General features: G+C 39.3%; 2 protein-coding genes across 13 annotated transcripts; one reads left to right on the top strand and one right to left on the bottom strand.

Moving 5' to 3' along the window:
• The first annotated feature begins 6,835 nt into the window (after nucleotides 1–6,835).
• On the top strand, nucleotides 6,836–18,044 carry LOC106093701 (uncharacterized). 2 transcript variants are annotated; one of them, XM_013260823.2, is made up of 5 exons: nucleotides 6,836–7,174; nucleotides 7,240–7,638; nucleotides 7,698–7,966; nucleotides 17,690–17,811; nucleotides 17,881–18,044. In XM_013260823.2, the coding sequence occupies exons 1-5, from the start codon at nucleotides 6,942–6,944 to the stop codon at nucleotides 17,893–17,895; spliced, it is 1,038 nt and encodes a 345-aa protein (XP_013116277.2). In that variant the 5' UTR covers nucleotides 6,836–6,941; the 3' UTR covers nucleotides 17,896–18,044. The 2 variants fall into 2 exon arrangements, with proteins under 2 accessions (XP_013116277.2, XP_013116276.2); XM_013260822.2 differs by having other exon boundaries at nucleotides 17,690–18,044.
• A 17,621-nt stretch (nucleotides 18,045–35,665) lies between these two features.
• On the bottom strand, nucleotides 35,666–63,421 carry LOC106093700 (hydroxyacylglutathione hydrolase, mitochondrial). 11 transcript variants are annotated; one of them, XM_059360705.1, is made up of 6 exons: nucleotides 63,014–63,384; nucleotides 62,421–62,554; nucleotides 56,490–56,529; nucleotides 54,331–54,406; nucleotides 36,070–36,787; nucleotides 35,666–35,899 (listed from the first exon to the last, which is right to left on the bottom strand). In XM_059360705.1, exons 3-6 carry the CDS (start codon nucleotides 56,495–56,497, stop codon nucleotides 35,889–35,891), a joined length of 813 nt encoding a protein of 270 aa, XP_059216688.1. In that variant the 5' UTR covers nucleotides 56,498–56,529; nucleotides 62,421–62,554; nucleotides 63,014–63,384; the 3' UTR covers nucleotides 35,666–35,888. The 11 variants fall into 11 exon arrangements, with proteins under 11 accessions (XP_059216688.1, XP_059216689.1, XP_059216691.1 ...); XM_059360706.1 differs by having other exon boundaries at nucleotides 63,202–63,384; XM_059360708.1 differs by lacking the exons at nucleotides 62,421–62,554; nucleotides 63,014–63,384 and adding an exon at nucleotides 63,396–63,414.
• Between the last annotated feature and the right edge of the window lie 8,668 nt (nucleotides 63,422–72,089).

Below are 72,089 nucleotides of genomic sequence, written 5' to 3'. Positions count from 1 at the left end.
TCGTATAAAAAATAGGGCTTTTATGGGCTTCGGACCCTTTATTGGGAGATCGGTCTATAGGGCAGCTATATCAAATTATAGGCCGATCTAAACCATATTTGGGTCAAATGTTGGTAGACCTAAACCTACTTACAATTTAAAATTTCTGCAAAATTGATTAACAAATAAAGCTTTTATGGACTTCAGACCCTTTATCTGGAGATCGGTATATATGGCAGCTATATCTAAATAAACGCCCATCTGAACTATATTTGGGTCAGATGTTGGTAGGCCTAAAACTACTCACTGTTTTAAATTTCAGCGAAAAATAAAGCTATTATGGGCTTCAGGCCCTATATCGGCAGATCGGTCTATACGGCAGCTATATCTAAATATATTCCGATCTGAACCATATTTGGGTCAGATTTTGGTAGGCCCAGAACTTCTCACTGTTTCAAATTTCAGCGAAATCGGTTAAAAAATAATGCTTTTATGGGCTTCTGGCCCTTTATCGGTAGATCGGTCAGATATTGGAAGGCCTATAATTACTCACTGTTTCAAATTTCAGCGAAATCGGTTAAAAACAATCCATATTTGGGTCGGATGTGAGCAGGCCTAAAACTACTCACTGTTTAAAATTTCAGCAAAATCGGATTAAAAATTAAGTTTTTATGGGCATTAGACCCTTTATCGGAAAATCGGTCTATATAGCAGCTATATCCAAATATGGTCCGATTTGGCCCGTTCAAGAACTTAACCAGCGTGCATCAAAAAGACGTAACTGTTGCAAATTTTAGCTCAATAGTTTTTTTTTGAAGCCTGTAGAGAGAGTACAACAGACGGACTTACGGACAGATAGACGGACAGACACACGGACATCGTTAAATCGTCTTAGAATTTTACGACGATCCGAAATATACATACTTTGTAGGGTCGGTAATTGATATTTCGATGTGTTGCAAACGGAATAACTAAACCAGTAAGGACAGGCAAAAGTCGGGCGGAGCCGACTGTATAATACCCAACACCACCGAGTGTATATAATACTTTTAATCCATACCACTTATATCCAAATTTAGTCAGACTTCAATTTTGTATACCTATTGAAATATAGAATTGAAATTTCTACGATTTTCTTACGATGGTACGAAAATTGTGACTTTTACAGCCGAAAAGATATATATGGGCGAAATGCCCAAAAGATATATATGGGAGTTTTATCTAAATCTGATTCGATTTTGATGAAATTTTGCATACGTATTGGGAAGTCAATTAACACATCTCATGTCGAAATGATTAAAAGATATATATGTCAACTTTACTAAATCTGGTTCGATTTTGATGACATTTTTTGCATGTATTGCGACATCAAATAAAACATCACCTTCAAAATTTTGTTAGGATGGGACCAAAATTGTGGCTACTACTTTAAAAGGTCATATCGGATGAAAGGTATATATGGGAGCTATATATAAATCTGATCCGATTGTAATGAAATTTTGCACACATACTAGGACGTCAAAAAGCACTTTGTGCCTAATAGGTCAAATCGGATGAAAGATATATATGCAAGCTATATCTAAATTCGAACTGATTTAAATGAAATTTTGCACATGTATTAAGATGTCACACGACATCTCATGCTAAATTTGGTAAAGATCGGACCAAAATTGTGGCTCCTACAGCCTTAAAAGTGCATATCGGATGAAAGATATATATGGGAGCTATATCTAAATCTGAACCGCTTTTATAAAATTTTGAACACATATTGGGACGTCAAAAGAAACCCTTTGTGCCAAATTTTGTAAGGCAGGACCAAAATTGTGGCTTCTACAGCTTTAAAAGCGTAAATCGGATGAAAGATATATATGGGAGCTATATATAAATCTGAAGCGATTTTTTTCAAAATCAATAGCGTTCGTCCTTGGACCAAAAAAGAGACTTAAACAAAATTTTGTGAAAATCGGACAACAAATGCGACCTGTACCTTGATTACAAGAATACATGGACAGACAGACAGACGGACATAGCTAACTCGAATCAGGAAGTGATTCTAAGCCGATCGGTATGCTTATCAATGGGTCTGCCTCGTCTCCTTCTTAGCGTTGCAAACAAATGCACAAATTTATAATACCATGTACCACAGTGGTGGTACAATTTATCGTATCGATATTCTTCTGGTTAAAGGAGTTTCGTTTTCTGATCATTTGCTTATTGCTTATCCCAACGGTAAACCTAACCGGCAGATGGGTGCCGACTTATCGTCCCGATAAATACAGCTGTGTTTTGTTTACCGTTTGCTGCATAATAAAGGGTGATTTTTTTGAGGTTAGGATTTTCATGCATTAGTATTTGACAGATCACGTGGGATTTCAGACATGGTGTCAAAGAGAAAGATGCTCAGTATGCTTTGACATTTCATCATGAATAGACTTACTAACGAGCAACGCTTGCAAATCATTGAATTTTATTACCAAAATCAGTGTTCGGTTCGAAATGTGTTCATTCACCGTAACGTTGCGTCCAACAGCATCTTTGAAAAAATACGGTCCAATGATTCCACCAGCGTACAAACCACACCAAACAGTGCATTTTTCGGGATGCATGGGCAGTTCTTGAACGGCTTCTGGTTGCTCTTCACTCCAAATGCGGCAATTTTGCTTATTTACGTAGCCATTCAACCAGAAATGAGCCTCATCGCTGAACAAAATTTGTCAAAATTTGAACACATTTCGAACCGAACACTGATTTTGGTAATAAAATTCAATGATTTGCAAGCGTTGCTCGTTAGTAAGTCTATTCATGATGAAATGTCAAAGCATATTGAGCATCTTTCTCTTTGACACCATGTCTGAAATCCCACTGATCTGTCAAATACTAATGCATGAAAATCCTAACCTCAAAAAAATCACCCTTTATAACAATGTGTTCGCGTACTTATACACCAACAATTGCAAAAGAGAAAGAAACTTCTGCGGGGCAAAAACAACCAGAAGAAATTTACAACATTTCATTTACAAAACTCTCCGAATTTTTTTCGCTCTCACACTCTCTTTTACTAATAACTGTAAAAGTTTGTGCAAATTTTTTATTACTAATTGCATCGTAATGTTGCCATATATTCTAAATTACCTCAAAAGTATACGAGAAAACCAAATTTGTTTACATAAGGTTTATCCCCACCATAAATAAATGTTCCGTTTAGCTAACACGAACTTAATTTTTTTTACGACAAACCCGCTCTTATGCTAGAATTTTGCAAGTTGTTATCTTCAATCCCTACTCCTAGATTAGTCATACACCATTGGTTCAAATCACCTACTTGATATAATCAGAAAATATTATCAGCCATTCCAAAATAGTAATAGTCTCCAAGTATAAACACATGTATATATTGGGTTGCCCAAAAAGTAATTGCGGATTTTTCATATAGTCGGCGTTGACACATTTTTTCACAGCTTGTGACTCTGTAATTGCATTCTTTCTTCTGTCAGTTATCAGCTGTTACTTTTAGCTTGCTTTAGAAGAAAAGTGAAAAAAAGTTTATTTGATTAAAGTTCATTCTAAGTTTTATTAAAAATGCATTTACTTTCTTTTAAAAAATCCGCAATTACTTTTTGGGCAACCCAATAGTATGTAAATTTGTTGCCCTCATATCAGTGACCTCTACACAGAATGTGCCGAAATCGTTATGCCGATAAGATAAAACCCATGGGAAAGCAGCTGAAAGTGAACATTAAAACTAGCTTATGTACCATCTGTATCCCTCTTACTAAATGGAAATAAAATCAAATCAATGTACATCAAACGTCACAGTTGTCTAACCATGAGCAAAACTAAACAGAAATTAAGAGGCGATAAGAAAATCTATCATTAAGAGGCGATAGGAAAGACTACCAGGTCTTTATAAAATTACCAGTTCTTTATAAGACTATCAGGTCTTTATAAGACCACCAAGTCTTTAAAAGACCACCAGGTCTTTATAAGATCACCAGGTCTTTATAAGACCACCAAGTCTTTATAAGATAACCAGGTAATTGTAAGACCGCCAGGTTCCTATAAGACCACCAGGTTCCTATAAGACCACCAGGTTCTAATAAGACCACCAGGTCTTTATAAGACCACCAGGTCTTTATAAGACCACCAGGTCTTTATAAGACCACCAGGTCTTTATAAGACCACCAGGTCTTTATAAGACCACCAGGTCTTTATAAGACCACCAGGTCTTTATAAGACCACCAGGTCTTTATAAGACCACCAGGTCTTTATAAGACCACCAGGTCTTTATAAGACCACCAGGTCTTTATAAGACCACAAGGTCTTAATAAGAACATTAGGTCTTTATAGGACCACCAGGTCTTTATAAGACCATCAGGTCTTTATAAGACCATAAGGCCTTTATAAGACCACCAGGTCTTTATAAGACCACAAGGTCTTCATAAGAACACTAGGTCTTTATAGGACCACCAGATCTTTATAAGACCATCAGGTCTTTATAAGACCACCAGGCCTTTATAAGATCACCAGGTGTTTATGAGACCGCCAGGTATTTATAAGACCACCAGGTCTTTATAAGACCACCAGGTCTTTATATAGGACTACCACCTCTTTTTAACACCATCAGGTTCTTATAAGACCACCAGGTCTATACAAGACTACCAGGTCGTTATAAGACCACCATTTCTTTTTAAGACCACCAGGTCTTTATACTACCACCATGACATTATAAGCTCACCATGTTATTATAAGACCACCAGGTCTTTATAAGGCCACCAGGTCTTTATAAGACCACCAGGTCTTTATAAGACCACTTGGTTTTTTTAGGACCACCAGGTCTTTATAAGACCGCTAGGTATTTATAAGACCACCAGGTCTTTATAAAGCCACCTGGTCTTTATAGGACCACCACGTCTTAATAAGACCACTAGATCTTTATAAGACCACCAGGTCTTTATAATACCACTAGGTCTTTATAAGACCACTAGGTCTTTATAAGACTACCAGGTCCTTGTAAGACTACTAGGGTCTTATATGACCACCAGATCCTTTTTAAAACCACCAGGTCTTTATAAGTCTACCATGTCTCTATAAAATCACCAGGTCTTTATAAGACCACCAGGTCTTTATAAGATCACCAGGTATTTATAAGACCACCAGGTCTTTATAAAGCCACCTTGTCTTTATAGGACCACCAGGTCTTAATAAGACCACCAGGTCTTTATAAAGCCACCTGGTCTTTATAAGACCACCAGATCTTTATAAGACCACCAGGTCTTTGTAAGACCACCATATCTTTATAAGACCTCCAGGTCTATATACGACCACCAGGTCTTTATAAGACTACCAGGTCCTTGTAAGACTACTAGGGTCTTATATGACCACCAGATCCTTTTTAAAACCACTAGGTATTTATAAGTCTACCAGGTCTCTATAAAATCACCAGGTCCTTGTAAGATCACCAGGGCTTTATAAGACCAATACGTCTTTTTAAGACCACCAGGTCTTTATAATACCACCAGGTCTTCATAAGACCACCAGATCTTTATAAGACCACCGGGTTTTTATAATACCGCCTGATTTTACCACCACCCAAGCGGGTGGTGTTATACCACCCGGCCTTTATAAGACCACTAGGTTTATAAACGAATCTTAGGCGGACCCACAATTTGTCTACATGAAACATTTAGCCTATACACCTGCAAGAGAGCTATTGAGAAAAGATGATGGCTAAAACCACATATCTGCACTGGCTGTTTACTGCAGTTATCAGCCCTATAAGGCCTTATGGTATTGCGGTCTGATCATGGGACCGGATGAGTATTGAACAATAGGTGTTCAATACTCATCCGGATCGAATGCACAGCTAGTTTTTTCATATAGCCGCACTGAGGACGTCATCATCGGTTGCACTGAATTTAACACCTAAGGACATTGTGTAAAGACAAATTACTGCAACCACTGCTGTGAAGCTATAGAAGCTTCCGTTTTGGACATGCATCGGCGACGGAAACTGCGTTTTTCTCATTTTGATAAAGCTGCCCATATAGACCATTCTCCCGACTATGGACTTTAGCCCATAATGGACCCATTTCTTCAAATTTACCGGTCTGCCGGTAATCGTCCATGGCTTTTGAGATACGCTTAACCAGTACATCAATGTCCACTTCCAGTCTATATAACTTCCAGTTCCATATGTGATTGTGTACATAAGCATATTATATGATTCTCTAAACGATATATGCCATATATTGGGTTGCCCAAAAAGTAATTGCGGATTTTTTAAAAGAAAGTAAATGCATTTTTAATAAAACTTAGAATGAACTTTAATCAAATATACTTTTTTTACACTTTTTTTCTAAAGCAAGCTAAAAGTAACAGCTGATAACTGACAGAAGAAAGAATGCAATTACAGAGTCACAAGCTGTGAAAAAATTTGTCAACGCCGACTATATGAAAAATCCGCAATTACTTTTTGGGCAACCCAATAGTTTTATTGTAGGGCCATTATCTTTATCGTATTTTGAACCATTTGGCATATTGCATTTCAAGCATAAGACCCACAAGTAGAATGTGTCAGAATATGTCCTTATTCGCAAAACTTAGTAAAGCCGTACAGCCTGTTTGTCTATCCCGAAGCGAGTTTTTCGCGTCGCGCAAGAGTTTGTTTAAACTCCAATTCGAGCAAAAAGGGAAGAATTTCTATGTATAAACATGAGAGCTAATAACTCATCAAAAATAAATGCGAATAATCGTCCATATAGACGAATATACATCGGAAAAAGAAGCCCAGACGAACGAAAAGCAACCGTTTGACATCGAGAAACAGGCTATTAAAATAGGTTTATTTGACAGTTCCATAAACAAAATCTGTCAAACTCGTACAAATATTATATTTCATTTTTATAGGCATTTTTTTACAAATCTCCAATAACTTGTGAATAATTCAGAAAGACTTCTTGAAAATGCCCCCTAAAAAATCTCGCAAATCTCGACAGAATTCTGTGGCAGATTTAAGTGATGTAAGGATTGAAAAGAAATCCATTGTTCCTAATCCCATTCAAGAATCATCCAAGAAATCTTTGGAAATTGAAGAGAAGTCTCTAGGAGCTAAAAGTAGCAAGCAATGCAATGAAAATGGGAGCGAGAGAGACAAAGAAACTAAGTCTTCCTATAAGATTGTAGAGGTCCTATCACGGTATATAGAAGATCAAGCATAAAATCAATTCTCTATGCTGAGCTTTTAAAATTTTTATCCTTTAGCACTTCCTTGCTTATTTTAGAATACCACCAATACAAAGCCGCTCGCTGCATACAACGTTTTGTGCGTGGCTGGCTGGCCCGTATTTTATACCGACGTAAAAAATGGGCTTCCATCATTATACAAACGGAATGGCGTCGTTTTCATGCCCGCCGTTTATATTATCGCAAATTGGAAGCTGTTTTACAACAACGCTTGGAGGAACATTACTTTAAATCGGCTCAAAAAATACAGGCCATATGGCGAGGTTGGTGGGTTAGGGAACATGTTTACAATCAAAAGCATTTGTTGCGTTTGCAAATCATGGCTGGAGAGGATTTATTGCATTGTGTGGCCTTCAAATTGCATTATTTGCTGAGAACCTACCAAATACCGGGGGTGTTCTCTTTAAGGAATTCAAAGTTGGTAAAAAATTTAGCTAAATAACCCCAATTTTTTATATTTTCTCATTATTTCCTAGAGCCTTGTCCAAAGTCGAAGCTCTTTTAGCCTCAATGAGATTTAAAAAACACAATGATTGTCAGCATGAGACTAATGCTCATGCTGTTCCCCAAACTCAAAAGAATTCTTTACACAGTACACGTTTAAAGTTCCAAAATGACTGTATGGCCAAGTGTCTGTCTTTGTATAGCGAAAAACAAGCTGATCGTAAAATGAATAAAATTTTAAACATGTATCAAGAGGCTAATGGTGCATATTCCGGTCTTAAGATGCAAAAGCCTAGATCAAGTAAGTATTTCGTAAAGTATTAAGGCTTCAAAATGTTCAATAAGCAGATGACATGATTCCAGTAATTTTAAGGAAATCAAGATTTCGATTTTTATGAACTCCGCCATTCCATTTGGAGGACACCACATTTTCAGCGGTGGTTTTCCCCTCCTAATGCTGGCGACATTTGTGTGGTACTATGCCATGTAGAACTTCTCTCCAAAGAGGTGTCGCACTGCGGCACGCCGTTCGGACTCGGCCATAAAAAGGAGGCCCCTTATCATTGAGCTTAAAACTTGAATCGGACTGCACTCATTGATATGTGAGTAGTTTGCCCCTGTTCCTTAGTGGAATGTTCATGGACAAAATTTGCATTTTTTTTTACTTCCTATGAGTTATTTGCCTTTTCGGCACTGACGTATGTATCTACACATCAAAATACTTCCTTTTTTGCTCGAATTGTCGTTTATGCAAACTCTTGAATAAGACGAAAAATTCGTTTTGATATAGACAAACAGGCTTTATCGTACTGTTAAAAGGAGATGTGTGCGATGTTTGCCCCTGCTCGGTTCCTGTGCAATTTCTCACTCAACTCCCAAATGCCTTTGTTTTGCGTCCTATAATACCGTATTGGTAAATATTTCCAGTTTAGGGGGTATGGTCACCCAAACACTTGGCCCTTAAAGTAAACATAAGATTCATGCTCTACTTTCAAATAAATTTCCCGAAAATCAATAAATTTCCACCCCCAAACATCTTTTATATAATTGGGAGGTATTTAGGCTTGATGCGGCTCCCCAAAAACATGGATATCAAATTCGGTTTTATATCTCAAGCTCCTTTTGTTTGACCTCTATATTGTCGTGATTGGTATATATATCCATTTGCCGGTTTTTGAGTGACCCCCGAGGCACCGACCCCAACAATAGAAACCATATCTAATTTTCGGTGATTGTGAGAGTGCAAAAAGAATTCGATAACAAAAATGTTTAAAGCCTATTTATTTGAGTCCCACATTGTTTCGATCGGTCCACTTTTATTTTAGGGCAGTACTTTTTGGGTAAGGAGGAGTGTCCGCCCCCCTTCCGATATCAAAAAATTATATAGCCTATGTTTCCTTCCTGATCAACCTACACAATTTGTGAAAATTTCAAGGTAATCGGTGCAGCCGTTTTTGAGTCTATAGGGATCAAACAACCGACAAACAAATACAAATTGATTTTTATATATAAGACTAGATGAACCGGGCCCGCTCCGCTGCGCCTTCCTTAACTTTATCTTATATGTAAAAATCAATTTGTGTTTGTTTGTTTGTTTGTTAGACAGAGCACGTTGCTGATATATTTTATGGGCTAAGGGTTTAGGGGACCACTTCAATCCCCAAAACATCCCTAATCGGGCATATTTACCGACCATGTCAATGTGGAGCTTAAAGGAAAGGTAATTGGGGGTAGAGCAGGTATTGATACCCACTTTCGGGACCAATTTTCTGGGGGTCAACTCCTTTCCCAAATACATCTCAGACTGCTGTCTTTTACTGACCATCGCAATATGGGGCTTAAATAAAGGTATTTGGGAGTAGAATACAAATTTGATATCCAAAACACCCCCCAAAGGGTAAAAATTTTTCGACCATGATTAGAAAACGAATTTGATAACCTATTTTGGGGCCATGTGTTTGGGGACGCCTCATCGTGTAAACTCCCCTAATCCAATGGCAATGTAGGGTTTAAATAAATGGTATTTGGGAGAAGAGCTCGAAGCTGCTATTTTTTCAGGGCCAAGTGTCTGGGGGACCACCTCACCCCCGAAAATACCCCTAAATCGGATATCATGAGAATATCGGGCTGAAATAAATTATTTTAAGCAAAGAGTACACCTAACATCCAAACATAATTCGCAAACCAATAAAGATCATATGGGATTCAGATAAAGGCACTTATATTGTTCAACTGATAGTCATGCGATATACTATTGGGTTGCCCAAAAAGTAATTGCGGATTTTTTAAAAGAAAGTAAATGCATTTTTAATAAAACTAAGAATGAACTTTAATCAAATTTACTTTTTTTACATTTTTTTTTCTAAAGCAAGCTAAAAGTAACAGCTGTGAACTGACAGAAGAAAGAAAGCAATTACAGAGTCACAAGCTGTGAAAAAATTTGTCAACGCCGACTATATGAAAAATCCGCAATTACTTTTTGGGCAACCTAATATTTCGTAGCATAGTATTTCACTAAAAGCTCTTTAATTGTCGAAAATAGATATTTAAAGGAAAATGTTGCTCCATATAACAAAAAGAAGCGCAGCGGAGCGGGCCCGGGTCAACTAGTACGGAATAAAAATATCGTTTGAATATTTATTTTCGAAAATTAAAAGGGCTTATAGTCAAATGCCATGCTACGAAAATAGTATATGTATATCGCTTGACTAACACTACAACAATATAATTGCCTTTTTCTGAATCCCTTATGATTTTTATTGGTCTCTTAATTCGCTCGGCTGTTGGAGGGTCATCTATGCTTGGATTTTAGATGTACTCCATTCTTAAAAGATTTTACTTGAGCCCGATATTATCATGGGGATTTTGGGAGTGGGAAGGCCCCCAGGGTGGTGGTTGGAGGGATTAGGTGGTGGTCCTGAAAGGGGGTATGAATTTGGTGCTCTACTTTACTCTAATGCCTTTCATTTGAGTCCCATATTGCCATGATCGGTAAATATACGTATGTCCGATTTAGCGATTTTTTCGGAGGTGATGTTGTCCCCCAGACACTTAGCTCTGAAAATATATCAGCAGCATATACCATACCATTTTAAAACCCATATTGCCATTGGTTTAAGGCGAGTTTATGGGATGAGGTTATTATTGGGTTGCCCAAAAAGTAATTGCGGATTTTTCATATAGTCGGCGTTGACAAATTTTTTGTGACTCTGTGATTGCATTCTTTCTTCTGTCAGTTATCAGCTGTTTCTTTTAGCTTGCTTTAGAAAAAATTTAAAAAAAAAGTATATTTGATTAAAGTTCATTCTAAGTTTTATTAAAAATGCATTTACTTTCTTTTAAAAAATCCGCAATTACTTTTTGGGCAACCCAATAAATTCGTTTTCCAATCTCAAATGCCTTTCATTTTAGCCACATATTGCCATGGTCGGTAAATTTGTACTCTTTGTGGGGTGTTTAATATATGGTCTCACATTTGGATAACGTTCGTATTCTACTCCCAAAAACCTTTATATAACCCCCATATTGCGATGGTCAGTAAAAAATTGCTATTTGTTTTAGGGGGAAACCCCCAGAAATTGGTCGCGGAGGTGGGTGTCAATTTCATGCTCTACTCCCTAATAGCTTTCATTTGAGCCCCACACTGACCTGGTCGGTAAATATGTCCGATTTAGGTGCGTTTTGGGGGAGTGGGGTAGTCTCTCAAACACTTAACCCTGAAAATAAATCAGCATTATGCTCTACTCTCAAATATCATTATTTATTTATTGTTATTTATTGTTATTGTTATGGGGGTGGGACGTCTCCTAGGCAGTTGGCCCCGAATGTTGACTTCAGATTCGTTGTCTACTCCCAATTACCTTTCGTTTGAGCCCATATTTCCATAGACGGCAAACATGTGCGATTTGAGGGTGTTCTGGCGGATGGGGTGGCCACTCAGTGACTTGGCTCTGAAAATATCAATCAGATTCGTGTTCTACTCTGAAATACATCTTAATTGAGCCTCATATTGCAATTGTCAGCAAATACGTCCTATTTAGGTGGTGTTATGGGTGTGGGGTGGCCCCATAGACACTTTTCCCGAGTATTGATATCAGATTCGTGCTTTGCTCTCACGAGCCCCATATTGCTATGGTCGTAAATTTGTTCTGTTTAGGGGTGTTTTTGGGAAGTGGCGACTCCCATATTACCATGGTCGGTAAATATGTCCGATTTGGGGGTGTTTTGGGGGCTGGGGTGGTCGCCCACACACTTGGTTCGGCAATGGAATATCAGATACGTTTTCTACTCGCAAATACCTTTCATTTAATTTCCTTATTGTCGTTTTTGGTCCTCTTATATGTTTGGTTGGTTGTGGGGCGTCTCCACTAGGTACCCCATACGAAATTTAGATACCAAATTTGTATACCCACCACCGTAGAATAGCGGTTATATTAATTTAGTCATTCCGTTTGCAACACATCGAAATATCAATTTTCGACCCAAAAAGTATATATATTTTGGATCGTTTTAAAAATTCTAAGACGATTTAACGATGTCCGTGTGTCTGTCCGTCCGTCTGTTGTAATTACTCTACAGCCTTCAAAAATTAATATATTGAGCTAAAATTTGGCACAAGTGCGTTTTTTTGATACATTCTGGTTAAGTTTTAGAACGGACCAAATCGGACCATATTTGGATAAAGCTGCTATATAAACCGATCTGCCGATATAGGGTCTGAAGTCCATTAAAGCTTTGTTTTTTTATACCCTCCACCATAAGATGGGGGGTATACTAATTTGGTCATTCTGTTTGTAACTACTCGAAATATACGTCTGAGACCCCATAAAGTATATATATTCTTGATCGTCGTGAAATTTTATGTCGATCTAGCCATGTCCGTCCGTCTGTCCGTCCGTCTGTCTGTCTATCGAAAGCACGCTTACTTCCAAAGGAGTAAAGCTAGCCGCTTGAAATTTTGCACAAATACTTCTTATTAGTGTAGGTCCGTTGGTATTGTAAATGGGCCATATCGGTTCATGTTTTGATATAGCTGCCATAAAAACCGATCTGGGGTCTTGACTTCTTGAGCCTCTAGAGGGCGCAATTCTTATCCGCTTTGAATGAATTTTGGCACGAAGTATTTTGTTATGATATCCAACAACTGTGCCAAGTATGGTTTAAATCGGTCCATAACCTGATATAGCTGCCATATAAACCGACCTGGGTCTTGACTTCTTGAGCCTCTAGAGTGTGCAATTCTTGTCCGATTGGACTGAATTTTGCACGAAGTGTTTTGTTATAATATCCAACAACTGTGCCAAGTATGGTTTAAATCGGTCCATAACCTGATATAGCTGCCATATAAACCGATCTGGGGTCTTGACTTCTTGAGCCTCTAGAGTGCGCAATTCTTATCCGATTGGAATGAAATTTGGCACGACGTGTTTTCTCATGACATCCAACAACTATACCAAGAATGGTTCAAATCGGTTCATAACCTGATATAGCTGTCATAAAAATCGATATGGGGTCTTGATTTCTTGAGCCTCTAGAGGGCGCAATTCCTATCCGATTTGAATGAATTTTGGCACGACGTGTTTTGTTATGATATCCAACAACTGTGCCAAGTATGGTTCAAATCGGTTCATAACCTGATACAGCTGTCATATAAACCGATCTGGGATCTTGACTTCTTGAGCCTTTAGAGGTCACAATTATTATCCGATTTGCCTGAAATTTTGTACGACGGATCCTCTCATGACCATCAACATACATGTTTATTATGGTCTGAATCGGTCTATAGCCCGATACAGCTCCCATATAAATCGATCTCTTTATTTTACTTCTTGAGCCCCCAAAGGGCGCAATTCTTATTCGAATTGGCTGACATTTTACACAGGTCTCATATCTTGATATCGCTCTAATAGCAGAGCAAATCTTTTCTTATATCCTGTTTTGCCTACGAAGAGTTGCCGGGAAATAAACTCGACAAATGCGATCCATGGTGGAGGGTATATAAGATTCGGCCCGGCCGAACTTAGCGCGCTTTTACTTGTTTTTTATTTGCAATACGCAAGTGATGTCCCGTATCTGAGCAATTCGTTGGGTGTGCCACTCTTTATTATTGTATTGGCTTTACACTCTATGGATTCGAGTAAAAAGCAAGTAAAGCTTATATGGCTAGAGAAAGTCGAAGGTGGCCCAATTTAACGCACCACGTTTCCTCAATACGACGATTTCGATATCTGACAAGGTCAAATACTTAGGTGTGATCTTGGACAGGAAACAGAATTGGAAGTGTCACATTCAGGAGCGTACTGAGAAGGCTCACAGATGTTGTGCACTATGTAGACGGACCGTAGGCTCGAAATGGGGCCTGAATCCGAGGAATTCTTACTTACTCCTCATTAATTTGGAATGCATGAAGTGGTTGTTGTTGTAGCAGTTTATTGTGTTCTATCTTTCGTCTGCTTTTCGTGCTGCCTGCAAGTGTAAGAGCTGTCAAATGTGTCGCCAAGCAGTTTGGGACACTTGATGGTCGGAATAATTTCTCCATCGACCATCACAGTCAGCTCAGTATTCACCTCACGCGTATTTGTAGTGAACAATGTGGCTGAAGATTTGGTGGCGGATATCTTCAGATTTCTTGCAGCGAAATATGAGGCAAGCTCTTTGAGGTAGACGTTCAACCTACCGCAGATGTCATCAATGGGTGGGAGGCCTAATGCCATGATCGTACAATCGTCCGCATATGATACGATCTCTATGCCGTCTGGAGGGGGTGGAATGGAGGATAGGTAGAGGTTAAACAGTGCTAGAGATATTACCACACCTTGGGGAACTCCCTGTTTCACTCTACGGTGTTTCGACTTCTTATCCCTAAATTCCACAAATGACTGGCGACCACACAGAAAATTCGCGACCCATCGTTTCAGGCCTGGCTTGGCGATATCCTCAAAAAATTTGGCATGGCTGACCGTGTCGAATGCCTTCGATAGGTTCAGTGCCACGAGGATCGTCCTATCATATGGCCTGGGCTGATTGAAGCCACGGCAAATGAGTGCGGTGATGTCTTCGAAATCCATGTTGATGCTCGGCGAATGGAAATTCTCCTACGAGGCTTCGGAGGAGTAATGCCTCAAGCGTCTTTTCCACTGGTGAGAGAAGGGATATCGGTCTGTACGACTCCGCCATACGCGGGTCTTTTCCAGGCTTCAGTAGCGGGATCACTCTGCCCTTTTTCCAGACATCGGGAACTATAAGAATGTTCAATGACAGGTTGAGCACAGTGGTAAGATACTCAACTCCAGATGAATCCAGATTCTTCAACATCAATGTAGAGATTGCGTCGGGGCCCAACGCCTTAGATGATTTGGCGCCACGAATGACATTCGTGTTCATCGGCTCGGAGACCACGAATACGGCGAATGGATATCCTCCTTGCCCTGTCTCTCTCAGATGCACAATAAATTGACGGTTGAACAACCTGGCGCATCTCTTCGGATCAGTCACGGTTATCTCGCCAAAAGTGACTGAGGTCCTGTCGTCCCGTCTACCGGGGTTCGAGAGTGACTTAACAGTATACCACAGTTTGCCTACACCGGTGCCTGAGTTGCATAGCTCCAAGTGTTCCAGCCACAAATTCCGCTTATTGACTACACTATTTAATTCTAGATTCAGCTCCCTGATTCTGGGGTTAGCGGGGTCCATAGCACGAATCCTATCACGCTCATCTGCGAATACCACTGCTTGCGCAGGGAAATTGGAACGCACATGAGGTATTCGACCGGCTGGTATAAAGCGAGTGGCTGCTGCGTTAATGATGTCTCGGAATTTCCTCTCAGCCACAAGCATATCAGAGGGTTGTGGCAGTTCACTGAAGCGGCGATTGGTATACTCTCTGAAGCCAGTCCAATCGGCCTTCTTATGATTGATAAACGTCCGGCGCTCAGAGGTTATGAAGTCGGGTGGTCGGTCGATGGTGAGAATTATGGGGAGGTGGTCTGACCCCAAAGATATGACGGCTTGCCAGGATAAGTCACTCAGGAGATCAGGGGATGCAATGGAGATGTCTGGCGAGCTGCTGTACCTCCTCGTAATCCTAGTGGGGGCATCCTCATTCACCGTGCAAAACGTGGAGCTTTCAATCTGCTCTGCCAAAGCTATGCCACGCTGGTCGTTACCTAGTCCACTAGATCCAGACGATTATGGCCAGATAGCAAACCACTTATGTCGGGGTTGTAAACCATTAATCGGGACACAGCTACCAACCGGCGGTATGTACACGTTGTATAGCTCTATCTTGGCAGTAACAGACCTGACTGCTATCCGCATGCATTCCATGTAGGGGTCACTAGCGCCATGGGCAGGCGAGATAGGTCTATATTGCACGGAATGGTGCATTACGAAGGCCAATCCCCCACCTCCATTCCTTGAGCGATCCATACGTAGCACATTGTAACCGTGACAACTGTGCAAGCTGCAGGTGTTGGTCAGCTTTGTCTCCTGGATCGTAAAGTCCACAAGCTCATCGATCTTGACACGAAGTCCGTTGCAGTTTAACTGCAAGAACGATGCACTTCCCGGCACTGGCCTAGCAATATTTTGGCTGGTATGCTGCCGTACGGGAGAGGTCGGTGGGGTCACATAGTCCGACGACGAGGACGCAGAAGGCGACGACGACGACGACGCTTGTGACCCACTGCTGGTCCGAGTTAAGGGAGAGGGCGACGAATGCGCATGCAACATTGAGGAACCGCGAAACGGTCGGTAGGACGGCGAAAATCCTATGGGGGAATCGGTGCGGCAAGTGATAGCATGTGTAGGGCATGCGGGGAAGATTTCGACGTTGGAGCATTTCCTTTGCCAGGCTTTCGCCAGATACCTGTACTTAGGTGGAGACACAATATCAGACATAAACCAATTTAGGGGAGTGGTATTGAAAACAATTAAGGCATTTATAAGTAGCACGGAATTCCTTAGTAAAAATTTTCTTTGTAGAGGTTACTTTATAGTTTTTAGAGCGCACAACAAGCCGATTTCTGGCTTAGGTGTATGTCCATGGTGGCATGGGGCGGATTAATTTCTGCACCCCCTTTTCAACCTAACCTAACTTAACCTAGGCCCACAAAATCCACATTTATTATCCGACTTTGCTGATATTTGAGACAGTGAATTGAGTTAGGCCAGTCAACATCCTTCTTGAATTTGGCTCAGATCGGTCAAGATTTGGATATAGCTGCCATATAGACCAATCTCTCGATTTAAGGTCTTGCGCCCATAAAAGACGCATTTATTGTCCGATTTCGCCGAAATTTGGGACAGTGAGTTGCGTTAGACCCTTCGACATCCTTCTTCAAATTGTCCCAGATCGGTCCAGATTAGGATATAGATAAGGTCTTGGGCCCATAAAAGGCGCATTTATTGTGCGATCTTGCCGAAATTTGGGACAGTGAGTTGTGTTAGGACCTTCGACATCCTTCTTCAATGTGGCCCAGATCGGCCCAAATTTGAATATAGCCACCATATAGACCCATCTCTCGATTTAAGGTTTTGGGCCCTTAAAAGGCGCATTTACTGTCCGATGTCGCCGAAATTTGGGACAGTGAGTTATATATAAAGCCCCTCGACATATTTCTGCAATTTGGCCTAGATCGATCTAGAATTGCAAAAAGCTGCCATATAGACCGATCTCACGATTTAAGGTTTTGGGGCCAATAAATGCGCCTTTATTTATTGTCCGATTTCACCGAAATTTGGGACATTGAGTTGTGTTAGACTTTTCGACATCCATGTTGTTTTAAGGTTCAGATCGTTAAAAGACCAATATTTTATTATGCACAATTGAACTATCACTTGTACTCATTAGTATTTGGTCCCAATCGGGGCATGAGGTATGAATTTTTCACCGGATTTTGGCGGTGGTGGTTTACATGTATACCCAAGGTTGTGGGTATCCTAAATTCGGCCTGGCCGAACTTAACACCTTTTTACTTGTTTCTTTTTATTTCCTTTTACATTTTTTCGTTTCACACTCTTTCAGAATGTACTCTGCAAAAATCGGAAAATTTTAAATCTCCCTCCACCACATTTTGCGGTGAAATTGTGAGCAGCATGAAAAAATGGAAAGTCATGGATGAAAATAAACTTCAACTGGATCCCAAAGTATTTCAACAACCAGAAATATTAGAAAATTTTCTTAAAGAAATTGAATCATGGTGGAATCGTTTACAGGATAATTATCAATGAGCTCAGAACTTTGAAGGAAGACGAATCGGAACAAACAAATCTGCAAGGTACATAGAGAACAAAGAGAATTTGTAAATTTATTACAATTGTTTGTGACATTTCCATATATATTTTGTTGAAATAAACTATGTTTGTACATGATCATACAAGTTGTATTCATTTTTTTCTTAACCATGTGGAAAATCCTTCAAACCCTCAGCGTTGACTGACACTGCGGTTGATTCCTCTACATTTCCTTGGGTCTGTTATTTATATGCATTTCATTACCTAGAATGTTATGCCAAGCGCAAATAACACACTTTACCCTTCCTTCAACTGAGTTCCTATTTCGTTTTGGCAACAAGAGTACTTTCACTTATGACACTTGCTTACATCGTCTGAAAGCTACTTTGTGGTGAAACGAAGCGCGAGTGGTATGATAAGTTAACAAGTAAAAGCGTGCTAAGTTCGGCCGGGCCGAATCTTATATACCCTCCACCATGGATCGCATTTGTCGAGTTGTTTTCCCGGCATCTCTTCTTAGGCTAAAAAGGATATAAGAAAAGAGTTGCTCTGCTATTAAAACGATAACAAGATATGGTCCGGTTCGGACCACAATTAAATTATATGTTGGAGACCTGTGTAAAATTTCAGCCAATTCGTATATGAATTGGGGCTTACGAAGTAAAATAGAGAGAACGATTTATATGGGATCTGTATCGGGCTATAGACCGATTCAGAACATAATAAACACGTTTGTTGATGGTCATGAGAGGATCCGTCGCACAAAATTTCAGGCATATCGGATAATAATTGCGACCTCTAGGGGTCAAGAAGTCAAGATCCTAGATCGGTTTATATGGCAGCTATATCAGGTTATGAACCGATTTGAACCTTATTTGACACAGTTGTTGAAAGTAAAAATAAAATACGTTATGCAAAATTTCAGCCAAATCGGATAGGAATTGCGGCCTCTAGAGGCTCAAGAAGACAAGACCCAACATCGGTTTATATGGCAGCTATATCAGGTTACGAACCGATTTAAACCATACTTGGCACAGTTGTTGGGTATCATAACAAAACACGTCGTGCGAAATTCCATTCGAATCGGATAAGAATTGCGCCCTCTAGAGGCTTAAGAAGTCAAGACCCAAGATCGGTTTATGTGACAGCTATATCAGGTTATGAACCGATTTGAACCATACTTGGCACAGTTGTTGGATATCATAACAACACACGTCGTGCAAAGTTTCATTCTGATCGGATAAGAATTGCGCACTCTAGAGGCTCAAGAAGTCAAGACCCAAGATCGGTTTATATGGCAGCTATATCAGGTTATGGACCGATTTCAACCATACTTGGCACAGTTGTTGGATATCATAACAAAACACGTCGTGCAAAATTTCATTCCAATCGGATAAGAATTGCGCACTCTAGAGGCTCAAGAAGTCAAGACCCAAGATCGGTTTATATGGCAGCTATATCAAAACATGGACCGATATGGCCCATTTACAATACCAACCGACCTACACTAATAAGAAGTATTTGTGCAAAATTTCAAGCGGCTAGCTTTACTCCTTCGGAAGTTAGCGTACTTTCGACAGACAGACGGACGGACATGGCTAGATCGACATAAAATGTCGCGACGATCAAGAATATATATACTTTATGGGGTCTCAGACGAATATTTCGAGTAGTTACAAACATAATGACGAAATTAGTATACCCTTATGGTGGAGGGTATAAAAAGGGAAGAAAAACACTAGGGGACTGTTTTTCTACGAAATGTTTATCAATTTGCCTGAAAATCTGATAATCCGACTTCGCTTCCAACTCAGCTTTCAAGACGCTTCACCCGTTCAGCCATATGTAATTAAAATTTCTATGTTTGTGACTTAGCAAACCCGATTTTTTTTTTCTTTTTTTACGGTTTTCTTCACATTTTTCCCGAAATCCCGTTCTGATGGGCTAAATGTAAATCAAAAGCATTAAAGTGCCAAAGAATTCAATCCAGGGTCGGGCACGAATTTTAATGAATTGGGCATCAATCGGAAGATATTTTTCCAGAGAAGCGACGAATATATCGAAAATTGATTTTGCTTAAAGAAAAACCATGAAACTGAGGAATTAATGTCCATAAACACAGCAATTGTTGTTGTTTCTATACCCACCACCATAGGATAGGGGTATATGCATTTAGTCATACCGTTTGCAGCACACCGAAATATAAATTTTCAACGATAAGAAGTATATATATTTCGGATCGTCATAAAATTCTTAGACGTCCGTCCGTCTGTTGCAATCATTCTACAGCCTTCAAAAATTGAGATATTGAGCTAAAATTTGGCACATGTGGATCTTTTTGATGCACGCTTGTTAAGTTCTTAAACGGGCCAAATCGGACCATATTCGGATATAGCTGCTAAATACACCGATCTGCCGGTAAAGGGTCTAATGCCCATAAATGCTTTATTATACCCTCCACCATAGGATGGGGGTATACTAATTTCGTCATTCTGTTTGTAACACCTCGCAATATGCATGACATTCTAAGTCGATCTAGCCATGTCCGTCCGTCCGTTTGTCTGTTGAAATCACTCTAACTTTCGAAAAAGTAAAGCTAGGCGTTTGAAATTTTGCACAAATACTTGCTATTAGTGTAGGTCGGTTTGATTGTAAATGTGCCAAATCGGTCCACGTTTTGATATAGCTGCCATATAAACCGATCTTAGGTCTTGACTTCATGAGCCTCTAGAGGGCGCAATTCTCGTCCGATTTAACTGAAATTTTGCACACGTTGTTTTGGTATCACCTCCAATAACTGTGCCAAATGTGGTTCAAATCGATTCATAACCTGATATGGCTGTCATATAAACCGATCTGGGGTCTTGAATTCTTCAGCTTTTGAAAGGCGGAATTCTTATCCATTTGGTTATAATTTTGCATACGGTGTTTTTTCATGACTTCCAACAACAGTGCTTAGTATGGCGCAAATTTCTACATAACCTGGTATAGCTGCCATATAAACCGATCTTGGGTCTTAACTTCTAGAACTTCTAGAGGGCGCAATTCTCGTCCGTTGACCGAAATTTTGCACGCTGTATTTTGGTATTACTTCCAACAACTGTGCTAAGCATGGTCTAGATCGGTTCATAACCTGAAATAGCTATCATATAAACCGATCTTGACTCATGATTTCTGGAGCCGCTGGAGGGCGCTATTCTCATCCGATTTGGCTGAAATGTTATGATTTCAAACAACTGTGCTCAGTATGGTACAAATCGGTAAATAACCAGGTGTAGCTGCCATATAAACCGATAAGTTATAATACCCTGTACCACAGTAGTGGTGTAGGGTATAAATATGGCCCTTATCACATAATGTAAACAAACAAATACTGCAAGCTCTTTCATTTACTTATTTTAATTCTCCGCCAAATACTTTATTCATTAAGTGCATAGTGTGGCCACACAATTAGTTACTTTGTGTTCTCCACTCAAAGAAATTTGTGAGTAAAAACAGAAAAAATGTTTGCCGCAACAGCATAAAGTCTCCTAAAATTTAGATAGCAGTAATTTTTTTGCTGAAACAGCAAACATTTTCTGCTGTTTGCAAATAGCAAACAGTTCAAAAATAGTTCAAACAAGTAAAAAGGCGTTAAGTTCGGCCGGGCCGAACTTTGGATACCCACCACCTCGGGTATATATGTAAACCACCTTTCATCAAAATTCGGTGAAAATTTCATACCTTATACTCATATACCTCATACCGATCTGAACTATATACGACACGGATGTCGAAAAGCCGAACATAAGTCACTGTGTCAAATTTCAGTGAAATCGGATTATAAATGCGCCTTTTATGGGGCCAAGACTTGAAATCGAGATATCGGTCTACATGGCAGCTATATCCAAATCTGGACCAATTTGGGCCAAGTTGCATAAACATGTCGAAGAGCCTAACACTAAGCACTGTCCCAAGTTTCGGCGAAATCGGACAATAAATGCCTCTTTTATGGGCCCTAAACCTTAAATCCAGAGATCGGTCTATATGGCAGCTATATGCATATCTGGACCGATCTGGGCAAAATTGAAGAAGGACGTCGAAGAGCCTAACCAAACTCACTGTCTCAAATTTCAGCGACATCGAACAATAAATGCGTCTTTTATGGCCCCAAAACCTAAAACCTAGATATCGGTCTATATGGCAGCTATATCCAAATCTGGACCGATATGTGCGATATTGCAGAAGTATGTCAAGGGGCTTAACTTAACTCACTGTTCCAAATTTCGGGGACATCAGGCAATAAATGAGCATTTTATGGGCCCAAAACCTTAAATCAAGAAATCGGTCTATATGGCAGCTATATCCATATTTGAACCGATCTGGACCAAAGTGAAGAAATATGTCAAAGGGCCTAACACATCTCACTGTCCCAAATTTCAGCAAAATCGGATAATGAATGTGGCTATTATGGGCCTTACACCATAAATCGGAGGATCGATCTATATGGCAGCTATATCCAAATCTGGACCGATCTGAGCCAAATTAACGAAGGATGTCGATGGGCCTTACACAATTCACTCCCCCGAATTTCATCAAAATCGGATAATAAATGAGGCTTTTGTGGGCCTTAGACCCTAAACCGGAGGATCGGTCTATATGGCAGCTATATCCAAATCTGAACCGATCTGAACCAAATTAAAGAAACATGTCAAAGGGCCTAAGACAACTCACTGTCCCAAATTTCAGCGAAAGCGGACCATAAATGTGGCTTTTATGGGCCTTAGACCCTAAATCGGAGGATCTGTATATATGGCAGCTATATCCAAATCTGGACCGATCTGAGCCAAATTGACAAAGGATGTCGAAGGGCCTAACACAACTCACTATCCCAAATTTCAACAAAATCGGATAATAAATGTGGCTTTTATGGGCCTAAGACCCTAAATCGTCGGATCGGTCTATATGGGGGCTATATCAAGATATAGTCCGATATAGCCCATCTTCGAACTTAACCTGTTTATGGACAAAAAAAAGAATCTGTGCAAAATTTCAGCTCAATATCTCTATTTTTAAAGACTGTAGCGTGATTTCAACAGACAGACGGACGGACATGGCTAGATCGTCTTCGATTTTTACGCCAATCAAGAATATATATACTTTATAGGGTCGGAAATGGATATTTCGATGTGTTGCAAACGGAATGACAAAATGAATTTTTATATTTTTATACCCACCCCATCCTTCGGTGGTGGGTATAAAAATGTCATAAATGTTCCAAAAAATTTTCTAATCCATCTTATCCTTCAATTTTACAGGCATATAACGTAATTTTTTTTCCAATTTTCTACAATATACTAATTTTTGATCGAATTTATATAACAGCAAAATATTTACTCCTAAAATTGCCAATTTTTATACCCACCACCAAAGGATGGAGATATAAAGGGTGATTTTTTTGAGGTTAGGATTTTCATGCATTAGTATTTGACAGATCACGTGGGATTTCAGACATGGTGTCAAAGAGAAAGATGCTCAGTATGCTTTGACATTTCATCATGAATAGACTTACTAACGAGCAACGCTTGCAAATCATTGAATTTTATTACCAAAATCAGTGTTCGGTTCGAAATGTGTTCATTCACCGTAACGTTGCGTCCAACAGCATCTTTGAAAAAATACGGTCCAATGATTCCACCAGCGTACAAACCACACCAAACAGTGCATTTTTCGGGATGCATGGGCAGTTCTTGAACGGCTTCTGGTTGCTCTTCACTCCAAATGCGGCAATTTTGCTTATTTACGTAGCCATTCAACCAGAAATGAGCCTCATCGCTGAACGGTGAATGAACACATTTCGAACCGAACACTGATTTTGGTAATAAAATTCAATGATTTGCAAGCGTAGCTCGTTAGTAAGTCTATACATGATGAAATGTCAAAGCATACTGAGCATCTTTCTCTTTGACACCATGTCTGAAATCCCACGTGATCTGTCAAATACTAATGCATGAAAATCCTAACCTCAAAAAAATCACCCTTTACTAATCTAGTCATTCCGTTTCTAACATCTCGAAATATTCGTCTAAGACCCCATAAAGTACATATTGTACAATATATTGTTGATCGTATCGACATTCTGCGTCGATCTAGCCATGTCCCTCTGTCGAAATCACGATAACGGTCGAACGCGTAAAACTAGCCGCTTGAAAATTTTCACAGATACTTTATATTGAAATTGGTCATTGGGGATTGCAAATGGGCCATATTGGTTCAGATTTGGGTATAGCTCCCATATATACCGATCTCCCGATTTGACTTCTTGAGCCCCTTGAACCAGCTATGGTTGAAATTTTGTACATAGTGTTCGGTTATGACTTCAAAACAAATGTGCCAAATACGGTCCAAATTAGTCAAGAATCTGATATAGCTCCCATATAAACCGATCTCCCGATTTGACTTCTTGAGTCCCTTGAACCCGCTATTTTCATAAGATATGGTTGAAATTTTGCACATAGTGTTCTATTATGGCTTCCAACAAATGTGCCAAGTGCGGTCCAAATCGGTATATAACCAGATATAGTTACTATATTTAGCTGAATGTATGTATTACGTATCGTCGTAAAATTCTCAGACGATTCAACGATGTCCGTGTTGTCTGTCTGTCCGCTTGTCTGTTGTAATCACTCTACAACCTTCAAAAATTGACATATTGAGCTGAAATTTGGCATAAATGCGACTTTTTGCTGTGTGCAGGTTAAGTTTTTGAAGAGGTCAAATCGAAACATATTTTGATATAGTTACTATATAGACCGATCGGCAGATAAAGGGTGTAAATCCCATAAATGCTAAAATTTTAATCCGATTTCACTGAAATTTTAAACAATGAGTTGTGTTGAGCCTTCCGATACCTGACCTTAAGATGGTACAGATCGGACTATATTTAGATATATTGTAGCTGCCATATAGACCGATCTCCCGATAAAGGGTCTGAAGCCCATAAAAGCTTTATTTTTCGCTGAAATTTTAAACAGTAAGATATTTGAAGCCAATATTTGGATATAGCTGCCATATACACCGATCTGCAGATAAAGGGTCTGAAGCCCATAAAAGCTGCATTTATTACCCGATTTCGCTGGAATTGGACACAGTGACTTGTATTTAGCCTGCCGTCATCCAACCAGCATATGCTCCAGATCAGATTATATTTAGATACAGCTTTCATATAAACCGATCTTCCAATTGAGGATCTTTATCCCATAGAAAGCTGATTTGTTGCCCGACTTCGCTAAAACTATGACTAGAATAAGAGTTCTCGGAACCTGAATGAAATATGATCCAGATCAGCCCCCATTTTCATGTTATTATGGATATGGAAGTGGGGTTGTTATAAAAGAGGATAGTTAATTTATCCATTTTTACTTGTTTTTTTATTGCCACATTGTTTTGGAATGCTCATAGCCTCTTTGTGACCATCTATCATTCGTTGTCCTTCGGGCCTGGTCCTGAAAACTTAGCTTCCATGTCGCTAGAGACATACCCACAGATTCCAGTATCCCTGGAATGTGTAGGATAGTTTCTAGTCTCGCAAGCTAGTCCTCTTTACAATCCTGGGATATCTCTGTGGCCCGGCACCCAGAACATTTTCACCGGCTTTTGATGAAAGATGGTTTACATATATACCCGAGGTGGCGTGTATCCAAAGTTCGGCGCGCCGAACTTAAAGCCTCTTTACTTGTTTTATAATCAATTTTCTCGAAATTTTGCAGGAAGGATTTTCTAATGACTCTAGATATTACTGATGAATTTCATAGAAATCGGCCCAGATTTCGATATAGCTGTCATATATGTATATCGCTAGATTTTCACCCCAAGAACCACTGCAAGCGCATTGTTTGACCAATCTTGCCAAAATTTTGCACAACGCTTTCCTCGACAACTACCACAATATTTTTAAAGTTTGGCCGAAATCGGTACAGATTTAAATATAGCTCCCACATATATGATCGTCTGATTTTGAGAAATATTGCAATAAAGTGCTCATTTGTTAACTGATTCTCATGGAATTTAGCAGAAAGGATTTTCTTATGACTCTTCACATTACTGGTGCATTTCATAGAAATCGATCCAGATTTAGATATAGCTGCCATATATGTATATCGCCCGATTTTCAGTCCTAGAGCAACTGCAAGCCCATTTATTGACAAAATTGTGCACAATTCTTTCCTCGATGCCAAAAATATTTTACACCTCTTGCATCAAAAATGGATTTTCGATCGATTTTAGTTAAATTCGGAGGAGAAATTAGTGGCTTCATATAAGTAGAACGTATTGGGTTGCCCAAAAAGTAATTGCGGATTTTAAAAAAAAAGTAAATGCATTTTTAATAAAACTTAGAATAAACTTTAATCAAATATACTTTTTTTACACTTTTTTTCTAAAGCAAGCTAAAAGTAACAGCTGATAACTGACAGAAGAAAGAATGCAATTACAGAGACACAAGCTGTGAAAAAATTTGTCATCGCCGACTATATGAAAAATCTGCAATTACTTTTTGGGCAACCCAATAGATGGCTCCTCGTAAAAATTGGGCAACATTCATTTTTTTTTTTTTTTTTTGAAACCAATTGACCGACAAAACAATAAAACTAGTTTGAGAGCAAGTTAAAATGAGCGCTAAGGAAAAATTTTTATCAAAATACTGAAGCTGATTCTCCAAAACTATCACTATAAAACTAAGATATTCGCAAAGACAACGACATTTAGTTGGCTTTGCAAAATAATGATCGCTCTGGCTTTAAACATCAGCTCTGGCTTTAAACAAATGTCGCCGAAGGGCCAGTTCCTGCATCCCGTAGCTACCACAATTTTCAATAAAAGTTTGAGGTATCTGAATGAAATTGAACCGCGGCTGGTCAGGCTGCTGATCCCAGCAATTTTGCCTTATCTCACTTTTGTCTACAATACAGTCCTCACAAAGTCAATATTTCCTGATTGTTGGAAAACGCAAAAATTTTACCACTTCCTACATCCAATAATGGCCGATAGACAAGAAAGATAAAATGCCGATAGCATTTTATCTTTCTTGTCGAAAATATTAGAGACGCTGATATATTATCAAATCAACGAACTCATACACACAAACGATATGAATTCGGATACAGGAAAAATAGAAGTTGCATTTCGGCTTTAATAGATGTGATTGAGGATCTTAGGTTGAATGGAGATAGCAAGATGGAATCATTACTAGTATAACTTGACCATAGCAAGGCTTTTGTTACTGTGGATCACTCAATTTTATTTACGAAATTAGAAAAAATTTTCAACTTCTGGACGTTTGTGTGTTCTGTTGCATAATAAACTATCCAAAGCACTGTCAATTAGTAGAGGAGTTCCTCAAGGTTCAATACTGGGACCTTTGTTGTTTTGTTTGTACATCAACGATTTGCCTGATTGCTTACATCATTGTACTGTTCAGATGTTAGCAGATGAAGTACAATTATATCTGGGCTCTAGGCCCGCTAATATTCAACAATGCATCGACAACATAAATAAAGATTTCGAACTTAACACGCTTTTACTTGCTATTTCTAACCCGCATAACTTTTGGTTGAATTATCGGACATGCTAATGTGGTACATTAAAATAATTGTAAATTAAAGAAGCAGTCTAAATCTGTTAAATAATTTTGAAATCATCTCTTCGCCTGTTCCTGTCTGTTATTTATAATCTTTTTATACCCTCCACCATAAGATGGGGGGTATACTAATTTCGTCATTCTGTTTGTAACTACTCGAAATATTCGTCTGAGACCCCATAAAGTATATATATTCTTGATCGTCGCGACATTTTATGTCGATCTAGCCATGTCCGTCCGTCTGTCCGTCCGTCCGTCCGTCCGTCCGTCCGTCCGTCCGTCCGTCCGTCCGTCCGTCCGTCCGTCCGTCCGTCCGTCTGTCTGTCGAAAGCACGCTAACTTCCGAAGGAGTAAAGCTAGCCGCTTGAAATTTTGCACAAATACTTCTTATTAGTGTAGGTCGGTTGGTATTGTAAATGGGCCATATCGGTCCATGTTTTGATATAGCTGCCATATAAACCGATCTTGGGTCTTGACTTCTTGAGCCTCTAGAGTGCGCAATTCTTATCCGATTGGAATGAAATTTTGCACGACGTGTTTTGCTATGATGTCCAACAACTGTGCCAAGTATAGTTCAAATCGGTCCATAACCTGATGTAGCTGCCATATAAACCGATCTTGGGTCTTGACTTCTTGAGCCTCTAGAGGGCACAATTCTTATCCGATTTGAATGATTTTTTGCACGATGTATTTCGTTATGATATCCAACAACTGTGCCAAATATGGTTGAAATCGGTCCATAACCTGATATAGCTGTCATATAAACAGATCTGGGGATTTGACTTCTTGAGCTTCTAGAGGGCGCAATTCCTATCCGATTTGGCTGAAATTTTGCATGACGTATTTTATTTTTACTTTCAACAACTGTCAAATAAGGTTCACATCGGTCCATGTTTTGATATAGCTGCCATATAAACCGATCTGGGATGTTGACTTCTTGACCCCTAGAGGTCGCAATTATTATCCGATATGCCTGAAATTTTGTACGATGGATCCTCTCATGACCATCAACAAACGTGTTTATTATGGTCTGAATCGGTCTATAGCCCGATACAGATCCCATATAAATCGTTCTCTCTATTTTACTTCGTGAGCCCCAATGGGCGCAATTTTATACGAATTGGCTGAAATTTTACACAGGTGTCCAACATATTATTTAATTGTGGTCCGAACCGGACCATATCTTGATATCGTTTTAATAGCAGAGCAACTCTTTTCTTATATCCTTTTTTGCCTAAGAAGAGATGTCGGGAAACGAACTGGACAAATGCGATCCATGGTGGAGGGTATATAAGATTCGGCCCGGCCGAACTTAGCACGCTTTTACTTGTTTTTCCCTATAACCTGACCTTTCCATACCGCCCTCTTGCAAAATGTAACATGATATGCTGAACAAGAACTCTACAAGTACTTCACATTCATTTCGGTTTTGATGTTCCCGAGTACAGTTTATTTATGGAACTTTGCAACAAGCTTATCATTTCAGCATTCATTCTCTATGATGTATTGCTATCACTTTGTATAGAAATAACTTGGGAGGTTACTACTTTGTGGTTGCACACATTTAAGTTGGACACATTTTTCGTTCAAGTCTTTCCTTTGCAGCTATCTTTAGTTGGATGATGTTGCCACTGTAGATTGCTATAGAAACAAAAAGATGAATGGTGGCAAAGGAAAAGGAAACAGCGAGAGAAAAGTTAAAACTTCCATCTGTCAAGAAGTTAAAGCATAACAATTGTCATACATATCTAAAGCTTGCTCTTCCGAAACGACAATAAGAGCATGAAGAAAAAGGCATTAGGGAAACAGAAACAAGTTTTCAAACGCTCTGATTTATAACAACATAATGGAATCTTAGTCTATGATTAATAATTTCTATTTGGTGATAGTCACCATCCACCACCAGTCATGTAATTCTGAGTTACATATATCAACAAATAAGTCTTAACTTTATTGTTGATTTGAATTCTCAGCTACCAACATTTTTATTGTCTTAAATTTCATTTAAAATTATGATGGATAAATATCATCTCTTACTTACTACACATATATTTGACTATTCTCGCACAACCAGATAGATAATGAAACAATAATTTTATCTAATACAGCCTTAACCTTCATATAAAAATAAATTCAGTGTGTATATAAAGAACAAGCACCAAAGGGAGTAATTTCTCAGGGTGTGGTTAAACAATATGGTATTCCGAAGTCTCTCACTTTATAGCACCTGGGCTTTTATCTCAAAAGGGATTCCATTTCCTAGCGCCGGTAGCTATGGTGGACTATGGTGGAAATCTTCATACTTATCGTTATGATAATGTATACAGAAAACTGAAGCTGAAAATCTGTATGTTAGTAAGGAAGAATAAACGAAGTTAATGGCTAGAATACTTAGAGCAGTTCAAATTAAGTCCCAGTATTAGTAAATTGGGGTGCAACTGTCAAATTACTGGAATCCTGGTAGAAGGAATGTAAAGACATGCTCTTTGGCAAGACCATATCTCCTGGGTTATACTAAATATACTGAACTAAAGTTAAGTTCATAACCTTAATTTGTCTATGATACTACTTTTGTACTGCTGCGCCCGATTATGCTATGTTGGAGAGGAGTAGTCTTAATTTGAAAATTTCTCCGTAATTGTAGTTGAAAATGTATTCCAATTTTCTTATGGATTTTTCTACACTCCAGTACCTCTAATTTAAACCCCACTGGTCAGTAAAAGTCCTTCTTGGGGTGTGGTGGATCCCCAGACTCTTGGTCCCAAAAGTGAAAGTCAATTTCGTGCTCTATTCCCAAAGACCATTCATTTAAGCTCCACATTGGCATGGTTCGATTTACCACGAAACAGTTAGTTCCGCATTTGGATATCAGATTCGTTTTCAACTCGCACCTTTCTACTCTACCTTTAATTTGAGTCCCATATTGTAGTGATTGGTCTATAAATCCGTTTGCCGGGTTTTGGGTCGCTGTAAGTGCATAAACAAAATTTCGTTTCAATCGCCCTACCCATCTCCGGGATTAGTAATTTTTGAAAATTAGGGCAAAGGGAAGGGTCAAGAAAATCGGTTCAACCGTTTTTGACCCTATATGGAACACGCAAACAAAGAAATCGACAAACAAACAAAAATTCATTTTTATACCCTCCACCATAGGATAAGGGTTATACTAATTTCGTCATCGTCATTTCGTCATTATAACTACTCGAAATATTCCTCTGAGACCCCATAAAGTATATATATTCTTAACATTTTATGTCGATCTAGCCATGCCCGTCCGTCTGTCTGTCTGTCGAAAGCACGCTAACTTTCGAAGGAGTAAAACTAGCCGTTTGAAATTTTGCATAAATACTTCTTATTAGTGTAGGTCGGTTGAGATTGCAAATGGGCCATATCGGTTCATGTTTTTATATAGCTGTCATATAAACCGATCTTGAGTCTTGACTTCTTGAGCCTCTAGAGTGTGCAATTCGTATCCGATTTCAATGAAATTTTGCACGATGTGTTTTGTTTTGATATCCAACAACTGTGCCAAGTACGGTGCAAATCAGCCCATAACCTGATATAGCTGTCATATGAACCGATCTTGGGTCTTGACTTCTTGAGCCTCTAGAGGACGCAATTCTTATCCGATTTAAATGAATTTTTGCACAAAGTATTCTGTTATGATATCCAACAACCGTGCCAAGTATGGTTCAAATCGGTTTATAACCTTTGTACATACATCGAAAATAGATTGTGGTGCTGGATGCGGAACTTCAGATAGACGTCTCTTATCGCATCGGGGATGATTGCCGTATCTTCCAGCCGGAGGTCTTTGCGATTGCCACGGCTGCAGAGTTAGTGCCGTCAAGAAGTATTGACCGGTCAGATGTCCGCATATTAGTGATAGTCAGGCGACGCTTACAGTGCTTATGAGTGCGACCAAACGCTGCATCTTTGTCGGGACTCTCTGGAGGGACGGCACAGACAACACAAAGTGACCCTATGTTGGTTGCCTGGTCAAGGAGAGGGCGCAAATCTTACTACGGTTTCGATAACGAAAATTCACCTTCCTCTATCACATGTCTACTACGAGCTTCGATTGCGTGATTAGGAAGCGTGGGTTAAAGATGGAACTCAACAGCAGGATGTTAGCATGCGAAATAACTATGGGACGAACGTTGAAATCGTATCATAGATGCTCTAAGATTGTTGGAGAGGATTCATTTTATTGGATTTATAGCAGGACATAATATGCTAAGTTCACTAAGTAGGACTCGCATTGGCATTAGAAATGACCACATCTGCCGCTGGTGTCAGAGAACTGACTCCGCGGAGGATAGTTATCCATTCCTTTGCCAATATCCGGTATTAAGTCGTAGAAACAATAAGATACTGGAATCTTTATACTCTACACCACTACTGTAGTACAGGGTATTATAACTCAGTGAATTTGCAGAAGGAAGCGAGTTAGGCCCATTGATAAGTACAACGATCGACTCAGAATCATTTTCTGATTCAATTTGGCTATGTCCGTCTGTCCATGTTAAGTTGTGTCAAAGTAGAGTTCGCAATTTCCATCCGATCGTCTTCAAATTTGGAACGGGCATCTATTTTCGCACTAGAGACAATGCCAAAATCTTTGGCGATGTTCGTAAAACTACTTAGATTCTAGAGAGAACGAACCACAATGGATGCCAGCGGATGTCTGGACGTCTATCTCTGGCATCATCCTCATCCAAACTAACCTAACCTAACCCAACCTAACCATATCTTAAGAAACCCGTCCTAACTTTCTTATCTCCCATTTTTAGCTAGTTGACAAATTTAAAAACTATTTATAACATTATTATATCTGTAAAAGTGGCTCATTGTTTTTTTTTTAGATAATATTAATGAGCCTTTGTTTCCACTTCATAGGCAGACTGACTGACTAAATGGCTGCCTGGTTGGCTGGAGAACAGAGATAATCTTTGTGGTTTTCATTATTACACTAATATTTTTATACCCACCACCATAGTCATTCCGTTTGCAACACATAGAAATATAAATTTCCAACCCTACATAAGATATATATTTCAGATCGTCGTAAAATTCTAAGACGATTCAACGATGTCCGTGTGTCTGTCCGCCTGTCTGTTTTAATCGCTCTACAGCCTTCAAAAAGCTATTGAGCTGAAATTTAGCACAAATACGTCTTTTTGCTGCACGCAGGTTGAGTTCTTGAACGGTCAAATCGGACCATATTTGAATATAGCTGCTATATAGCGACCGATCTGCCGATAAAGGGTCTAAAGCCCATAAATGCTTTTTTTCCAATTTCATTGAAATTTGAAACAGTAAGTTAATTGAAGCCTACCGACATCCGACCAAAATATGGTTTAGGTCGCACTATATTTATATAGAGCTGCCATATAAACCGATCTCCCGATATGGGATCTGAAGCCCATAACAGCTTTATTTTTTATGAGTAGTTTTATGCCTCCCAACATTCGACCCAAATATGGTTAACATCAGACTATATTTAGATATAGCTGCCATATAGACCGATCTGCCGATAAAGGGTCTAAAGCCCCTAAAAGCTTTATTTTTTACCCGATTTCGCTGATATTTGAAATGGTGTGTTGTTTTAGGCCTCCCAACATCCGACCCAAAGATGTTTCAAAACGTACTATATTTGGATATAGCTGCCATATAGACCGATGTGCTGATAAAGGGTCTGTTGCCCATAAAAGCTGTATTGGACACAGTGACTTGTATTGGGTTGCCCAAAAAGTAATTGCGGATTTTTTAAAAGAAAGTAAATGCATTTTTAATAAAACTTAGAATGAACTTTAATCAAATATACTTTTTTCACACTTTTTTTCTAAAGCAAACTAAAAGTAACAGCTGATAACTGACAGAAGAAAGAATGCAATTGCAGAGTCACAAGCTGTGAAAAAATTTGTCAACGCCGACTATATGAAAAATCCGCAATTACTTTTTGGGCAAGCCAATATTAAGCCTCCCGTCATCCAACCAGCATTTGCTCCAGATCAAATTATATTTAGATATAGCTTTCATAAAAACTGATCTACCAATTGAGGGTCTTAATTTCATAAGAAGCAGATTTGTTGCCCGACTTCGCTGAAACTATGACTTGTATAAGAGTTCTCGGAACCTGAATGAAACATGATACATACAAGCCCCCATTTTCATGTTATTATGGATATGGAAGTGGAGTTCTTATAAAAGAGGATGGTTAATTTATCCATGGTGGTGGGTATCCAAAGTTCGGCACGGCCAAACTTAATACAGTTTTACTTTTTTTTTCATTTTTCATTGTTACCAATTGTGGGACTGTGAGCACTTTGCATTCCAATGTCATGAAGTGTGTGCAAAGATTAAAATTATTACCGAGGTTAAACAATTTATTAAAGGTTTCACTAGACACTATGTAGAACAATGGATAACAGAAAATTATTCAAATAATAGTAATAAATTCTAGATAAATGTGTGAATCTACAAATAGTTGTAGTAGTAGTATAAAATGAGCTAATTATCATGATTAATTAGATGATTACACAAATGTTATCAGATGAATAGTCTGACTTCAACGAGAAAATTTATTAACATTCCATTGTTTTGCAGGCTAAAGTATTCCTATTGCTTTGTTTATTATTGCTTTAAAACCGATCTAGCCATGTCCGTCCGTCTGTCGGAAAATACGTTAACTTTCGAAGGAGTTAAATTAGCCGCTTAAAGTTGGGCACAAATACTTCTTATGAATCAGTCATCTTATGTCAGTTGGGATTGTAAATGGGCCAAATCGGTTCATGTTTGGATATACATAGCTCGCATATAAACCGATGTCCCGAATATACTCCTGGAGCGTTTCTATTGTAGAAAACACAATTTTTATCCTTTTTGGTGGTAATTGTGAACTATGACTTTTTCTATGACATTCAACATATTTACCAACGAAGGTTTGAATCAGTTCAAACCCGATCTTTCGATTATAATTCTTGAGCCTCTAGAGGATTTTCTTTTTCTTCTTTGATTTGGTTAAATTGTTCACAATGACTTCTCCTATAACCTCCATAGTATGTGCCAAGTATGGCCTGAATCGGTCTAAAACCTGATAAAGCTCCTATATAAACCGATCTCCCAACTGCACTGATTGAGCCCCTAGAGATCGGAGTTCTCGTCTGATTTGACTTCTCCTGCTAAGTATGATCTGCTTCCTGCCAGACTTTCGGAGTATATGCAAGTTCCAGGCACGCTGTGAAAATATTGGCTAGGTGGGGCGCCAGACAGTCTGTCTCCTTTTGTAGTAACGCCGGAAATATTCCATCAGGTCCGGATGGATTAAATGGTTTGAAGCTCCTCAAGGATCCCATCACCATAAATTCTATAAAATGAGTGTGAAAAATGGGATTTCATCAAAAGACTCAAAGACCCCACTAGGGCAGTCGTAATCCGTTCGACATTTTCGTCAATTTCTTTTATGCTTGGACAATCTAAATAATCTTGCCCAAGTCTTCTTCTGAGTAGTCTTCCGAATTTTGTCCAGTGGGTTTTTTTTTCAGGAAGCTTGTCGGATTCGTTATTGATCGTTAGTATAGATGAGCGTTGCTTTTGTGGGATTTGTTTGCAGAGTTGCATTTTTAATTCCGACTCATTAACTACAATTTAATCTATCTTGTCATGTAGACTATTACAATTAAATTGAGCAATGGCAATATTGGGAAAAGGTGCAGCTGCCTTACTTAAAATGTAGTCCCCTTAGTATGGATCACCAATCTTAGTTGATAATTGAACGCTACTTTGTTTTCTTCGCTGCTTAAGTATTGGGTTGCCCAAAAAAGTAATTGCGGATTTTTCATGTAGTCGGCGTTGACAAATTTTTTCACTGCTTGTGACTCTGTAATTGGATTCTTTCTTCTGTCAGTTATCAGCTGTTACTTTTAGCTTGCTTTAGAAAAAAAGTGTAAAAAAAGTATATTTGATTAAAGTTCATTCTAAGTTTTATTAAAAATGCATTTACTTTCTTTTAAAAAATCCGCAATTACTTTTTGGGCAACGCAATATAATATGATGTCATTTTTATTTGCTTGCTCTGATGATGAGTTTATTGAGAACAAAAATTGATTTTTTGTTTTTGTAGTTTGTGGTGTTTTTGCTCCTCATGTATACCATTACCAAATAAAACATTTTTATTTCTTTGCTGAATAATCCCAGGCAAAATTTGCCAAATATATAAGAATTTTATCATAATTTTAAGTTAATTCATTTCATCACTTCTAAACAGACATAGTCAGCAAAATTTCAAAAGAAAAATAATCCAAATGTGCGTCTACATTTAATTTCAATTTAAGACTTAAGGCTTAGGCGTTTGCTTTCAAAGCAATAACAATTATAAATGAGCTGAAATTAAAAATGTTGTTTAATAAAACATCAAAAGCCAATTGTAAATTTGAAAAAGAAAACGAGATAGCAACAAAATAACTTCTCTTCAGACAAACAAAAACAAAACTTGTAACTAATCCGAAAAACAACATATACCCAAATCGGATAAGAATTTGTTTGTGACTAACCCTTAAAATTATCCTTCTCTTTGCGCAAACTAGCCATGGTAGGTATGGGCTCCGATTGTTGAGCATGTTTTTGTACACTGGCCTCATGCACACGCATAAAGGGATTCCAAGATTTCTCATCGGCAATGGTTGAGGGCACTGTGGCCGATTTTGTGGCACGACGCAATTTGGCCCACTCAATTCTCTTCAATATATCACCGTTGTTAGGCTCAACATGACGGGCGTAGGACATATTCTGCAGAGTATATTCATGGCCGCAAAAAACTTTGGTATCATCAGGCAAAGCAGATAACTTCTCTATGAGTGCGGTATACATTTGCTCAGCGGTACCCTCAAAGAAGCGGCCACAACCACCCTGAAACAGAGTATCACCGGTAAACACGCATCTCTCGCCATTCGGAGCCTCAACATAATAGCAAATATGGCCCGTTGTGTGACAGGGAGTAAAAAGGCAGGTTACTTTTAGATCACCAATTTTCAGGGTATCATCTTGTTTGACTTTGCAATTTAGGCCACCAATACGATCATCACCGCCATAGACTTGTAGAGATTTTTGACACATCTTCAAAAGTTTCTCATTGCCTCCAGCATGATCCCAATGATGATGCGTGGTTAGAATTTTAGTTAAATTGACATTTTCCTGACTCACAGCGGCAAGAACACACTCAGGATCAACGGGATCCACAATGGCAGCTTCTTTGGTGACATCACAAACAATCTGGAAGAAATGGGGAGATAAAATGTCCGATACATTAGGGAAAATATTTTATTTTAGATGATTTAAAAAAAAAACATTTAAAATTCAGATTATTTCATGCAAATGTTGACCGTGACTGCGCCTCGAATGGTCCATCCCATCCAATTTGGCATTCTCTTTCCAACATTTCGGCCGGTATCTCATGAATAAATGCTTCAATGTTTCTTCCAATGCGTCAATTGAAGCGGGGCTTGTCTGTATAGACATGAGCTTCAACGTAGCCCCACACAAAATAGTCTAAAGGCGTTAAATCGCACGATCTAGGTGGCCTATTGACCCGTCCCGAACGTGAAATAAAATGTTCACCGAACTCGCCTCTCAATAAGTCCATTGTTTCGTGTGCTGTGTGGCATGTGGCATGTGGCACCGTCTGTTCAAATCACAAGACATGCACTTGCAAGCTCTTGCATTTTGGGCACAACAAAATTGGATATCATCTCACGGTAGCGCTCACCATTCACAGTAACGTAACGCATTCGCATCATTTTTGAAGAAAAAGTACGGTCCAATGATGCCACCAGCCCATAAACCGCAGCAAACTGTGGACTTTTCTGGATGCATTGGTAGCTCTTGCAATGCTTCTGGCTGATATTCACCCCAAAATCGACAATTATGCTTATTTACGTACCCATTGAGCCAAAAAGTGAGCTTCGTCGCTAAAGAAGAAGAAGCGTGCGATGAACTTTCTTAACAGAGCACGCATTTTGATAATAAAATTTGTAAGACGATTCATGGTTAAATTATAGACCAAACTGAAGATGTTTGACAGTGAAACACACGAAACGTGCGTGAACTGTTCAAACCAGTGTTGCTAAAAAGATAATAGCTTAAAAATCACCCTTTAAAGCATGGTTACAATTGGCTTTTACGAGGGTTGCCTTTTATATTTCGGGATTAGAGAACACAAAAACAAGTAAAAGCGTGCTAAGTTCGTCCGGGCCGAATCTTTTATACCCTCCATCATGGATCGCATTTGTCAAATTCTTTAAATGACTTTTTCGAATAGAAAAACACCAGTCATAGAAAAACACCACCTCCAAAATTTCAGGCAAATCGAGTAATAATTGCCCCCTCCAGAGGCTCAAAAAGTCAAACTTGGAGATCGGTTTATATGGCAGCTATATCAGGTTATATACCGATTTAGACCATACTTAGAACAGTTGTTGGAAGTCATACCAAAACGACATATGTAAATTTTCACCCATATTGGATAAGAATTTCGCCCTGTAGAAGCCTAAGAAGTCTATTCGGGAGATCGGTTTATATGGCGGCTATTATCAGGATATAGATTGATTTTGATTTTTCGGAAGCCGAAATAAGATACATCATGCCAAATTTCGGCCAAATCGTATAAGAATTGTGCTCTCTAGAGGCTCAAGAAGTCTATTCAGGAGATCGGTTTATATGGCGGCTATATCAGGTTATGAAATGATATAAACTATATTTGGCACAAATGTTGAAGGTCATACCAGAACACTTCGTGCTAAATTTCAGACAAATCGGATAAGAATTGCGCCCTCTAGAAGCTCTAGAAGTTAAGACCCAAGGTCGGTTTATTTGGCAGCTATGTCAGGTTATGAACCGATTTAGACCGTACCTGGCACAGTTGTCGGATGTGATACCGAAACACCACGTGAAAATTTTCAGCCAAATCGGATAGAATTGCGCCCTATAGAAGCTTAAGAAGTGAAGACCCAAGATCGGTTTATATGGCAGCTATATCAAAATATGGACCGATTTCGCCCATTTACAATCCCAACCGACCTTCACTAATAAGAAGTATTAGTGCAAAATTTCAGGCGCCTAGCTTCACTCCTTCGAAAGTTAGCGTGCTTTCGACAGACGGACGGACATGGCTAGATCGACTTAAAATTTTATGACGATCAAGAATATATATACTTCATGGGGTCTCGTAACAACACCTTTGAAAGAATCGAAAGAGAGACAGTTAAAATGGGTCTGGCAGTAAAATAAGACGAAATGGATGGTATCAACTCCCAAAAAGCCTTGCACAACCGAGCAGATAAAGAAAATGGAGAAAGTTGGGAACCACAACTTTGAGACAGTTATTAATTTTATCTACCTCGGCACCGCCTTAACCGAAACGAATGATACCAGTTTTGAGATTAAGCGAAGAATAATACTGGCAAACAGATGCTACTTTGGACTAAGTAAGCAGTTTAGAAACAAGGCCACCTCTCGACAGACGAAGATTACACTATACAAGACAATGATACTACCCGTGCTGTTATATGGTTCTGAAGCATGGGACTTGTGAAAGCAGATGAGACAGTGCTTGGAGTATTTGAGAAAAGGTTCTTCGTAAAATATATATGGACCAGTGCTGTTATATGGTTCTGAAGCATGGGACTTGTGAAAGAAGATGAGGCAGTGCTTGGAGTATTTGAGAGAAAGATTCTTCGTTAAATATATATGGACCAGTTTGCGTTAATGGAGAATATAGGCGACATATGAACCACGAGCTGTATGACGACGATAGCATAGTTACACACATCAAAATACAACGGCTGCGATGGCTAGGTCATGTGGTCAGGATGGATGAAGAAGCTCCAGCAAAGAAGTCTTTTGAAGGCAAACACGGTGATACACTCAAACTGGGAAGACCAAAAGCCCGATGGAAAGATCAAGGGGTGGGAGACACCTCGAAACTTGGTGTCAGAGATTTTAGAATGAGCGCAGAAGATCGAGGCGCTTGGAACGCTATTCTACGTTCGGCTAGTGGAACAAATATTCTGTCATAGCCAATTAAAGTAAATAAGTACATACGGAATGACGAAATTAGTATACCCCCATCCTATGGTGAAGGGTATAACAAATATTAATCATCGAAAATCGCTTTATTGTTCTTCAAAACATTCCCCATTAAAATTTATACACTTTTGCATGCGTTTGAACCAATTTTCGGAGCAGATTTCTCCAAAACGTGCATTCTGAACGCATCAACCGCCTCTGTAGGTGTCGAAAAACGTTGACCTCTCATTTTATTATAGCCACCACCGAAGGATGGGGGTATATTCATTTTGTCATTCCATTTGCAACACATCGAAATATCCATTTCCGACCCTATAAAGTATATATATTCTTGATCAGCGTAAAAATCTAAGACGATCTAGGCATGTCCGTCCGGCTGTCCGTCTGTCTGTTGAAATCACGCTACAGCCTTTTAAAATTGAGATATTAAGCTGAAACTTTGCACAGATTCTTTTTTTGTCCATAAGCAGGTTAAGTTCGAAGATGGGCTATATCGGACTATACAAGATATATATAGCCCCCATATAGACCGATCGGCCGATTTAGGGTCTTAGGCCCATAAAAGCCACATTTATTATCCGATTTTGCTGAAATTTGGGACAGTGAGTTGTGTTAGGCCCTTCGATGTCCTCCGTCAATTTGGCTCAGATCGGTCTAGATTTGGATATAGCTGCCATATAGACCGATTCTCCGATTTAGGGTCTTAGGCCCATAAAAGCCACATTTATTATCCGATTTTGCTGAAATTTGGGACAGTGAGTTGTGTTGGGCCCTTTGATATCCTCCGTCAATTTGGCTCAGATCGGTCTAGATTTGGATATAGCTGCCATATAGACCGATCCTCCGATTTGGGGTCTTAGGCCCATAAAAGCCACATTTATTTTCCGATTTTGCTGAAATTTGGGACAGGGAGTTGTGTTAGGCCACTCGACATCCTCCGTCAATATGGCTCAGATCGGTTCAGATTTGGATATAGCTGCCATATAGACCGATCCTCAAATTTAGGGTCTTAGGCCTATAAAAGCCACATTTATTAGCCGATTTTCCTATGATTTGAGACAGTGAGTTGTGTTAGGCCACTCGATATCCTCCGTCAATTTGGCTCAGATCGGTCTAGATTTGGATATAGCTGCCATATAGACCGATCCTCCGATTTAGGGTTATATGCCCATAAAAGCTACATATATTATCCGATTTTGCTGAAATTTGGGACAGTGCGTTGTCATAGGCCCTCCGACGTCCTCTGTGAATTTGGCTCAGATCGGTTCAGATTTAGATATAGCTGCCATATAGACCGATCCTCCGATTTGGGGTCTTAGGCCCATAAAACACGCATTTATTGTCCGATGTCGCCGAAATTTGGGACAGTGAGTTAAGTTAAGCCCCTTGACATACTTCTGCATTATCGCACTGATCGGTCCAGATTTGGATATAGCTGCCATATAGACCGATCTCTCGGTTTTAAGTTTTGGGCCCATAAAAAGCGCATTTATTGTCCGATGTGTCCGAAATTTGGGACAAAGAGTTAAGTTAAGCCCCTCCACATATTTCTGCTATGGGACATAAGTTTTGAGTTTTGCACCGGATTTTGACGAAAGGTGGTTTACATATATAGCCGAGGTGGTGGGTATCCAAAGTTCGGCCCGGCCGAACTTAACGCCTTTTTACTTGTTTTTTACGTACGATAATAAAAAGAAATCTTTCGGTGCCAAGTCAGGACTATACGGCGAATGACTCATCAAATCGATGTTTTAAGTGCTCCAAAATGCAGTTGTTTCGTATTTTTGGAGCATTTCTTTCGACACGAGCCTTTTTTAAGCGATTGACAAATTGTGTGGGATCCAACGCTAACAAAATTTGTTGACGGTCAAATGTTCATGCAATATTGAATGTATGCTGGTCCCACTAATGCCTAAGGTTGTCTCAATCTCACGATAGGTCACATGACGATTTAACAATATCAGTTGGCGCACAGCATCAATGGCTTTTGGAACAACAACTGATTTTGGACCACCCTCACGAAATTCGTCTTGTGTGAACTACGAACTCGGATGAATTCACCATACCATCGATAAACACTGATCTTTGATGGAGCTTCATCGCCAAAAACTGAATTAAGTTTACCGAGACACTGTTGTTGAGTTAATCCACGTCGTAAGGATTAACCATGGATAGCATTTGTCGAGTTTTTTGCGCGGCATCTCTTTTTAGGCTAACAAAAAATAATGAATAAGAACTGTTAGGCTATTGGAGCTATATCAAGTTATAGTCCGTTTCGGACCATAAATGAATTGAATGCTAAACATTGTAGAAGTCATTGTGTAATATTTCTGTCTATTTGGATAATAATTGCGCCTTGTAGGGGCTTAAGAAGCAAAATCGGAAGATCGGTTTATATGGGAGCTGTATCAAGCTATAGATCGATTCAGACCACATTTTACATGTACAGGGTGGCTGATGAAAGCCGCTACCAAAAAAAAATGTAATAACTTTTTTTCTATTTAATAATAATAATTTAATAATTAATTTAATTAATTAATTAATTAATTTAATTAATAATAATTTAATAATTAATTTAATAATTTAATTTAACATGAATAAAAGAAAAATGTATTCCATACACCGAAAAAAAAATGTAGCAATATTCATCATTGTAGCAATATTCATCAGCCACCCTGTATGTTGAAGGTCATGAGAAAAGCCGTTGTAAAAAATTTCAGCCTGCGCCCTCTAAAGGCTGAAGAAGTAAATATCCCAGATCGGTTTATAAGACAGCTATATTAGGTTATACACCCATTTGCGCCATACTCTGCACAGTTGTTGGAAGAAATACCAAAACACCCCATGCAAAATTTCAGCCAAATCGGATGAGAATTGCGCCCTCTAGCGGCTCAAGAAGTCAAGATCCAAGATCGGTTTATGTGACAGCTATACCAGGTTATTAACCGATTCAAACCATAAATAGCACAGTGGTTAGAAGTGACACCAAAACACCACGTGCAAAATTACAGCCAAATCGGATAAGAATTGCGCCCTGTAAAAGCTGAAGAAGTCAAGACCCAAGATCGGTTTAAATGGCGGCTATATCAGGCTATGTATCGATTTGAACCATACTTAGCACAGTTGTTGGAAGTAATACCAAAACACCACGTGCAAAATTTCAGTTAAATCGGACTAGAATTGCGCCGCCTGGAGGCTCACGAAGACGTATGGTGGAGGGTATACAAATAATCGCACGAAAAGGTTCACGATGTAATTAAATTTTTTGGGCGAGATGAATCTTTAAAGTGACTGTAAACAACACAAATAGCGCCCGTATGTCAAAACGTTCTGAGCACGTATAACCTCAAATATGTCAAGCTTTACGATAGCGCTGCCAGTAGGCAAATTGGAACACAAGGGTTGTCCAATCCCGAAATTTTGTTTAATTTCCATTATTTAAAATTGTAACGAGTTTACGTCATCACACATTGTTTCTAGGGTTCTTTGTTGTCATTCTTTTATTCATAATTATTTCTGTTTTGTTTAACCCCACCCCATGCAACGAACGAAGCAACACGAAGTTGTTTACACTGTATGTGTGCACAAAACCATTCATGGGTGACTGTTTTTACTGAGCTCGTGAACACTGAACCCACATGATGTTGTATTTCAAGACTAGTGAAGAGCGAGACGAGACACCGAAGATGGAGTAAAACGAACAAGTAGCTGTTGAGTAGATAATCTTGAAAAACAACCACCATTCAGCGCTTGGGAGTATTTTAATCTCGAATACATCGGCTGTCATTTTCAAAATATAAACGGATCACACAAATCGTTTGCAAACTGTTTGTTTTCTCATATAAAACAAGTAAAAAGGCGTTTGGATACCCACCACCTCGGGTAGGGTACATATGTAAACCACCTTTCATCAAAATTCGGTGAAAATTTCATACCTTATACTCATATACCTCATACCGATCTGAACTATATACGACACGGATGTCGAAAAGCCCAACATAAGTCACTGTGGCAAATTTCAGTGAAATCGGATTATAAATGCGCCTTTTATGGGGCCAAGACTTTAAATGAAGATATCGGTCTACATGGCAGCTATATCCAAATCTGGACCGATTTGGGCCAAGTTGCATAAACATGTCGAAGAGCCGAACACTAAGCACTGTCCCAAATTTCGGCGAAATCGGACAATAAATGCCTCTTTTATGGGCCCTAAACCTTAAATCCAGAGATCGGTCTATATGGCAGCTATATTCAAATCTGGACCGATCTGGGCAAACTTGAAGAAGGACGTCGAAGAGCCTAACCAAACTCACTGTCTCAAATTTCAGCGACATCGGACAATAAATGCGTCTTTTATGGCCTCAAAACTTAAAACCTAGATATCGGTCTATATGGCAGCTATATCCAAATCTGGACCGATCTGTGCGATATTGCAGAAGTATGTCAAGGGGCTTAACTTAACTCACTGTTCCAAATGTCGGCAACATCGGGCAATAAATGAGCATTTTATGGGCCCAAAACCATAAATCAAGAAATCGGTATATATGGCAGCTATATCCAAATTTGAACCGATCTGGACCAAATTGAAGAAATATGTCAGAGGGCCTAACACAACTCACTGTCCTAAATTTCAGCAAAATCGGATAATGAATGTGGCTATTATGAGCCTTACACCATAAATCGGAGGATCGATATATATGGCAGCTATATCCAAATCTGGACTGATCTGAGCCAAATTAACGAAGGTTGTCGATGGGCCTTACACAATTCACTGTCCCAAATTTCATCAAAATCGGATAATAAATGTGGCTTTTGTGGGCCTAAGACCCTAAACCGGAGGATCGGTCTATATGGCAGCTATATCCAAATCTGAACCGATCTGGGCCAATTTAGCGAAGGATGTCGATGGGCCTTACCCAATTCACTGTCCTGAATTTCATCAAAATCGGATAATAAATGTGGCTTTGTGGGCCTAAGACCCTAAACCGGAGGATCGGTCTATAGGGCAGCTATATCCAAATCTGAACCGATCTGGACCAAATTAAAGAAACATGTCAAAGGGCCTAAGACAACTCACTGTCCCAAATTTCAGTGAAATCGGATAATAAATGTGGCTTTTATGGGCCTTAGACCCTAAATCGGAGAATCGGTCTATATGGCAGCTATATCCAAATCTGAACCGATCTGGACCAAATTAAAGAAACATGTCAAAGGGCCTAAGACAACTCACTATCCAAAATTTCAGTGAAATCGGATAATAAATGTGGCTTTTATGGGCCTTAGACCCTAAATCGGAGGACGGTCTATATGGCAGCTATATCCAAATCTGGACCGATCTGAGCCAAATTGACAAAGGATGTCGAAGGGCCTAACACGACTCACTGTCCCAAATTTCAACAAAATCGGATAATAAATGTGGCTTTTATGGGCCTAGGACCCTAAATCGGCAGATCGGTCTATATGGGGGCTATATCAAGATATAGTCCGATATAGCCCATCTTCGAACTTAACCTTCTTATGAACAAAAAAAGAATCTGTGCAAAATTTCAGCTCAATATCTCTATTTTTAAAGACTGTAGCGTGATTTCAACAGACAGACGGACGGACATGGCTAGATGGTCTTAGATTTTTACGCTGATCAAGAATATATATTCTTTATAGGGTCGGAAATGGATATTTCGATGTGTTGCAAACGGAATGACAAAATGAATGTACCCCCATCCTTCGGTGGTGGGTATAAAAACTAGGCGTGTGAGTGTGTGTGTTTGCCTATTCTTTTGTCTACTACGAAAGCACACAACAAGTAAAAGCGTGCTAAGTTCGGCCGGGCCGAATCTTATATACCCTCCACCATGGATCGCATTTGTCGAGTTCTTTTCCCGGCATCTCTTCTTAGGCAAAAAAAGGATAAAAGAAGAGATTTGCTCTGCTATTAGAGCGATATCAAGATATGGTCCGGTTCGGACCACAATTAAATTACATGTTGGAGGCCTGTGTAAAATGTCAGCCCATTCGGATAAGAATTGCGCTCTTTAGGCGCTCAAAAAGTAAAATAGAGAGATTGATTTATATGGGAGCTGTATCAGGCAATAGACCGATTCAGACCATAATAAACACGTATGTTGATGGTCATGAGAGGATCCATCGTACAAAATTTCAGGCATATCGGATAATAATTGCGACCTCTAGGGGTCAAGAAGTCAAGATCCCAGATCGGTTTATATGGCAGTTATATCAGGTTATGAACCGATTTGAACCCTATTTGACACAGTTGTTGAAAGTAAAAATAAAATACGTCATGCAAAATTTCAGCCAAATCGGATAGGAATTGCGCCCTCTAGAAGCTCAAGAAATCAAATCCCCAGATCTGTTTATATGACAGCTATATCAGGTTATGAACCGATTTGAACCATACTTTGCACAGTTGTTGGATATCATAACGAAATACTTCGTGCAAAAATTCATTCAAATCGGATAAGAATTGTGCCCTCTAGAGGCTCAAGAAGTCAAGACCCAAGATCGGTTTATATGGTAGCTATATCAGGTTATGGACCGATTTGAACCATACTGAGCACTGTTGTTGGATATATTAAGAAAACGCGTCGTGCAAAATTTCATTTCAATCGGATAAGAATTGCGCACTCTAGAGGCTCAAGAAGTCAAGACCCCAGATCGGTTAATATGGCAGCTATATCAGGTTATGGACCGATTTGAACCATACTTGGCACAGTTGTTGGATATCATAGCAAAACACGTCATGCGAAATTTCATTCCAATCGGATAAGAATTGCGCACTCTACAGGCTCAAGAAGTCAAGACCCAAGATCGGTTTATATGGCAGCTATATTAAAACATGGACCGATATGGCCCATTTACAATACCAACCGACCTACACTAATAAGAAGTATTTGTGCAAAATTTCAAGCGGCTAGCTTTACTCCTTCGGAAGTTAGCGTGCTTTCGACAGACAGACGGACGGACGGACGGACGGACGGACGGACGGACGGACGGACGGACGGACGGACGGACGGACGGACGGACGGACAGACGGACGGACATGGCTAGATCGACATAAAATGTCGCGACGATCAAGAATATATATACTTTATGGGGTCTCAGACGAATATTTCGAGTAGTTACAAACAGAATGACGAAATTAGTATACCCCCCATCTTATGGTGGAGGGTATAAAAAGAAAAGTAATACTCTATCTGTAGCAAAATGTACCTGAATACATGCATTATACAACGTGCACTCTCTGAAATCCGAATCAATCTTTTTATTTGCTGAAGGGCTCATTTTATGCATTCTCTTGTTATCTGTTTTACTCAGTTCTCAATTGTCTCATACAATGCTGTATTTTTAAACGAAGAATTGAGTTCTTCAAATACTCTATGATCGTTAGTGTGTCTGAAAGCAGAAATGCGCATGCCTTATCGCGAAGATACCAGATTGGATATTCTCTTAACATCGATGTGGCCGACAAGAGGTACATAAGGCAATGGCACGACGCAACACGAGTCAGTCTTATCTGAGAACGCTGATACGTTTACGCGTCTTGTAAACGTATCAGCAAACAGCAGTCAGCGAATTGTAAACCAAATAAGTAGATCCATAAATGTGAAGAATCGGTGTGCCGATTCAATCCTTAGACCAGTACCAGGTGGACCCGTTCCTTAGAGACTGGATAAAGCATGTGCTAAGGAACAGGTGGATAAATTGTGTGTCCCATGACATAAATATAAGGGAGAAAGTGGCTCAATGCACGCCACAGGGGGGCAATTTATCGCCATTCCTATGGGTGACCACCATAAATGACCTATTACGGATGCTGACTGAGGAGGGACTTCAACACGTCTGCTACGCAGACGATGTTTTAATACTTTTCCGGGGTAAGGATCCGAACCAGCTATGCAGAAGGACCGAAATGTTCTTGCATATGGCATATGACTTGGCTAGACCTAGAGGTCTCAATGTTAACCCAGAGAAGACTGAAATATGCCTGTTCACAAGGAAGACGAAGGTGGGCCAATTTAACGCACCACGTTTCCTTAATAAGACGAGTTCAATATCTGACGAGGTCAAATACTTCGGTGCGATCTTGGTCAGGAAACTGAATTGGATGTGTCATATTGAGGAACGTAGTGAACGGGACGGCTCACAGATGTTGGGCACTATGTAGAAGGGCCGTAGGCTTGAAATGGGGCCTGAATCCGAGGATAGTCCACAGGCTCTACAGGAACGTGATTAGGCCAATACTTACTAACGCCTCAGTAGTTTGGTGGACAGCGATGGAGAAGAGTAACATAAGAACCATACAACAGGTTCAGAGAACATTTAACGCAGATGTACAGTCTTGGACTGACGGACCCCTAGTATTGCCACCTAGAAGATCATGTTGCACGGATGGATCAAAGCTAGAGGACACAGTGGGCTTGGGGGTCTACATTGAGAACCCAGGGACTGAGATATATTTTAGACTGCCTGACCATAGTACGGTCCTGCAGGTGGAGATTCGGGCGATCACGGAATGCGTGAGTTGGTGTGATGCTAACGCGAGGACGTCGAGTGTGAACATCTATACGGACAGTAAAATTTCCATATGCGCATTAACCTGGACGGTGAGATAACGAACAGTCTTGGAATGTAAGAAGGAGATTAACGCCTTCTCTGAGGATGGCAAAATCTGCATCGTTTGGGTGCCATGTTATAACGGAGTAAGGGGGAATGAAAGGGCAGACGATTTGGCGGTGAAGGCCAGAGAACTGCCGTCAGTAAACTTGGTTAACCCTAAGCCTTTCGGATCGACGCAGTCCGAGTTGAGGGAGTGTGGACAAGCGAAAAGGATGGCGAAAATCCTATGGGGAGACCCAGATCGTGAGAAGACGAGGCTATTACTGAAAGGAAGTAAGAAGGAGGTCAGTATAGCTCTCGGTATCATAACGGTACACATAGGACTACGAGCTCACTTATGTAAAATCTGTGCGACAAGTGATAGCATGTTTAGGGCTTGCGGGGAAGTTGATGAGACGTTGGAGAATTTTCTTTGGCTCTGCCCGGTTTTCGCGACTAACCGATACCAGCACTTAGGTAGGAACACAATACCAGGCATGAACCAACTAAGGGGCGTGGCATGGATTTTTTTTTTTTTTTTTTGTAAGTAGCACGGAATTCCTAACTTGGAATTTCTTTTTCGAGGTTACTTTTTTTAAAATTTAGAGCGCACAACAAGCCGATTACTGGCTTAGGTGTATGCCCATAGTGGCATGGTGATGGATTAATAACTGCACCCTCCTTTCAGCCTAACTTAATATCAAGAATACACACTCGGAAAATTTAGTCTGCTGATATTTAATTAAAAATAATAATTAAAAAATTTCAACTTTTGAAAGACTAACGAGCAACGCTTGCAAATCATTGAATTTTATTACCAAAATCAGTGTTCGGTTCGAAATGTGTTCAAATTTTGAGAAATTTTGTTCAGCGATGAGGCTCATTTCTGGTTGAATGGCTACGTAAATAAGCAAAATTGCCGCATTTGGAGTGAAGAGCAACCAGAAGCCGTTCAAGAACTGCCCATGCATCCCGAAAAATGCACTGTTTGGTGTGGTCTGTACGCTGGTGGAATCATTGGACCTTATTGTTTCAAAGATGCTGTTGGACGCAACGTTACGGTGAATGAACACATTTCGAACCGAACACTGATTTTGGTAATAAAATTCAATGATTTGCAAGCGTTGCTCGTTAGTAAGTCTATTCATGATGAAATGTCAAAGCATACTGAGCATCTTTCTCTTTGACACCATGTCTGAAATCCCACGTGATCTGTCAAATACTAATGCATGAAAATCCTAACCTCAAAAAAATCACCCTTTATATATATTCTTGATCAGCGTAAAAATCTAAGACGATCTAGACATGTCCGTCCGTCTGTCTGTCTGTTTGTTGAAATCACGCTACAGTCTTTAAAAATAGAGATATTGAGCTGAAACTTTGCACAGATTCTTTTTTTGTCCATAAGCAGGTTAAGTTCGAAGATGGGCTATATCGGACTATATCTTGATATAGCCCCCATATAGACCGATCCGCCGATTTAGGGTCCTAGGCCCATAAAAGCCACATTTATTATCCGATTTTGTTTAAATTTTCGACAGTGAGTTGTGTTAGGCCCTTCGACATCCTTCGTCAATTTGGCTCAGATCGGTCTAGATTTGGATATAGCTGCCACAAAGACCGATCCTCCGATTTAGGGTCTAAGGCCCATAAAAGCCACATTTATTATTCGATTTTGCTGAAATCTGGGACAGTGAATTGTCTTAGGCCTTTCGACTTCCTTCGTTAAATTCGCCCAGATCGGTTCAGATTTGGATATAGCTGCCATATAGACCGATCCTCCGGTTTAGGGTCTTAGGCCCACAAAAGCCACATTTATTATCCGATTTTGATGAAATTCGGGACAGTGAGTTGTGTTAGGCCCTTTGACATATTTCTGCAATTTGGCCCAGATCGGTTCAGATTTGGATATAGCTGCCATATAGACCGATCTCACGATTTAAGGTTTAGGGCCCATAAAACAGGCATTTATTGTCCAATTTCGCCGAAATTTGGGACAGTGCTTAGTGTTAGGCATTCGACATGTTTATGCAACTTGGCCCAAATCGGTCCAGATTTGGATATAGCTGCCATGTAGACCGATATCTCGATTTAATGTCTTGGCCCCATAAAAGGCGCATTTATAATCCGATTTCACTGAAATTTGACACAGTGACTTATGTTCGGCTTTTCGACATCCGTGTCGTATATAGTTCAGATCGGTATGAGGTACATGAGTATAAGGTATGAAATTTTCACCGAATTTTGATGAAAGGTGGTTTACATATATACCCGAGGTGGTGGGTATCCAAAGTTCGGCCCGGTCGAACTTAACGCCTATTTACTTGTTTTTATCTGATCAATTGTACAAGGCGTTTTGGGCGTTGTTACCATCCATTTCGTTTTATCTTCATCTACTGACCCTGACATCACTGACTCTCTTTCGATTCTTTCAAAGGCTGCAGTTACTACTTCCAGTGACCTCGATGACGTCGGCATAGGTGAGTAGCATGTGTTGTCTTGTGAGTAGTGAGCCATGTCTATACACATTTGCATCTCGTATAATCTACTCCAGCAGGATATGAAAGAGATCACACGATAAGCCGTCTTCTTGCCTGAAAACTCGTTTGGTATTGAATGGTTGGGAGAGATTCTTCCTATTCTTACTGAGGAACGTGTATCAGCAGATGTCGTCCTGCAGTCTTATTAATTTTGCATTTCAGACATGCTTGAAATGCCTTCGAAAAAATAGGGCTATCAAAAGCGGCTTCGTAGTCAACAAAGAGATGGTAGGTGTGGTTTTGTCCTTCTCGGATCTTTTTCAGGGTGTGGCGCAGTGTGAATATCTGATCTATGGTGCATTTAACAGGTTTAAAATCTCATTGGTAGGGCCCAAATATCTCATTGATATTAGGTTTTAATCTTTCACATTGTACGTTCGAGAGTATCTTGTATGCGATGGAGAGGGGAGTTATTCCTTTGTCGTTGGCTCATTTCGTTTTCACTCCTTTCTTATGTGTGGGACATCGTACAATCATCGGGTATGCGTTCTTCTTGCCAGATCGCGCAGACAAGCTGATACGCATATCAGCTTGTCGCCACAGGTCTTAAATAGTTCAACGGGCAACCCGTCGGCTCCTGTTGCGATGTTGTTCTTCGGTCGGGTCACAGCTACTTGGACCTCATTTTCTATCATTAGGGATTAGTTCTGCGTCGCCAATGTTCTTCCCATATCCTCAGCACACTATCTGTATCAGTTACCAGATTTCCAAAGCCATCGGTTTGATGTTTGATTCTTTGGTAGAATTTCCGCATTTTATTCTTACTCCTGTATATCTCAATTCGCTCACACTCACGTCTTTCCATGTCCTTTTTCCTTCTATGGAATGGACGTTTTTCTTCTCCCGATACCTATGCTTTATCTGGAGCATTGCTACTGATTGCAGGGTTGCTCCGTATTGCGCATTTTTGGCTTCAGTAGCACTTCGACGCTCTAGGTCGCACCATGAGTTTCTTGAGGGAGGCTTGCAGTACCCAAATACGGATTTCGCGGTTTTTTCCATAGGTGCGCAAATCGTGCTCCTTTTTTGCGTTTGCGTGGGTCGTCGACGTTAGGGTGGTCCGTTTTTACTATTCCGTTGTTTCTCATAGTGATTCCAAAAATTTTTCGGGGGCGAGTTATTGGCCCAGCGCCGCAACCGCATGGCTTTTGTGGGATCGCACATGTACCCCTCGTTGTCGCGAGTCACTTGCTCCAAGATCCGACGCTCGCCTCCAGCCTCCCCTAACCATGGAATAGACGCTGATGTTGGCCTTTGATTATTTGAAGGTGCCAATAACTCGCATTGTGATCTTGAGTATCATTTGCACTCTGTATTTAATTAATAGCCCGTGCCACCTGACCCCTCGTAGAGACTTTCCTTTCGAAATCGCTGGCTGCCGCATTTGCAGCTGCTCCGCATAAAAACGAAGCTTTCCACTATTCGCAAACTGTGGTCACGCCTGGAAGCTTTAAGCGCCCGGTAGCTTTAAGCGCCCGGTAGCTTTCAGCTAACCGTATTAACGATGGATACCACACAAATCGGAGCTCAATGTTACAGCCTGTGTGGAGCTCATAGTTATTAATTTATGTATCAATATTGCAACGGAATGCATTTTCATGATATGGTATATGCAAATGAAAAGCAAAACACGATTTTTATATAGTAATTTAATTGTGAGGTACCATGCCATGTAAAAACTTTTCTCCAAGGAGGTGTCGCACAACGGAACGCCTTTCGGACTTCACTATAAAAAGGAGGCCCCTTATCATGGAGCTAAAACTTGAATCGGACAGCACTCATTGACATGTGAAAAGATTGCCCCTTTTCCTCAATGGATTGTTAATAGAAATATTTGCATTTTGCAATCACCTGCACAGTTAAGAAATATCTGTGCAAAGTTCCCAAGAGATACGCATCTTCATTCGATTAAACTCTATTGTGATTTCGACATGAAAAAAAACAAGTAAAAAGGCGTTAAGTTCGGCCGGGCCGAACTTTGGATACCCACCACCTCGGGTATATATGAAAACCACCTTTCATCAAAATTTGGTGCAAATTTCATACCTTATACTCATATACCTCATACCGATCTGAACTATATACGACACGGATTTCGAAAAGCCGAACATAAGTCACTGTGTCAAATTTCAGTGAAATCGGATTATAAATGCGCCTTTTATGGGGCCAAGACTTTAAATCGAGATATCGGCTTACATGGCAGCTATATCCAAATCTGGACCGATTTGGGCCAAGTTGCATAAACATGTCGAAGAGCCGAACACTAAGCACTGTCCCAAATTTCGGCGAAATCGGACAATAAATGCCTCTTTTATGGGCCCTAAACCTTAAATCCAGAGATCGGTCTATATGGCAGCTATATTCAAATCTGGACCGATCTGGGCAAACTTGAAGAAGGACGTCGAAGAGCCTAACCAAACTCACTGTCTCAAATTTCAGCGACATCGGACAATAAATGCGTCTTTTATGGCCCCAAAACCTAAGACCTAGATATCGGTCTATATGGCAGCTATATCCAAATCTGGACCGATCTGTGCGATATTGCAGAAGTATGTCAAGAGGCTTAACTTAACTCACTAATCCAAACATCGGGCAATAAATGAGCATTTTATGGGCCCAAAACCATAAATCAAGAAATCGGTCTATATGGCAGCTATATCCAAATTTGAACCAATCTGGACCAAATTGAAGAAATATGTCAAAGGGCCTAACACATCTCACTGTCCCAAATTTCAGCAAAATCGGATAATGAATGTGGCCATTATGGGCCTTACACCATAAATCGGAGGATCGATCTATATGGCAGCTATATCCAAATCTGGACCGATCTGAGCCAAATTAACGAAGGATGTCGATGGGCCTTACTCAATTCACTGCCCCGAATTTCATCAAAATCGGATAATAAATGTGGCTTTTGTGGGCCTAAGACCCTAAACCGGAGGATCGGTCTATGTGGCAGCTATAACCAAATCTGAACCGATCTGGACCAAATTAAAGAAACATGTCAAAGGGCCTAAGACAACTCACTGTCCCAAATTTCAGTGAAATCGGATAATAAATGTGGCTTTTATGGGCCTTAGACCCTAAATCGGAGGATCGGTCTATATGGCAGCTATATCCAAATCTGAACCGATCTGGGCCAAATTGACAAAGGATGTCGAAGGGCCTAACACAACTCACTGTCCTAAATTTCAACAAAAACGGATAATAAATGTGGCTTTTATGGGCCTAAGACCCTAAATCGGCGGATCGGTCTATATGGGGGCTATATCAAGATATAGTCCGATATAGCCCATCTTCGAACTTAACCTGCTTATGGACAAAAAAAAGAATCTGTGCAAAATTTCAGCTCAATATCTCTATTTTTAAAGACTGTAGCGTGATTTCAACAGACAGACGGACGGACATGTCTAGATCGTCTTAGATTTTTACGCTGATCAAGAATATATATACTTTATAGGGTCGGAAATGGATATTTCGATGTGTTGCAAACGGAATGACAAAATGAATATACCCCCATCCTTCGGTGGTGGGTATAATAACATCCAATAGTGTAAATAATTTCAAACATCTACTTACCAAATACATGTAATTATCCTGTAATGCAGGCAATATTTTGACCTTCATATTGGTCATTTTTAAATCTTCCACAGATCTGAAATTAAACAAGTAAATGCGAGGTAAGTTCGACCGGGCCGAATCTTGGGAACCCACCACCATGGATTCTGCTAAAAATTTATACAAAATAAATTTTGTTTAAGGGCACAATTGTATTCTATTGGTTTGCCCAAAAAGTAATTGCGGATTTTTTAAAAGAAAGTAAATGCATTTTTAATAAAACTTAGAATGAACTTTAATCATATATACTTTTTTTACACTTTTTTTCTAAAGCAAGCTAAAAGTAACAGCTGATGACTGACAGAAGAAAGAATGCAATTACAGAGTCACAAGCTGTGAAAAAAATTGTCAACGCCGACTATATGAAAAAACCGCAATTACTTTTTGGGCAACCCATAAAATACAATATATATATTCTTCTGACGAAATTTTCTTTGGAAATAAATTTAAGAAAAAAATTGCTAATATACTCCATAAAAAATGACAAATATATGTCTATACAAATAAAATGGTGATATTTTTTTTTTTAACAAAAAAGATTTTAACAACATTTTTTAGATAGGAAAAAGTTTTTTCGAGCATATTCCAGCTCATGGTCATTTAAATTCAAGGCTTTCTATTTAAAGAATAGCATAGAAAAGACAAGAGTTTGCTGTTGTCAAAAACACTTTGACTGGCATGGTGGATCGCGATTTCTGATACGCCGTGTATATATCTTCGTCAACACCTTTGTCAAATTGATTAGGATTGTGTACATACCCTCCGACTATTGAGTGCGGTGTAGAGCATGCTTTTGTTCTGAAACAGGTCTCAATAAATCCTCTAGCCCTCCCAGGCGTAGTAGGAGAGCAAAAAGACTTATTTTCCATAAAAAAAAACCAAAAGTCGGCCGTTGCCGACTGTATAATACCCTACACCTAGCCTATAAATATAATGTGGGAGCTATACTTTTGATGGACCTCGGCGGATTTTTTTTTTGAGATGGGTTATTAAACAATCCATATCAAATTTGGAGCAAGTATGTTCAATTTGTAACAACTATAGTTGACAAATGACAACATTATTGCAAATTACTCAAAATCTGACGAACATATATATGGGAGCTAAATCTTAATCTAAACCGTTTTCGAGCAAACTCAGATATTGTGGTAGTCGTCGGGGAAAGCGTTGTGCAAAATTTTGGCAAGATTGGTCTATAAATGTGCTCGCAGTTGTCCATGAAGTGAAAATCGGGCGATATATATATATGGCAGCTATATCTAAATCTGGGCCGATTTCTACGAAATTCACCAGTAATGTCGAGAATCAAGAGAAAATCCTTCCTACCAAGTTTCGGTTAATAATTGACCATTTTGTTACATTATTACTGCAAATCGGACGAACATGGATGGGAGCTATATTCAAAGCTGAAGCGATTTCCCATTTCAATAGGCTTCGTCTCTAGGCCGAAAAACAAGCTTGTACTAAATTTGAAGACGATCGGATGAAAATTGTGACCTGTAGTTTGTACACAAATTAACATGGACAGACAGACAGACGGACATAGCTAAATCGAATCAGAAAGTGATTCTGAGTCGATCGGTATACTTATCAATGGGTTGTGTAGGGTATAATAAGAGTTTGCCAATGTTGCTGTGTTTTGTTGTTCTAAGCATTGATAATTAGTTTGTGTCGGTATAGTGGAAAATAAGTCTTTGTGCTCTCTTACCGCGCTTGGGAGGACTAGGGGTCTTATTTCTGTACAAAAGCATACTCGACACCGTACTCATTTATTGAATTTAAATGATTTTGAGGTGAAATATGCTCCGAAGATCACGAAAGATCAAACTAAAAGAGCGCAAACAGTCAGAAATAAGGTTTGCAAAAATGTTTCCATAGAAATCAAGTTTGAACAAAATTTTCTACAGGAAATAAAACATCTTTTATAAATTTTCAATACAAATAAAATAAATATAAATTTTCAATACAAATAAATTGCTTTCAAGAAATTAAACGGTTAAAATTTTGGCTTATAACTTGTTGACATAAAATATTTTTATTTCTATAATTTGCTGTCAAAATTTTCTATAAAATCAAAAAAAAATATAGAAATTTTGTCATAAAAATCATAATCGACTTACGTATGCATTCCGTTGAAACCGACTTTACGTAGTTTTTGAGCTGAAATACAGTTATAAAAATATATATATCAAATATAATTTAATATCTAAATTTTAGTATGACATCATTAACTGGATAATATAGTGAACTAGACAATTTACATGCGATACTGCCACAAGATCTAACATGAATATATTTTCTAACCAAGGAAGATTTATAAGTTTTTATACCCTGCACCACTACTGTGGTACAGGTTTGTAACACCCAGGAGGAAGAGAAATAAACCCATTGATAAGTATATCGATCGACTCATAATCACTTTCGATTTAGCTAATTGCTAAATCGAAAGTGCCCATTTGTTATGTGGATTCTCTCGAAATTTGGCAGAAAGAATTTTCTTATGACTCTCGACATTACTAGTGAATTTCTTAGAAATCGGACCAGATTTAGATATAGCTGTCATATATGCATATCGCCCGATTGTCACTCCAAGAGCCACTGCAAGCGCATCAAGTGACCAATCTTGCCAACATTTTGCACAACGCTTTCCTGGACAACTACCACAATATCTGAGAAGTTTGCTCGAATTCGGTTCAGAATTAGATATAGCTCCCATATATATATGTTCGTCAAATTTTGGGTAATTTGCAATAATGTTGTCATTTGTCAACCGTAGTTATTACAGTTTGAACATATTTGCTCGAAGTTTAATAATAACCCATCTGAAAACATCCGCCGAGGTCCATCAAAATTGGTTCAGAATTGGATATAGCTCCCACATTGTATTTATAGGGTAGGTGTAGGGTATTATACAGTCGGCACCGCCCGACTTTTCCCCTTCCTTACTAGTTTCCACTTGGTAAACTTAATAGCAATAATTTCCGATTTTTATAATAGTCCCTGCTAATGCACAATTCAAAAATTGAGCGCCATCTGTACGACAACTGGATATTTTAATACAATCCAATAGTGGTTAGCACAGACTCAACCCCTCTACAAAATGGTCACTATGGTACCACCACTGCCGTAATCAATGTCTGGCAACACTATGCTTCCATTCCACTGCTCTCTTCATTTGCCAATGTTGGAAAATATCAGCACAGTGAACTTAAAAAATAAATTCCATAAAAACAAAACAAACAGTGGTGCACAAATTTTTAAAAATATAGTTGCTCGCGTGAAATACTTTCCATAATTTTCTATAATACTTTATTTGAATGAAAATTCGTTTATCCGAAAAATGATTCATATTTAAAAAAAAAAAAAAAAACATAATTGTGTCGTTTTATTTACCAGTCTAGCAGATTGACTAGCTTATGGATAAATAAAACACTCTTCCCTCTAAATGCTTTGTATTTTAAACGATGGAAGTACTGGCACACATCCAAAATAATCAAATATCAACAAAGCAAACAAGAAGTCATTTTAATTTTAAATACACGTTTCACGGAGTTCATATATGTATGTGATTTTATTTTTATACCCTTCACCATAAGATGGGGTGTATACTAATTTCGTCATTCTAATTGTAACTACTCGAAATATTCGTCTGAGACCCTATAAAGTATATATATTCTTGATCGTCGTGAAATTTTATGTCGATCTAGCCATGTCCGTCCGTCTGTCCGTCTGTCCGTCCGTCCGTCTGTCTGTCGAAAGCAAGCTTACTTCCGAAGGAGTAAAGCTGGCCGCTTGAAATTTTGCACAAATACTTCTTATTAGTGTAGGTCGGTTGGTATTGTAAATGGGCCATATCGGTCCATGTTTTGACATAGCTGCCATATAAACCGATCTTGGGTCTTGACTTCTGGAGCCTCTAGAGTGCGCAATTCTTATCCGATTGGGATGAAATTTTGCACGACGGGTTTTTGCTATGATATCCAACAAGTGTGCCAATTATGGTTCAAATCGGTCCATAACCTGATATAGCTGCCATATAAACCGATCTTGGGTCTTGACTTCTTGAGCCTCTAGAGTGCGCAATTCTTATCCGATTGCAATGAAATTTTGCACGACGTGTTTCGTTATTATATCGAACAATTGTGCAAAGTATGGTTCAAATCGGTTCATAACCTGATATAGCTGCCATATAAACCGATCTTGGGTCTTGACTTCTGGAGCCTCTAGAGTGCGCAATTCTTATCCGATTGCAATGAAATTTTGCACGACGTGTTTCGTTATTATATCGAACAATTGTGCAAAGTATGGTTCAAATCGGTTCATAACCTGATATAGCTGCCATATAAACCGATCTTGGGTCTTGACTTCTTGAGCCTCTAGAGTGCGCAATTCTTATCCGATTGCAATGAAATTTTGCACGACGTGTTTCGTTATTATATCGAACAATTGTGCAAAGTATGGTTCAAATCGGTTCATAACCTGATATAGCTGCCATATAAACCGATCTTGGGTCTTGACTTCTTGAGCCTCTAGAGTGCGCAATTCTTATCCGATTGCAATGAAATTTTGCACGACGTGTTTCGTTATTATATCGAACAATTGTGCCAATTATGGTTCAAATCGGTTCATAACCTGATATAGCTGCCATATAAACCGATCTTGGGTCTTGACTTCTTGAGCCTCTAGAGTGCGCAATTCTTATCCGACTGCAATGAAATTTTGCACGACGTGTTTCGTTATTATATCGAACAATTGTGCAAAGTATGGTTCAAATCGGTTCATAACCTGATATAGCTGCCATATAAACCGATCTGGGGTCTTGACTTCTTGAGCCTCTAGAGTGCGCAATTCTTATCCGATTGCAATGAAATTTTGCACGACGTGTTTTGCTATGATATCCAACAAGTGTGCCAAGTATGGTTCAAATCGGTTCGTAATCTGGTATAGCTGCCATATAAACCGATCTGGGGTCTTGACTTCTTGAGCCTCTAGAGTGCGCAATTCTTATCCGATTGGAATGAAATTTTGCACGACGTGTTTCGTTATTATATCGAACAATTGTGCAAAGTATGGTTCAAATCGGTTCATAACCTGATATAGCTGCCATATAAACCGATCTGGGGTCTTGACTTCTTGAGCCTCTAGAGTGAGCAATTCTTATCCGATTGGGATGAAATTTTGCACGACGTATTTTGTTATGATATCCAAAAACTTTGCTAAGTATGGTTCAAATCGGTCCATAACCTTATATAGCCGTCATGTAAACCGATCTTGGGTCTTGACTTCTTGAGCCTCTAGAGGGCGCAATTCCTATCCAATTTGAATGAATTTTGGCACGTAGTATTTTGTTATGATATCCAACAACTGTGCCAAATATGGTTCAAATCGGATCATAACCTGATATAGCTGTCATATAAACAGATCTGGGGACTTGACTTCTTGGGCTTCTAAAGGGCGCAATTCTTATCCGATTTGGCTGAAATTTCGCAAGACGTTTTTTATTGTTACTTTCAACAACTATGTCAAATAAAGTACAAGTCGGTTCATAACCTGATTTAGCTGCCATATAAACCGATCTGGGATCTTGACTTCTTGAGCCTCTAGTTTTTGCCTAAGAAGAGATGCCGGGAAAAGAACTCGACAAATGCGATCCATGGTGGAGGGTATATAAGATTCGGCCCGGCCGAACTTAGCACGCTTTCACTTGTTTATTTTTAGACGGATTTGGACCGAATTTGGCAAAGTAGTTGGAAGTCATAACAAAACACTTTCTGCAAATTTTTTATCCATACAAACTAAGCGAGAAAATCCGCTCAAAGGGTAAACACGATGTGCAAGCTAAATTCGACAAAAAATGCGGCTTCCAGGAGCTAAATATGTCAAATTGGGAGATCGGTTTATATGGGAGCTATATAAGGTTTTAGACCGATTTAAACCGAATTTGGCAAAGTAGTTGTAGGTCATAACAGAACACTTTCTCCAAAATTTCACCCAAATCGGAGAAAATTTGCGGTTTGTAAGAGCTCAAGAAGTCAATTTGGGAGATCGGTTCATATGGGAGCTATATCAGGTTATTTACCGATTTAGACCGTACTACACACAGTTGTTGAAAGTCTCGCCAGAACACCACATGCAACGTTTCAGCCAAATCGGAAAAAAATTGTGGCTTGTAACAGATCAAGAAGACAAATCGGGAGATCAGTTTATATGGGAGATATACCAGGTTATAGACCGATTTGGACCGTAGGCGGCACAGATGTTGAAAGTCATAACAGAACACAATGTACAAATCGGGAAAAAATTGCGGCTTCCAGGTGCTCAAGAAGTCAAATCAGGAGATCGGTTTATATGGGAGCAACATCTAAATCTGAACCGATATGGCCCATTTGCAATCCCCAGCGACCTACTTCAATACCAAGTACATGTGCAAAATTTCAAGCGGCTAGCTTTACGTGTTCGACCACTTCGTGATTTCGATAGACCGGCGGACGGAAGGACAATGCTTGATCGACTCAGAACGTCGATACAATCAAGAATATGTACCTTATGGGGGCTAAGATGAAAACTTCGAGGTGTTACAAACGGAATGACTAGATATACCCCCATCCTATGGTGATGGGTACAAAAAACGTGCTGTTTAGGGCGCACCATCGATTTCGATGCAACATATGTAAAACTTCTGGAACTCGAATTTAAGGATTATGTTTGGTTCGTGATCACTTCTTAGAATTTTACAAGAAAGAGAGGAGAAGCAGAAACTTTATGAAGTACATGGGAATGGGTACATTTGGGAAGTATGACCCATTAGAAAAACAGTAATCGAGAATATTTTATAATTAGTTCGACGATAAAGAAGCCGTTGTTATTAATATGCATATTCGATAATTAATAAGATTGAGACTTTTTCAAAAACGGACAAACATAACAGTGCTGTTGGGTCTAAAAAAGTTTCTGATTCCATTAAAAAATGCTTGAAAGGACCAACTGCCTAGACCACAAATATTGTTTATCTTTTTGTCACTCGATTCGTTTGCCAATTCAGTGAAAACAGCTGTTTTCCTCTATAAAATCAGCTGTTTTCAATGAATTGGCGAACGAATCGAGTGTCAAAAAGAAAAAAGTTAATGGTCTAGGCCGTCATTGTTTAATTGAAAAAGATAAAATTTTCAATAACATTTTACACATAAATTTCGTGACACTTTTTTTGTGTACCTATTCGTAGTCTTTATCTCAAAAAAACACTAAGCCCAAATTTGCACTCTTGATATCGGAGAACTTTTCCCTGTTCTTCAGTGGATTGTTCATGGAAATTTAGTTAGTGCACTGAAAAAATATTTGACTTTAAAGTTTTTTCCTTGTTTGCACGATTTTAGCAATGAAACGAGCCAAAGAATCAAAATTGTAAAATAAAGATGTTATCTCTAAATTTAATTTCCTATGTACTAGGGAACATGACCATCCGTTTCAAATTTCGAACGCTGATTGTTTTTTATTTTACTTCATAGATGACTGTCCAATTATTAATTTTTGAAAAATTCTTTTCTTACACTTAGCACTTAAACCTAAAAAAAAACATTTAAATACGCTATTATTTCTGAGACTATTTTGCATCTTTAACTACGGTTCACTGTTATCTTGTCCAGACTTTCAACGATATTTTGATCTTCATTTTAGATTTTTGTCAATATTTAAAAGACGCAAAGTTAAGGATTTAAAATAAAAATCCTTAATAAAAAGGAAATATTTTTCACAAAAGGAAATGTTCTCTTATAAAGTTTGAAAACTGATTCTTAAATTAAGTTTGCTAATCTTTGGATCGAATCTTTAAAATTGGGACAAAATTTTTTGCAGTGTAGCATTTGATAAAAGTTGGTACTATGTTTACTTATCGTAGCAATTATAAGCTAATTATTATTGCAACGGTTCTTGCTTAAAGATGTAATTGAAAATAATGTTAGAAAAAACTAAAATTTAAAAAACAAAAACAGCCATTTTCATTAAAGATTTTTATTTTTTGAAAATAAGAAAAGCGAACATAGTACCATACCAACCTTTAATCTACAAATTGTTTCCCATCACTGAAGGTATCATTTTCTTGTCGCTCACATATGCATATCTTTTTGCTCATCTCTATTGCTGACAAAGAGAGAGAGAGAGAACACAATACTAGCCTCTTCTGTGGAATCTAAATAAAAAGGTTGCCATATCGTTTATATCTTATGATTTAATAAACAAACAACCAAACATATTGTCAATAACATATAAAATGTATAGTTAAACAATTAAAAGATAGCCTTCCAAAAGTTCTTGTTTATGTTTTTGACAAAAATGTGAATATTTACAAATTTTTGGCTGCTTGAAACACTATTACTGCACATCACGAGGAGACAAACAAATTCCAGCACCAAACACATACTCACACACACACTTATGTATTCATATACCGGCCCCCGAAAAACCCCACCAAACCAACACCACCTGTTTAATACCGTTATTGTTGTTTTTATTTATTTTGCTGGACCAGTTAGATAGATAGGAAGGCAGACGGTATTTAAACAAACACAAAAACAACAACAATAAACGGTTGTGAAACAGCACTGCGGGTGGTGGTAATGGTGGGGGATTATGGCATTTCAACACAAACCTCGAAAATAAGTTGCAGTTAAATTTTGCAAAACTGAATTTTGTATTTTTTGCCACACCGTATACATTGTAAACTAATTTATTTAAGGCGGCAATATTTCTCAATTGATTTTTTAATGTTGCTTATCGTTTTGCTTTCTTTTATTAAACCTTGACCCGAGAACCACTGCAGTTTTTTGACACACATACACACTTATTCGCTTTTGATGGCTTTCAGTTTTATTTACAACGTTTTTAAATGATTTTCCGGTTTGTGTATAAGTTTTTATAAAATTATTGTGTATATTACATGCAAACTATGACAAACTATTTAACAAAATTATTGTGCGTTCACTAGAAAACTGATTAAATTGATTCTAAACACAAGCACTAACTCTACTTACGTCAAAATAAAAATAAATGTGATAAAGAAAACAAAGTCGTTGCCGGTTCGCCGTGACGGCGTTATGAGCTTTTTTGGTTGGGGCGGCGATTGACTTAGGCACAAAGCGAATTTACAAAAAATGGAAATGAATGAATTCTGGTCAGCTTTCGGAATAGTTAGTAAAATAGGAATAGAAGTAAAACTTAAAAAAAATTATTTAAGTATAGTTACATTAATTTTTTTACCAGCTCAAACTTACGTTCATATTACACGAAGATCAATTATTTTTAAGTGGTCCTATTAAGCCATTAGCGTAAAAAATGTATACCCTCCACCCAAGGCGGATTTAGAAAGGTGATCTCACGGTAACAGCTGTTAACAGGCGGCCAGGGGCCGAATTACCGCATACGTGAACGAGTGAAATTGTTCGAAAACTTTTGTTTTGGTATTACCGCATTCGTTATCGACTAAGTACTATCGAAATTCGAGATTATGGCATTAGTTAACGAGTGCGTAATTGAGTGTCAGCTGTTCGAAATCCAATCGTGAACTCAGGAGCAATCCAATTGAATTGTAACTTGATATTAATAGTTAAAACAAAAGTTAAAAGTAAGTACTTTAGTGTATTATAATACGAAAAAGGCAAATAGACACTTTTTTCGTGTTTAGGTCCAATTTACACAGAATAAATGGGCGACAAAAGGATGAAATGGCTCAATTCATGACTATCCGAAATTGGCATATGTTGCCAAATTTTAGCCAAGAGAAGACAGCATGACATAATTACCAGGTAGTATACCTGTTATGACTTCCAACAACTGTGCCAAGTACGGTCCACATCGGTCTATAACCTGATACAGCTCCCATATAACCGATCTCCCGATTTGACTTCTTGAGCCCTTACAAACACCAATTTTTGTCCGATTTAGCAGCAATTTTCCACGTAGTGTTCTGTTTTGAATTCCAACAACTGTGTCAAAAACGGTCCCCATTGGTCCATAACCTAATATAGCTCCCATATAAACCGATCACCCTGGAAGCAGAAATTGTGTCCGATTTGGCTGTAATTTTGCATGTAATGTTCTGTTATGACTTCCAACAACGGTCTAAATCGGTCTATAGCTTTGCATAGCTCCCATATAAACCTGTCATTCGATTAGCCTTGCTCGGTTCGTAGAGGCTTTAATTGTTGCTAGTTTGACAGAAGTTTGGAATGTTGAATAAAAATGAGCGCTTCAACTAATTTTTTTTTTTTGTATAAATTTTTAGCAGATTCGGCCCGGCCGAACTTAGCACACTTTTACTTGTTATTTTTCTTGTCAGTCGTACAAATCTTTCTTCTTCAATAAGAACCATTTCTGGGTTACCCTTAAGACTTTAATTTGTTGAAAGTTTTCTGGTTATGGGTCCAGATATGGCGGGCAGCAAGATATATGTACTTACACTTAGAAGCAGTTGCCCAACAACAAAATATTGAGCGCACTATCTCTCAAAATCTGTGATTAGTGTAACTCTGATTTTGTGTTTATTATTAGTTCGCGCCATTTTTCGCTGTTTGTGTGTGTTATAGTTTTTAACTATAATGCACACATACACAGCCAAAACTCATTCACAGATAGCCCTGTAAACATTTTTAATCGTGCGGGTCACTAAATCTGCACTCAAGGAAGTTGAAAACAATAGCTGTGTTTGGGAACTCAAAAATTTGTGAAAATTTGCACAAATTTTTACTGAAAGTCATCCGTGTATTTTATTTGCCAGCAGAAGAGAGTGAGAGAGAGAGAGCAAATTTTGACAGTTAGAAAATAGAGAACATGCAAATTTCTACTGGGACTTTTTTGCCAACAGAAATTTGCAACTTTGAACAGATGTGTTGTAAAGGACAGCTGTTTTATGAAAAGCAGCCGTTACATGAAAATACAAAAGCTAGCGCCAAAATGGATCCAAAATGCAGAGGTAAGTAAAAAATATACAATAAGTATTGTTTATTGGTAATTATTAAATTTGTTTCATTTTTATTTACTTTTAATGAAGATTCATGGCAGCAGCTAGTGTTCAGGTACAGAAAACTCGACAAATTGATTTGTAATTTTTTACATCAGAAGGTAAGTGCAAAATTTGCGGAATTATTTGGAAAATCTTGAGAAATTAAAACGTTGTGTCCTTTCAGACACCAACAAAAGAGCAATTATCGATTTCTTAAGTGTTTTGATGGAATCATTCTCATCGGAGAGCTACGATGAAATCAACACCATTTCTTTGAATTTTTTAAGGAGGGAAGATGCTGCCATGGCGTTGAGTGGGAATAGCTGGGCAGTTAAACAAGTGACGCACAGTGGGATTACAAAAAAAAAAGTGGAAATTAGTCCGCCAATTGTGAACGGATACAGATATCTTCAATGATAACAAAGTGTCCGTAGCCGCCACATGACAAAATAGAAATTCCCCTTAGGCTGACATCAGTGATCGTAGCAATTTATCTAGCCTCAGTATCAAAAAGCATTAGATGGTAGTCCAAGGTATCTTAGTCAGCACAACCAGTGTACTTTTGTATACGGTGATGGCATGTAAAGCAGTTGTAGTCCTATGTAGCATTCGAAATGCATGCTGATTCTCGGCGAATGGAAATTGTCCAACAAGAGGAGCGGGAGGAGTAGCCCCTCATGCGTCTTGGCTACTGATGAGAGAAGGGAGATCGGTCTATACGACTCCCCCTTGCTCGTGTTCTTTTCAGGTTTCAGTAGCGGGATCAGACTGTCCATCTTCCAAACATCGGGTACTATAATAGTATTCAGGCTGAGGACAGTTGTAAGGTAATCGACTCCAGGCAGATCCAGATTCTTCAGCATCAGTGTATGAATTCTGTCTAGAACCAGCGCTTTGCGCGACTTGGCGCCACGGATGACATTCGTAGTTTCGTGTACGGTTGTTGTTGTAGCAGTTGTACACTGAAAGACTTCATCGGGCCAATGCGGTACCTACAACTGGCTGCCATGGGATTGCACGGTTGTTATTGTTGTTGTGGCAGTTTATTGTGTTCTATCTTTCGTCTGCTTGATTCTGTTGAGTGTCAAGAACCAGGAACTCTGCGAAGAGCCTAACATAACTTACTGCCCCAAATTTGGACGAAATCGGACAATGAATGCGCCTTTTATGGGCCCAAAACCTTAAATCGAGAGATCGGTGTATATGGCAGCTACATCCAAATCTGAACCGATCAGGGCCAAATTGACGAAGGATGTCGAAGGGCCTAACACAACTCACTGTCCCAAATTTCATCAAAAACGGATAGTAAATGTGTCTTTTATGGGCCTAAGACCCTAAATCGGAGGCTCGTTCTATATGACAACTATATCCAAATCTGGAACGATCTGGGCCAAATTATTGAATGATGTCGAAGGGCCTAACACAACTCACTGTCTCAAAATTCAGCAAAATCGGATAATAAATGTGGCTTTTGTGGTCCTAAGACCCTAAATCGGGAAATCGGTCTATATGGGGGCTATATCAAGATATAGTTCGAACTTAACCTGCTTATGGACAAAAAAAGAATCTGTGCAAAGTTTCAGCTCTATATCTCTGTTTTTGAAGACTGTAGCGTGATCGAATTTGAACCATATTAAGGCCGGATATCGGAGGGCTGTTTAAAATTTCAGCGAAATAGGGTAATAAATAAAGCTTTCATGGACTTCAGACCCCTTATCGGCTGATCGGTCTATATGGCAGCTATATCTAAATATTCTCTGACCTGAGCCACATTTGGGTCCTATGTTGGGAGCCTTAAACTACTCATTGTTTCAAAATCTCAGCGAAATCGGTAAAAATATAAAGCTTTTATGGGCTTCAGACCCCTTTTCGGCAGATCGGTCTATATGACAGCTATATCTAAATTTAGGCCTATCTGAACCATATTTGGGTTTAGTGTAAGGAGGCCTAAAACTACTCACAGTTTCAAATTTCAGCGAAATCGATTAAAAAGTAAATCTTTTATGGGTTTCAGACCCTTTATCGGGAGATCAGTCTATATGACAGCTATATCTAAATATAGTCCGATCTAAACCATATTTAGGTCAGATGTCGGGAGGCTTAAAATAACCCATTGTTTCCAATTTCATCGAAATCGGAAAATAAATAAAGCTTTAATGGGCTTTAAACCCTTTATCGGAAGATCGGTCTATATGGCAGCTACCTCCATATACAGTCCGATCTAAACCATATTTGGGTCAGATGTCGGGAAGCCTTAAGATACTCACCCTTTGTCGGCAGATCGGTCTATATAGCAGCTATATCCAAATATAGTGCGATTTGGCCAGTTCAAGAACTTAACCAGCGTGCATCAAAAAGACGTATCTGTGCCAAATCTCAGATCAATATCTCAAATTTTGAAGGCTGTAGAGTGATTACAACAGACGGACAGACACACGGACATCGTTAAATCGTCTTACGATTTTACGACGATCCGAAATATATATATTTTGTTGCCAAAGGAATGAATAAATAAATATACCCCTATACTACGGTGGTGGGTATAAAAATGTGTAATTTTTTTTTTTTTTGAACAGCGTTTTTATTAAATTTCGTACGAAGAACTTAACTAGTCTACAGTGCCTTAGTGGGCGTGGTTCCCATCGCTCCGCATATGCCAAGACAACATGTTCTCTTAACCTGTTGTAACCTTACAGTCCATCAAACTACTGAGGCGTAACTAAAGTTATAGAGCTGAAATTAATTTGCTTGCTTTGTAATGGCTTGGGTAAAGAAAAAAAAAATGGAAGTAAGTCTCGACGGAAGTAAGTCAGACGGAGACAGACAGCACGTGCGTCACTGAGGGAAGCAATTCTCATCCAAAAATAAAAAATCAAGAACAAAAACCAACGGAGTATATCTATGCCACTCATATCTATGCAACTTGATGTCTTATTCCTCTGCTTGCTTTGTCTTCATATGTCACTTATCTGAGTGGTATTAATTTGCAAACAACACACGATGTCCGTTGACCAAATTGAAAATCACATCCACTGAACGATTACTAAAACGTTTGCGCATCTCTCACTCTATTGTATATATGCGTCTGTTTCTAATTAAATGTGTTTTTATGTGGCATGCGATACAGACAATTGCTTTGGCCAAAGTTGCAATTGAGTGCCAAAATTTGGCTCTGGTACCCAAGCCTCGGAACCATATAACAACACGGGTAGTATCAGTGAATTGTATAGTGTGTTCTTCGTCTTTTGCTAGGTGGCCTTGTTTCTAAACTGCTTACTCAATCCAAAGTAGCACCTGTTAGCCAGCATTATTCTTCGCTTTATCGCAAAACTGGTTGGTTACGGTGCTTACGGTTCGGTTACGGCGAGAGGTGGCATTGTTTCTGAACTGTGTACTTAGTCCAAAGTAGCATCTGTTTGCCAGTATTATTCTTCGCTTTATCGCAAAACTGGTGCCATTCGTTTCGATTACAGCGGTGCCGAGGTAGATAAAGTTACTGACAAGTCCTAATGGTGTTTAATGCAGGCACCTGCCGCGCTGGCCTAATCCTGCAGGGCTCTTAACCCCGGGTGAATATAATGCGTCCACCAACGCCCCCACACATAGCCTAAGATATGCATGGGTACCAATTTGAGTTCACGTTGTGTGGACGCGTTCTCCCCCTTGGTTAGGGGCGGAGCACTATCTAAAACTCCTTCCGATCTACATATGGGTCACGGCACCCGGTTGCAATGCAACTCCACATCGAGCTTGCGCTCTACCCGCGATTTGGGTCCAAACCACAGCCACTACGTTACTCCCCACTGAGGCCTCACCATAGTCGGGCTGGAATCGAAATTCCAGGGGCCCCCGACTCCCGTGGTACCAGATTAAGGACTCCGGTCAGACCTCGTAGCCGAAGCTACTACCAGTTGAACCCCAAACGGTTCCGGACTGGTCACCTGAAAGGAAAACGGCCAAAGCCATTTTCCCAAAACCCCCCCCCCCCCCACCCACCCCCCTCATCCACCAACCAAGATCAAAACATGGCCGCAAACAAAAACGGACTAAAAACCAATACGGACGTAAAAACGGACAAAATACCCAAACGTGGACGTAAACACGGACGAGACCCTATACGGACAAAAGCAGACAAATTCCCTATACGGACATGACGGACAAAACGAACGGACAAGAACAGACACTTCCCACTACGGACAAAAAACGGACGAGCACACAAAAAAGCGGACAAACATCAAGAGCCAAACCATCGAACGACCTCGCCAGAGGCCTATCACCGCCCACCTAACATCCTCCTCCTTCCAAACACCGCCCTCGCAAAGGTGGCCAACCTCGCAAACGTCCCAGAATCCAACAAGGCCCTGCTCAAATCCCACACCCCCTCTGCATAGGATATACCCATGGCACCTAAGTCCCTGATGTTCGAATAGTACGGGCACTTAGTCAGTAAGTGCACCACGTCCTCAACCACAACCCCGCAGGCAGGACAACCTGCAGTCGTCGCCAGACCCCTCCTATGCAAAAATGCATTGAGAGAGCCATGTCCCGTCAGTAAAAACCCAAGACTAAGGCCAAAGCCAAAATCGGGTCTGTCCACAACAAACGTCGCGTCCCCAATAAACCGGTAAGTAACCCGTCCATTGTCACTGTCAGTCCAATGTGTCCTCCACCTAATAAAGTTACTGACTATCTCAAAGTTGTGGTTCCCAACTTTCTCCATTTTTTTTTATCTGATCGTAAAAGGCGTTTTGGGACCATTCATTTCGTTTTTTCGCCATTTACTACCAGACCCATTTTCACTGATAATCTTTTGATTATTTCAAAGTCTGCAGTTCCTATTTCTGGCGACCGACTCATGGTATCGATGTCATCGGCAAAGGCGAGTAGCATGTGTTGTCTTGTGAGTAATGTGCCATATCTATTCACATCTGCATCTCGTATAAGAGATCACACGATATTTCTCTCTATATGTTCTTACTGAGGAACGTATATCAGCAGGTGTCGTCCTGCAGAGTCTTATTAATTTTGCATGAAATAAACTTGAACGTATCGGGCTTTCGAAAGCGGCTTTGGAGTGAACAAAGTGACGATAGGTGTTTTTTTGTTCTTCTCTGGGCTTATCTAGGGTTTGGCGTAGTGCGAATATCTTGTCTATCATCTCATTGATTTTAGGTTTTAATCTTTTGCACAGTACGCTCGTGAGTATCTTGTATGAGATGGGGAGAAGACTTATTCCTCTGTAGTTGGCACATTCTGTCTTGTCTTCTTTCTTGTGTACTGGACTTAGTATTATGAGGTTCTAATCATAGGGTATGCATTCTTCTAGCCAGATTGCGTAGACAAACTGATGCATATGCCTTATCAGCGTGTCGCCTTTGGTCTTAAATAGTTCAGCGGGCAACCCGTCGGCTCCTGCTGCCTTCTTGTTTTTTAGTCGGGTCATAGATACTAGCAATTGGGTAGCATTTTCTTTCCATATCCTCACCACACTATCTGTGTCAATTACCAGATTTTCTTCTTTGTCTCTGCAGGAGGATGTGTCTGCACCAAAGCCATCGATTTTATGTTTAATTCTTTGGTAGAATTTCGGGACCTCATTTTGACTTCTGTATTTCTCAATTCCCTCACACTCACGACTTTCCATTTCCTTTTTCTTTCAGCGGAATCGTGATTGCAGGATTGCTCTGTATGACGCATTCTTGGCTTCAGTAGCATATCGACACTCTTGGTCATACCATGAGTTTCTTTGGGTGGAGGCTTCCAGTAACCAAGTACGGATTTCGCGGTATTTTCCATGGAGTGGATTGCCACTGCGCCGTTATATCATCGGGACAAGGAGTGCTTTCATCCAGCAGTTGGATCAGTCGAGTGGAGTATGCCATTGTCATCTGTTGTGTTTGCAGCTTTTCAATGTCCAGCTTCCGTGCAGTGTTAGATCGTACTTTTCTCGCCATACTCAAACGGGTGCGAATCTTTTTTGCAACAAGGCAATGTGAATCTATAACAAAGGCAATCTGAATCTATTTTTGCTCCACGGATCGAACGTATATCTAACACGCTGGATGAATGCCTTCCAATCTATCACAACGTGATCGATTTAGTTTTCCGTATTTTGATTGGGTGACAACCATGTGACTTTGTGAATTTTTCTATGTTGAAATCTGGTGGAAATCTGTTTCTATCTATTAACCTTAAACCCATTATTGGGCGTTTTCTCGTGGAGGCAAAATTTTTCAACTGTTGGACCAAATATGTCTTCCATCCCTATCTTCGTATTAAAATCTCCAAAAACGATTTTAATACCATGGGCGGAGCAGCTGTTGTATTCTCTCTCTAGGCGTTCATAGCAAATATCCTTGGTCTGCTCGTCCTTGTCTTCCGTCGGGGCATGGGCACAAATAAGTTTGATGTTGAAAAAATTGGTTTTATGCGGATTGCCTCTCAGCCACCGGCGTAAAGCCAGAGATAAGGTGTTTCAGTCTCCGACTAAACAGAAATCCCCGTCCATCACAAATATGGATTGATTGTCAAATATGGATTGATTGTCAAATATGGATTGAATCAGTTTATAGTCTGATACAGCTCCCCTATAAACCGATGTCCCTATTATACTTCTTGAGCCCCTAAAGGCCGAAATTCTTATTTGAATTGGTTGAAATTTTACACAATGACTTCTACCATGGTCTCCAACATTCAATAGCATTGATATAGCTATATCTAAATTTGA

The sequence above is a fragment of the Stomoxys calcitrans genome, chromosome 1 (assembly GCF_963082655.1).
Source record: "Stomoxys calcitrans chromosome 1, idStoCalc2.1, whole genome shotgun sequence".
NCBI lineage: Eukaryota > Metazoa > Arthropoda > Insecta > Diptera > Muscidae > Stomoxys > Stomoxys calcitrans.
This window is presented reverse-complemented; position numbering and strand designations above follow the sequence as displayed.

Coding starts and splice junctions, on each gene's coding strand:
- LOC106093701 (XM_013260822.2), top strand. CDS start 6,942: ATGCCCCCTAAAAAATCTCGCAAATCTCGACAGAATTCTGTGGCAGAT. Junction 7,639..7,697: donor TTCTCTTTAAGGAATTCAAA/GTTGGTAAAAAA, acceptor ATTATTTCCTAG/AGCCTTGTCCAAAGTCGAAG. Junction 7,967..17,689: donor GATGCAAAAGCCTAGATCAA/GTAAGTATTTCG, acceptor ACACTCTTTCAG/AATGTACTCTGCAAAAATCG.
- LOC106093700 (XM_059360704.1), bottom strand. CDS start 63,080: ATGTATACGGTGTGGCAAAAAATACAAAATTCAGTTTTGCAAAATTTA. Junction 56,530..63,013: donor AACTGCAACTTATTTTCGAG/GTTTGTGTTGAA, acceptor ACTGTATTTCAG/CTCAAAAACTACGTAAAGTC. Junction 36,788..54,330: donor AGGATAATTACATGTATTTG/GTAAGTAGATGT, acceptor CATTTCTTCCAG/ATTGTTTGTGATGTCACCAA.